The sequence below is a fragment of the Artemia sp. Qi Xiang Cuo genome, chromosome 10, assembly GCF_049724085.1.
Source record: "Artemia sp. Qi Xiang Cuo chromosome 10, ASM4972408v1, whole genome shotgun sequence".
Classification (NCBI taxonomy): domain Eukaryota; kingdom Metazoa; phylum Arthropoda; class Branchiopoda; order Anostraca; family Artemiidae; genus Artemia; species Artemia sp. Qi Xiang Cuo.
In genome coordinates, this window is record NC_142803.1 from 2,814,561 (window position 1) to 2,883,214 (window position 68,654).

A 68,654-nucleotide genomic window follows, 5' to 3' on the forward strand; every position below is an offset into this window, starting at 1 on the left:
AAGGTAAACCACAACCAAACACTATATCCAAAAAAGTTAGGTTGATCTAGGTTCACTTAGAGTGGCGCGCCACTCAACCACAAGGTAAACCACAAGCAAACACTACTGAAATATTCCAACTCTTGCATTTCAGCGAAAGAAATTCAAAATGAACTTTGAAAAATCATGAAAATTTAACTGTGACAAGGAATACCGCACCCAAACACTACTGAAATATTCCATCTCTTGCAATTCCATGAAAGAACTTCCCAATTTCCAGTTAAATTTAAACACCATGTCCAAGTGTCACGGACCTAAAAAACCAAAAAATCCTGCCCTATTCCAACACGTCAATGTCAACGAAAGAAATTCAAAATGAACTATCAAAAATTAGGAAAATCTAACTGTGTCATGGTAAACCGCAACCAAACACTACTGAAATATTCCAACTCTTGCATTTCAATGTAAGAAATTCGAAATAAACTTTGAACAATCAAGAAAATGTAGCTGTGACAAGGTACAACTGAGTCTCTCAATCCCCTTAAAGCTCTTTTAAAAGATATAAAAACTACTAATCTAACACAAAAATTTCGTTTTTAATGACTATCAAGTGAAGAAAAACCACACGGAATTAGGCAACTGAGTCTCTCAAACCCAGTAAAGCTCTTTTAAAAGATACAAAAACTACTTATTTAACACAAAAAGTTCGTTTTTAATGACCATCAAGTAAAGAAAAATCACACGTAATTAGGCAACTGAGTCTCTCAAAATATTTAGAGCTCTTTTAAAAGATACAACAAATGACCACCAAGTAAAGAAACATCACACGGAATCAGGCAACTGAGTCTCTCAAACCCCTTAAAGCTCTTTTAAAAGATACAAAAACTACTTATTTAACACAAAAATTTCTTATTTAATTACCACCAAGTTAAGGAAAACCACACGGAATAAGGCAACTGAGTCTCTCAAACACTGTAAAGCTCTTTTAAAAGATAACAAAAATGAACACCAAGTAAACAAAAAAAACACTTAATCATGAAAATGATTCTATAACACCACGTCAATAACTTTTAAAATATTAAAAAAATACTTATTTAAAAAAAATTATTCGTTTATATTTACAATAAAGTAACGTAACACCACTTTTAATCATTAAATTTATAATATAAATACCCTTAAATAAAAATTAAAATATACAATAAATTATTATTGCAAACAATAAGATATATTTTATTTACCAACTCGGCAATAAAAACTACACGGAATAAGGCAACTGAGTCTATCAAACCCTGTAAAGCTCTTTTAAAAGATACAAAAACTACTGATTTAACACAAAAATTTCGTTTTTAATGACCGCCAAGTAAAGGAAAACCACACGGAATTAGGCAGCTGAGTCTCTAAATCTCTTTAAAGCTCTTTTAAAAGATTCAACAAATGACCACCAAGTAAATAAAAAAATTACACGGAATTCGGCAACTGAGTCTCTCAAACCCCGTAAAGATCTTTTAAAAGATACAAAAACTTCAGATTTAAAACAAAATTATAGTATTTAATGAACCCAAAGAAAACAAACATAACACGGAAACAATCAACTGAGTCTCTCAAACCCCTTAAAGCTCTTTTAAAAGATACAAAAACTACTTATTTAACACAAAAATTTCGTTTTTAATGACCACCAAGAGAACAAAAATCAACCGGAATCAGGCAACTGAGTCTCTCAAAAAATATATTTATATTTTAAAATATACACCAATACTAATTTAACAAAAAAATTTCATTTTTAATGACCACTACGTAAAGAAAAATCATATAGAAGTAGGCGACTGAGTCTCTCCATCACTGTCAATCTCTTTTAAAAGATACAGAAACAACTCATTTAACACAAAAAATTAGTTTTTAACGACCACCAAGTGAAGTAAAACAACACTTAATAATTCAACTGAGTCTCACATTTTCTTGAATTATATTTTAATTGATAATAAACAGTCCAAACAATTACAGAAAATCCACACGGAATCAGTCACCTAAGTCTCTCAATCCCCTTAACGCTCTTTTAAAAGATGCAAAAACTACTGATTTAACACAAAAATTTCGTTTTTAATGACCACCAAGTAAAGAAAAACCACATGGAATCCGGCAACTGAGTCTCTCAATCCCCGTAAAGCTCTTTTAAAAGATACAAAAACTACATATTTAACACAAAAAATTAGTTATTAATTACCACCAAGTAAAGGAAAACCACACGAAATTAGGCAACTGAGTCTCTCAAACCCCCTGAAGTCATTTTAAAAGGTATAACAATTGTTTATTTAACAGAAATCCTCGCCTTCAATTGAACGGAAAAAATATAAGAAATATTTATTTAACAGAAATTCTCGCTTTTTTGAACGAACACTATGTAAAGAAAAAATCACACTTGCTTAAAACAACAGAGTCCTTTAAACGGAACTTTGAAAATCAAAAGAATATAAAAGTTACATGGTAAACCACGGCTCCTTTGGGAGCCTAGAGAACCTTTGAGGACCGGGGGGTTCCTTCAGGGTGGGGGGGGGGGGATCGGAGCCCTTTGGCGTTGTGGTAAGGGACCTCACGGCTAAACCACGACAAAGCACTACTCTCGTGGAACTCAATTCCCATTTAACTCAACCCCCATGCAACTGAATCCCCCTTGTAACTGAACCCCTGTATAACCGAAACCCCCCGTGCAACTGTGTCCCCTTTAACTGAACCCTCGTGCAACTCAACCCTCCATGCAACCCATCCCCCTCAAAACACTTTTCAGCCATTTCCTTTTAAATTGACATTACTTTTCAAACGTTACTTATGTATTATACAGACCACATCGGTGAGGTAAAGCTAGGTCAAGTCACAATGTCATTCTATCGTTACTTTTCAATTAAGCTATTGAATACCTTCTAGCAATGTCTCTTGTAAGCGTCAAATCTATTAAGTATGTGATCATATTCTTTGTATTGTTGATGCAAGCATCCCATTCTTTAATTACCCGTGAGGCATTCTTAACCATCGCAATACCTTTACGCAAATACCTTTTCGCAAAAAATTCGCAAATCTCGTAAACTAAAGAAGTAATTACCCTGTTCAAAAACATTAGTCCTTCTATTAATGAACCCATGAAACGAAACCATTCTGATAGCATCACACAATGTCGCTCCTAGTTCCAAAATTGGAATGCATGTAGCGTTCTTAGTAATAGGTTTAAAAACCCATTAGCCAAGTTATAAAAAAAAAAACTACTAATCAACTTACAGATGAATGACCACGGATTTAAACTAAAAAAAAAAACTTGTATATCAGGAACTAGAAATCTACGTCAGAAAAACTTGTCCTTAAATTGCCTAAATCTCTTGGCAAAGGTGTAATGACCTTTAGAATAGAATTACCTACCAGAAAAACCGGAAGGAACATAAAGGCGCCGAATTCAAAAGATGGATACTACTGACAGGTCAACAATCAAAGCATACACACTTCTATTATTATAGAAGTGTGTATGCTTTGATTGTTGACCTGTCATGTGATACAGTAATTTGTGACACTATTTATTTATTTTATAAGCCTCCACCTTTCCCAATAGCGAAATTTTCTGAATTAATTGATGAAATGTACTCAGTTGATAAGCTTGCTTCAAGAAATACTTTTATGCTTGGAGACTTTAACTGCAATTTATTAAAAATTGGGTGTGATAAGGAGTCTGACCTTTTTTTTTTAATCTATTTCGTCCTCTGGCCTTCTTCTTTGCATTTTCTTTCCTACTCGTGTTGATTCAGTCAGATATTCTGCAACTCTGATTGACGACATTTTTCTGTCTTCTAAAACTGATATTAAATTTTCCTCTTGTATTATTTTTTTTGATCTTTCTGACCATTTTCCAATTTATTGTTCTGTTCACAAGTTGAAAATGCTGAGCCAAGAGGATACCAGAGTTGAGTCTTATTCAAGAATTTATAGTCAGAGCAATGTTCATAACCTTATGTCTGATCTTAGTGCTATTGATTGGTGTTCAGTAATGAACTCTGATGATGTTAATAGGGCTTCAGCATCATTAATAAGTAGGCTGACAACACTAATGGAAAAAATTTCCCCCTTGTAAAATCTTCAAGTAAATATAAACCCAAGATGCCTTGGATGTCTCCTAGTCTTGTGAGATCAACAATTCAGAAGTCAGAGCTTTTAAGGCTGGCTTGCAAAAGCATTGATCCTGATGATTTATCAAACTATAAGCATTATAAGAATATATTAACATCAATAATTAGACTAGCTAAGAAGAATTTTTTTTTTTTTTGAAAATTCCGGAATGCAAGGGTAATTTACAGAAAGTTTGGAGTGTAGTTAATGAAGCTTTATCTCATAGAAAACAAACAAAGAAACAGCATACCGCCTTCAAGAATGCAGATAGTTCAACTATTGAAAAAGCAGCTGTACATAGTGCCTTCAACTCTTACTTTACCACCCTACCAACTGTTAAGACCCCCTCCTTTCCTAAACTAGGTAAATCTTCACCAGCTGAGAGAAGTATTTTTTAAACTCATTGTACAAGCATTGAGATCGGTGATTTAATTTCTTCTTCAAGTAGCAGTAACCCAGCTGATGCACTTGGACTAGAAACCCATGTGCTTAAGTCTGTTTCTTCTTATGTTGTTGAACCTCTTACCCATATTTTTAATATATCTATTTCAAAAGATGTATACCCTGATTTGTTTAAAATTGCAAAAGTAATCTCTCTTTTTAAGAAGGGTGACCCCAGCTTAGTGTCAAATTATAGACCTATATCAATTCTCCCAATTTTCTCGAAATTACTTGAAAAAATAGTGCATAAGAGGCTTTTTTCATTCCTGTCTACTGGTGCTTCAATTGGAAGTGGTTCTGTTCTGTCTGATCACCAGTATGGCTTCCAACCTAAACTCTCTATTGCATGTGCTCTAGTTGACATAACAGAATTCGTACGTTTTAACATAGACAAGGGTCGTTGTGTTCTAGGACTATTTCTTGATTTTTATAAAGCTTTCAACATGGTAGATCATTTTGTCTTACTGGGAAAACTGTCTCGACTTGGAGTTCGGGGAATTGCCTTTGAATGGTTTAAATCTTACCTGTCTATTAGATCTCAGTTTGTGTGTTATGATGGGAAATGTTCTGATCTAGCTTCGGTTTCCAAAGGGGTACCTCAAGGCTCAATTTTGGGACAATTTCTCTTTCTCATTTAAATTAATGACCTTCCTCTATCTCTCAACCTTGATGCCCACACTGTTTTGTTTGCAGACGATAGTAATTTTTTTGTGGTTTCCAATGATCTGCCCTCTGCTGTTGCTAAGGCTCAGCTTCTGCTCAACCATGTGTGTGAATGGTGTGAGCAGAACGGGATGCTGTTGAATAGCTCTAAGAGTAGTATTATTCATTTTCAAACCCCATACCACATGTCTGAACCTTCCCCAACAATCTTTATTTTTTATGGTACTGATATAATACTCAGTGCTCTTGTGTTAAACTTTTTGGTGTGCATGTTGATTGTTTTCTTTCTTTCAAAACTCATATTTCCTATACACATTCTATAATTTCTCGTCAAGTGTCTATGCTTCATCGTGCCAATCAATTTCTTCCTCCCGATGTAATGCTTGCTCTTTACTATGCATTTGTCCTTCCTTATCTTTCTTATTGCTGCACTGTATGGGGCAATGCTAACTATTCTTCCCTTCGGCAACTCCGAACAGCACAGAATAGAGCGGTGAAGGCAACTTTTCGCCTACCCCGACTCTATCCTACAGCTGATCTTTACAGTGATACAGGTCTAGATGCCTTAGATGCGGTTATCAAGAAGCAGAACTTGCTCATAGAGCCTTCAATTTCTCGCTTCCTCCAAACATCTTATCTTACTTTGATCTAGCATCAACACGTAAGTGCTAGACTTTGCTTCGGAGCTCTGTTTACCAATGTCGGCTGCCTAAAAGGGTATCCTCAGCAGCTCAGAGGCCACCAATTTGTAGAGCAATTGCTCTTAGGACCTCTATTCCCAATGCACTTTTTCTTATTAAAATCTTTGCTTCCCTTTGCAGAAAAATATTCTTTACGGGTTGAAGTAATTTTGTTTTTTTTCTTTATTTCTTTATTCATTTTTCTTTATCTGCTTATTAAAAAATAACTTAGATATTTTTTTTTCTTTTCTCCTGTCTCATTATGTTTAATTAGATTCTAACCCCGTTGTTTAATAATATTATCAAAGGTTTGGATTTTTAATAAATTACAGGACATTTTCAGTTCAGATAACATTAAGTCAAAGGTTATTGTGTAGCAGTTGCTTGTTTTTTGTTGTTTTTTTTTTGTTGATTTTTCTCGCATTGTGTTTATATTTTTGAGATATGGTTGTATTTCTTTTTCCTTCCCTGATTTTTTTTTTATGGATTTTGTGATTGATAGGAGGTCCTCTACAAGCTATGCTTCTTCGGACCTCTAGCGCTTAAGTGTATTTATTGTAGTATTTAATAAATTGAATTGAATTCCGACTCCTCTCTACCTCTTTTAACATTTATCTGAAGCCTCATGAAGAGTAAGCAATGTGTCCATTAATATCTACTTTTTTAGGAATTTACACTATCCCCAACTAAAGAATGACTCCCCCCTCCCCTCCCCCCTCATTGTAGCTGATACGCAATTACAGATCACCAAACGTAGCCCAATTTCATTACAAATAAAGTGAATCAACTTGGTTGAACCTTGTACTGTCAACGTTTGGCATAACTTTTTTTGCAACTGGAAAGTATAAAATATAGTTATTGGTACTTTTAAATCAATTAACTTCTCACAATTTAAAATTGATTGCAAATTTGTCTTCTTTGGGATAAAGTGGTAGTTTGGTGCCATAAAATGGCAGAAAGCTAGACTTTCCTGTGGCCCAACGTGTATGGTCATTTAAAGAAGAGCTTTTAATTTACGTTTGAATGAGCTCCCTCCCAATTATCTTGGACATTCGCTTTTATACAATCACCCCTGTGAAAATTAAAACAAATAAACATGCATCGACGATGTTTCTTCTGAAAAAAATGCGAAACCCCACATTTTGAAGATTGGAGCTTGAAACCTCTATCGTAGAGTTCTCTGATATGATTATTTTATTAGGCGATTTTCAATAAGATCGCTCACGTTTCTGGGGGTGTTCCCCTTTTTTTCAAACACTAGGTAAATTCTCACAAATTTTTAGTTGTGGGTGGGTAACAATAAACTGAAATAATTTTATACATTTAGAATCAGCATAAAAAGCCAAAACTGTCGGTTTAGCGAATGTCAAGAGAATTTAATTTTTAGTTTTGGTGGATATTGGCCCAAGTCACTTTTTGCTTCCAATTGTTTTTTTTATCACAAACTATTTGATAAGATTCCCCTGTGACAAAAATTGTTTAAACCTGTTCATTTTATTTAGTTGAATAGGCTAATAAAAAGAAAGAGGATCAATTTGACAGCTGGATAGTAAGTTTACATTTAGTTTTTTCTTTTGCTGTTCTGTAAGTTTTTAAATGTCTGAATATAAAAGGGATTTAAGTTCGAGGTGGAGAATTGTCCTGTTATGAATGAGGTACATTTTACATAGCCGGTATAAAATCCAGACGTGGTATCTATGCAGGCAGAATGATTTTTGAGCATCTCTAGTCTTTCTGTAAACTATACTAAGGAGTAGGAAATTGCACAAAGACAAGTCTACATCTGTTATAATCTATGGAAGCAATTAATCTTTCTGTAATTTTGGTTTGAATCAGATTTTCTTTTAAGATTATATGCATAATAATTACATATATTATTGATTAGATAAAGCGATTCTTTGCCAGGAACTTTTATTTAAAATTTACTGTATTTTGTTTCATTTTGTATGCAATTTAGTTGTTCTTTTTATTTGAGAGTTTTTCACTAAAAGTGTTTAAAAATAAACTTGTTCCTATAAAAATAAATATCCTGAAATATATTCCCTGTCCCCCAACCACCACTGGTATTTTGGCGTCTGCCCGCCCTGGAAGATTTTCTGCCGGTGTCCTTGCTAAATAAGTGTATTCTTTCCTGTCAATGTTTTATCAAACGTCCTTACGTTTTTCTTTAATTGATCCTTCTTCTTTTTTAAATTTGTATCTTTTTTTCAATATGACTAAAGGCTAATGCTGAGAGCGAAACAAAATTATTCATATCTACCAACTTTTTACCTTTTTTGCGAGTTTGTCTTATAAAATCAGGTGTTAGCTTGAAACCCTGTTGTTTAAGTTTTGTAGAGTCAAGGTAAGGACAACCTTCTAAATCCGTTTGTACTCATCAGAAAACAATCACCCCCTTTTTGCACAGTAAAATCTCTACTGCATAGTTAATTTTCGGTTTTCATATCGTCCAGCCCATCGAATATGATATTGTACCCCAGAGAAGCAACTTAAAAAAAGTGTTTATATTATTGTGTTAAATGATAAGCACTATGCATTATCATAGGCAGCGCAATCGCGTTGCCTAAGTAAAGAACGATGTTGGCACAATGTATTATTTTTTTTCCTTTAGACCAGGGCATTTTGTACCAAATGAGTTGTCGTAGAAACTTCGAAAAGGGCTCATTCGATTGGAAATTGGAGTGGCTTTTGCTAGTTTTAATAGTCGAAAGTGATTGGAAGGCAACTAAAATCCCTTCCACGCCCACTATTTCCCCAAACACATCCAATCAAAATTTTGAGATAGCCATTATTTTTAAGTTAGTTGATTTTTCTAAATAGAAATTATGTTTTTGAGGAGGACACTCCCCCACAGCCCTCAGGGCAAAGGTTGTAATTTAAGCCCTGGAAGCATATAAGGTTTTTGTAGAATGCGTTGTCGTAGAAACTTCAAAAAAGGCTCATTCGATCGAAAATTCAAAGGTCTATTGTCCTTTTTAATAGCCAAAAGTGATTGGAGGGCAAGTAACCCCCCTCTCGCGCCCACTATCTCCCCAAACATATCCAATCAAAATTTTGAGATAGCCATTTTGTTCAACGTAGTTGAAAGGTCAAGAAATTATGTCTTTGAGGATTACAAGACACCCCCTCCACAGCCCTCAGGGTAAGGGTTATAAGTTATTCTCTGGGGGCAAATAAGGTTTTATTGAAAGCTTTGTCGTTAAAACTTGAAAAAGGGCTCATTCGATTGGAAACTCAAAGGGCTAATGCCCTTTTTAGTAGTCGAAAGTGATTTGAGGGCAAGTAACCCTCCTCTCACGCCCGCCTTTTCCCCCAACACATCCAAACAAAATTTTTATATAGCCATTTTGTTGAATGTAGTTAAAAGTTTTATAAATGAGGTCTTTGAGGATGATAACCCTCTCAGAGCCCTCGGGGCAAGGGTTGTAAGTAGTCGGGCCCTGGGAGCATATAAAGTTTTTATAGATAGTGACGTTGTAGAAACTTATCAAGGGGCTCGTTCGATTGGAAATTAGAAGGGCTTTTGCCCTTTTTAATAGTCAAAAGTGATTGCGGGATAACTAACGCCCCTCATACACCCACTATTTCCCCTAACACGTCCAATCAAAATTTTGAGATAGCCATTTTGTTAGACGTATTCAAAAAGATCGGAAACTATGTTTTGAGGATGAAACTCCCCCCACAGCGGAAAGGGCAAGGGTTGTAAGTTATGCCCTGGGGGCATATAAGGTTTTTTTTTATGAAAAGCGTCGTCGTAGAAAATTCAAAAAGGAATTATTCGATTGGAAATTGAAACGGCTAGTGCCCTTTTCAATAGTCGAAAGTGATTGAAGGGCAAGTAGCCCCCCTCTCACGCCCACCATTTCCCCAAACGTATCCAATCAAAATTTTCAGATAGCAATTTTGTTCAACGTAGTTGAAAGTTCGGGAAATTAGATCTTTGAGGATGACAACCCTCCCAGTCCTCATGGCAAGGGTTGTAAGTTATGCCCTGGGGGCATATAAGCTTTTTATTGAAAGCATTGTCGTAGAAACTTCAAAAGAGCTCATTCAATTGGAAATTGAAAGGTCTAGTGCCTTTTTTAATGCAATCAAAATTTTTATATAGCCATTTTGTTCAAAGTAGTTAAAAGTTTTAGAAATTAGGTCTTTTAGAATGATAGCCCCCCTCAGAGCCCTCGGGGCAAGGGTTGTAAGTTACGCCCTGGGGGCATAAAAGTTTTTTTTTATAATAAGCGTTGTCGTAGAGAATTAAAAAAGGAATCATTCGATTGGAAATTGAAACAGCTAGTGCCCTTTTAAATATTCGAAATTGATTGGAGGGCAAGTAACCCCCTCTCACGATCACCATCTCCCCAAACGCATCCAATTTAAATTTTCAGATAACCATTTTCTTCAACGTAGATGAAAGTTCTTGAAATTAGATCTTTGAGGATGACACACTCCCAGCCGTCAGGGCAAGGGTTGTAAGTTATGCCTTGGGGTTATATAGGGTTTTTATTGAGATTATTGTCGTAGAAACTTCAAAAGGGCTCATTCGATTGGAAGGTCTAGTGCCTGTTTTGATGCAATCAAATTTTTATATAGCCATTTTATGTATAGTAGTTAAAAGTTTTAGAAATTAGGTCTGTTAGGATGATAACCCCCTCAGAGCCCTCGGTGCAAGGGTCGTAAGATATGCCCTGGGGGCATCTAAGGTTTTTATAGATGGTTATTTTGTAGAAACTTCAGAAAGGGCCCATTCGATTGGAAATCAGAAGGGCGTGTGTCCTTTTTAATAGTCAAAAATGATTGTAGGATAACTAACACCCCTCTTACACCCACCATTTCCCCAAAAACATCCAACCAAATTTTGAGATAGTCATTTTGTTCGACGCAGCTAAAAAGTCCGGAAATTATGTTTTTGAGGATGACACTCCCCCCACAGCCCTTAGGACAAGGGTCGTAAGTTAAGAACTGGGGCATTTAAGGCTTTTTTTAATAGAAAGCGCTGTCGTAGAAAAGTTAAAAAGGATTCAATGGATTGGAAATTGAAACGGCTAGTGCCCTTTTTAATAGTCGAAAGTGATTGGAGGACAAGTAACCCCATCTCAGGCCCACCATTTCCCCAAACATATAGCCATTGAGATAGCTATTTTCTTCAACGTAGTTGAAAGGTCCGTAAATTATGTCTTTGAGGATGACAACCCCCAACAGCCCTCAGGGCAAGGGTTGTAATTTATGCCCTGGAAGCATATAAGGTTTTTATAGAAAGTGTTGTCATAGAAACTTCAAAACGGGCACATTCGATTGGAAATTGAAAGGGCTAGTGCCCTTTTTAAGAATTGGAAGTAATTGGAGGGCAACTACCCCCTTATCACGCCCATCATTTTCCCAAACACATCCAATCAAAATTTTGAGATAGCCGTTTTGCTTAACGTAGTTGAAATTTCTGAAAATTAGGTCTTTGAGGATGACAACACCCTCACAGTCCTCAGGGCAAGGATTGTAATTTATGTCCCGGGGGCATATAAGGTGTTCACTTTATCGTAGAAACTAAAAAAGGGCACACTCGATTTGAAATTGAAAGGACTAGTGCCTTTTTTAATAGTCGAAAGTGATTGGAAGGCTTGACATTTTTATAGTAAAGATCGATGTGGGTACAATGTATTATTATTTAATTTTTTTTTTTTTAGACCAGGGCACTTCGTAACGAAGGAGTTGTCGTAGGAACTTCAAAAAGGGCTCATTCAATTGAAAATAGAAAGGGATAATGCCCTTTTTAATAGTCAAAAGTGATTGGAGGGCAACTAGTCCCCCTCTCAAGGCCACCCTCCCATTTGCCCGTTATGTTTAAAAAGCAAATGATGCCTTAAGATTAAATCAAAATGCGCTGTGTTAATTCTAATTCCCAATAAGGCATCTCATCAGTGTCCCAAGAATGACTGAAGGTATTATGTTTAATCTTTCGGGGCTACTTCTGCTCTTAAAAATTTCACCAAATCAAAATAGCGTAAGTGTATCCAAGCTATCAAAGAAGTAAACAGATTTTTTTGCAAATGGTACCAAGTTTTCTATTTCAGGTTAACTAGATGAGGTATGAAACTAAATTAAACACTACTATTTGTGTCCATATTTTTAAAAGTGCGTATGTTGTTAAAAATTGCTGAAAATTTTTCTCCGTCATACAAATAGCAGGGCAAACTATAAAATCTTAAGAAAAACGAAAAGATTTAAAGTATTATTTTCGTTTTCCTTGAAAAGACTATCAGAGGCAGTGCGCTAGCGCTGCCTAAGTAAATAACGATGTGGGCACAATGTGATTTTTTTGTTTTTTTTCTCCATAACCGGGCACTTCGTATCGAAGGATTTGTCGTAAAAACCTCGAAAAGGGCTCATTCGATTGGAAATTGGAGTGGCTAGTGCCCTTTTTAATAATCGAAAGTGACTGGAGGGCAACTAGCCCCCCCCCGGACGCCCATCATTCCCCCAAACACATCCAATCCAAATTTTGAGATAGCCACTTTGTTCAGCGTAATTGATTTCCAGATAGAAAATATCTTATTGAGGAGGATACTCCACCACAACCCTCGGGTCAAGGGTTTTAAGTTATACCCTGAGGGCATATAAGATCAATGTTGACACAATGTACAGTTTTTTCTTTAAAGCAGGGCACTTCATATAGAAGGGGCCGTCGTAGAGACTTCCAAAGGGGCTCATTCGATTGGAAGTCGTGAGTTCTAGGGCCCTTTTTAATAGTCGAAAGTGATTGTAAGGCAACTATCACCCCTCCTCACGCCCATCATTCCCCCAAACAGATCCAATCGATATTTTGAGATAGCCATTTTGTTCAGCGTAGTTGATTCACAGATAGAAAATGTTTTTTTGAGGAGGACACTCCCCCAAAACCCTCAGGGCAAGGGTTTTAAGTTATGCCCTGGGGGCATATAAGGTTTTTATAGAAGGCGTTGTCGTAGAAACTTCAAAAAACTTCATTCGTGCCCTTTTTAATAGTCGAAAGAGATTGGAGGGTAACTAGACCCCCCCCACGCCCATCGATCCCCCAAACACAACCAATCAAATTTGTAAGATAGCCATTTTGTTCAAAGTAGTTGAACAAAATCTTTCCCATCTTTCCTCCAAACACATCCAATTGTAAGATATTCATTTTGTTCAACGTAGTTGATTTCCAGATAGAAAATAGGTTTTTGAGGAGGACACTTCCCCAAAACCCTCAGGGCAAGGGTTTTAAGTTATGCCCTGGGGGCATATAAGGCTTTTATAGAAGGCGTTGTCATAGAAACTTCAAAAAAGGCTCATTCGTGCCCTTTTTAATAGTCGAAAGGGATTGGAGGGTAACTAGACCCCCCACGCCCTCCTATCCCCCAAACACATCCAATCAAAATTGTAAGATAGCCATTTTGTTCGAAGTAGTTGAACAAAATCTTTCCCATCTTTCCTCCAAACACATCCAATCAAAATTGTAAGATAGCCATTTTGTTCAACGTAGTTGATTTCCAGATAGAAAATAGGTTTTTGAGGAGGACACTTCCCCAAAACCCTCAGGGCAAGGGTTTTAAGTTATGCCCTGGGGGCATATAAGGCTTTTATAGAAGGCGTTGTCATAGAAACTTCAAAAAAGGCTCATTCGATTTAAAATTCAAAGGGCTAGTGCCCTTTTCAATAGTCAAACGTGATTGGAGGGCACCTAGAACCCCCCCCTCACACCAATCATTCCCCAAAACACATACAATCAAAATTTTGAGATAGCCGTTTTGTTCAGCGTAGACTATTTGATTTCCAGATAGAAAATATATTTTTGAGGAGGACACTCCCCCGGAACCCTCAGGGCAAAGGTTTTAAGTTATAACCTGGGGGCATATAAGGTTTTTATAGAAGGCGTTGTCGTAAAAATTTTAAAACTGGCTCATTCGAATCGAAATTCAAAGGGCTAGTGCCCTTTTTAAAAGTCGAAAGTAATTGGAGGGCAACTAGCCCCACCCCAATCATTCCCCAAAATACATCCAATCAAAATTTTGAGATAGCCATTTTGTTCAGCGTAGTTGATTTCCAGATAGAAAATGTGTTTTTGAGGAGGACACTCCCCCACTACCCTCAGGGCAAAGGTTTTAAGTTATGCCCTGGGGGCAGATAAGCTTTTACAGAAGACGTTGTCGTAGAAAAGCCGAAACAGGCTCATTCGATTGGAAATTAAAAGTCCTAGTACCCTTTTTAATATTTGAAAGTGATTGGAGGGCAACTAGCCCCCCACGCAAATCATTCCTCATAACACATCAAATCAGAATTTTGAGATAGCCATTTTGGTCAGCGTAGGCTAGTTGATTTCCAGATAGAAAATTTGTTGTTTTTGGAGGACATTCCCCCACAACCCTCAGGGCAAGGGTTTTAAGTTATGCCCTGGGGGTATATAAGGTTTTTATAGGAAAGCGTATTCGTAGAAACTTGAAAACAGGCTCATTAGATTGGAAATTCAAAGGGCTAATTCCCTTCTTAATAGTCGAATGTGATTGGAGGGGCAACTAGCCTCTCCCCCACGTCCATCATTCCCCCAAACACATCCAATCAAAATTTTGAGATAGCCATTTTGTTCAGCGTAGTTGATTTCCACATAGAAAATATGTTTTTGAGAAGGACACTCCCCAACAACCCTTAGGGCAAGGGTTTTAAGTTGTTTAAGTTGGTTTTAAGTCCTGGGGTATATAAGCTTTTAATAGAAGGCGTTGTCATAGAAACTTCAAAAGGGGCTCATTTGATTGGAAATTCAAAGGCCTAGTGCCCCTTTTAATAGTTGGAAGTGAATGGAGGGCAACTAGCCCCCCCCCCCCAAATCCATTATTCACCCAAAAACATCCAATCAAAATTTTTAGATAGACATTTTTTTTAGCGTAGGCTACTTGATTTCCAGATATAAAATATATTTTTGAGAAGGACACTCCCCCACAACCCTCAGGGCGAGGGTTTTAAGTTATGCCCTGGGGGCATATAAGGTTTTTATAGAAGGCGTTGTCGTAGAAACTTCAAAAAAGGCTAATTCGATTGGAAATTCAAAGGGCTCGTGCCCTGTTTAATAGTCGAAAGTTATTGGAGGGCAACTAGCCCTCCCAACGCCCATCATTCCCCCAAACGCATCCAATCAAAATTTTGAGATAGCCATTTTGTTCAGCGTAGTTGATTTCCAGATAAAAAATATATTTTTGAGGAGGACACTCCCCCACATTCCTCAGGGCAAGGGTTTTAAGTTATGCCCAGGGAGCATATAATGTTTTTATAGAAGGCGTTGTCGTAGAAACTTCAAAAAAAGCTCATTCGATAGGAAATTCAAAGGGCTAGTGCCCTTTTTAATATTCGAAATGGATTGGAGGGCAAATAGCCCTCCCCCAAACGCCAAGCATTCCCCCAAATACATCCAATAAAAATTTTGAGATAGCCATTTTTTTCAGCGTAGTTGATTTACACATAGAAAATATGTTTTTGAGGTGGATACTCTTCCACAGCCCTCAGGGCAACCGTTTTAAGTTATGCCTTGGGGGCATATAAGGTTTTTATAGAGGACGTTGTCTTAGAAACTTCAAAAAAGGGCTCATTCGATTTGAAATTCAAAGGGCTAGTGCCCTTTTTAATAGTCGTAAGTGATTAGTGATGTTTGTTGTTGTTGTTGTTGTTTAGACAAGGATACTTCGTATCGAAGGAGTTCCCGTGGGAACTTCGAAAAGAGCTCATTCAATTGAAAATAGAAGGGGCTGATACTCTTCTTGATAGTCCAATGTGGTTGGAAGGTAACTAATCCCTTTTCCACGCTCACCCTCCCATTGGCCCTTTATATTTAAAAACTCAATGTTGCTTTAAGATTAAATCATAATGCACTGTGATAATGCTAATTCCCAATAAGGCATCTCAGCAGTATCCCAAGAACGACTGAGGGTATTATGTTCAAACTTTTGAGGCTACTTCTGCTCTTAAAATTTAACCAAATCAAAATAGTGTAAGTGTATCAAAGCTATCAAAGAAAGTAAACAGATTTTTTGCGAATTGTATCAAGTCTTCCATTTCAGGTATACTAGAGGAAGTATGAAACTAAGTTAAACAATACTGTTTGTGTCCAGATTTTTAAAATGGTGTATGTTGTTATAAATTGCTGAAATTGTTTCTCCAGCATACAAATAGCAGGCCAAACTATAAAGTCTTAAAAAACGAAAAGATTTAAAGTGTTGTTTTCTTTTTCCCTGAAAAGACTGTGTGAATATAAAACGAACAGAAATTAATTAAAAAAAACTTTTACCACAAAATAAATTTTTCAAAGAAAAGTAAAGAACTCCATTAAACAAAAAAGGAGCAAGAATAAAATAAAATAATCTTCCAAGCTTGAAACTACCACAAATCAGCATCGATAAATAAATGAAACCCAAAACGAACATAAATTAAAATAAATAACCGAGTCAAACTGAAAACGACCAGAAATTAACATAAGTTGGGCGCAAAACCCCTATGCCTTCCCAAGTCCAGAACAAAATTTGCACTTTGCACAATTTGAACAAAAAATATTAATGTTTTTACTTTTATAACTTTGATAAATCAAATAATTTTAACATTTTGATTACTAAATATCAGTATATGTATATTAAACTTACAATGCACATTAATTTGTATTTTTTCAGTAAACTGCAAATTTTTTTCTGGCCTATTTCTGGCCTTGATAATTACCGCACTCACTTTTATTACCTCTCTTGTAAAGTGGCTTAATTAAGGTTTTCCTAAAATCGTTAAGTACTTCCCCTTTTTCAAAAATCATATTCATAATCTTCAGTAACTTATTTCTAACCTCAGAGCCACCATATTTAAGAAACTCATTTACCGCTCTATCAGCACCTGGAGTCTTAGTATTTTTTAATCCTTTTAGTACTGTTGCTAATTCCTCCTCACAAAACAAATCGTTCACATCCAAGGTATCACAAATTTTTTCATTTTCCTCTATATCTGTTCCTGCAACTCTATCTCGGTTAAGCAAATTCTCAAAATGTTCGGCCCATCTCTCTTAAGTTTCTTCCTTATCGCTAATTGAGGCTCTATTCGTATCTTTAACTGGGCCATGTCCGGATTGACTAGTCCTTCTCAATTTTGTTAACGTGCCAGTACAATATTTTACTATAATGCTGTCTAGCTGCAACTTCCAGATCCTTGGCAGTTTTATCCATGGCCTCCACTTCAAACCTCTTTAGTTCCTATTTTAATGCTTTCTCCACTTTATTTACATTCCTTTTGTTTTCATATGACCTATTGCTCAGATAATTCTTGTACAAGTCATTTCTCCGTTCTATTAAACATAAAGCTTTTTCACTAACATTCTTTGCTGTAGTTCTAGGTTTCTTCCCTAATACACCTTCAGCAACTTTTCCTGGAAATTTTCTCTCAGATTCTCATCCTGGAGTCTACCAACATCATAACTTCCCGGGAGGTAGTTACCCTTCCGATATTTCAACTTTAAATTAACCGTTGACACTACTAGATGGTGATCTTTACTTTAAACATCAATAACGGCACTCCTATATACCCAGTATCTATATACCTAGTATCTTGTATTGACCCTGCCAGTCTTCAGTTTACTATAACATAATCAATAAAGTTTGCTGTCTTACCATCACATGAATACCATGTTAACTTATGAGCCGTTTTATGACCTAACACCGTATTTTTGGTTATAACTAGATTATTACACCTACAAAATTGCAAGAACATAACCCCTTATTCTGTTATGCCTTCCCAAGGTCTTACCCCTTACCCCAAGGCCTTACCCCTTAGGCATAACCCCTTATGCCTTCCCAAGGCCAGAACATAATTTGCACTTTACTGAAAAAAATACAAATGAATGTGCTTTGTCAGTTTAATATACATACACTGATATTTAGTAATCAAAATTTTATTATTATTTAATTTATTAAAGTTATAAAAGTAAAAACATTTATGTTTTTTTCGGTAAAGTGCAAATTATGATAATTTCAGAAAAGTGCATGTTGTTTCGATTTTATCTTTTGTCAGAGGCAACGCTGTAGCGTTGCCAATAGCAAAGGCCATACGGCTACAATGTTTTATTATTATTATTTATTATTTTTTCCCTAAAGGCACTTCATATGGAAGGCGTCGTCGTAGAAGCTTCAAAGGAGGCTCATTCGATTGGAAATCGAGAGTTCTAGTTCCCTTTTTAATAGTCGAAAATGATTGGAGATCAACTGGCCCCCCCCCACGTCCATTATTTCCCCACCCCCCGCAAATCAAAATTCTTATATGGCCTTTTTTTTCAGCTTAATTGGTTTCAGATAGAAAACACTTTTTTGATAAGGACAGTCCCCCACAATCTTCAGTGTAAAGGTTTTAAGTTACGACCTGGTGGCATATAAGGTTTTATAGAATGCGTTGTCGTAGAAACTTCAAAACTGACTCATTCGATTGGAAATTAAAGGGGTAGTGCCCTTTTTAATAGTCGAAATGATTGGAGAGTACCTAGCCCCCCCCCCCATGCCCATCATTCCCCAAAACACATCCAATCAAAATTTTGAGACAGCCATTTTCTTCAGCGTATTCGATTTCAAGATAGAAAATACGTTTTTGAGGAGGACACTCACCCACATCGTCCCAGGCAAGGGTTTTAAGATATGCCCTAGGGGCATATAAGGTTTTTATAGAAGTCGTTGTCTTATAAACTTCAAAAAAGGCTCATTCGATTGGAAATTCAAAGGGATGGTGCCCTTTTTAATAGTCGAAAGTGATTGGAGGGCAACTAGTCCCCCCCCCGACGCCCAGCCTTCCCCCAAACACATCCAATCAAAACTATGAGTTAACCATTTTGTTCAGCGTAGTTGATTTTCAAATAGAAAACATTTTTTTGAGGAGGACAATCCCCCACAACCCTCAGGGCAAGGGTTTTAAGTTATGCCCTGGGGGCATATAAGGTTTTTATAGAAGGCGTTGTCATAGAAACTTCAAAAAAGAATCATTCGATTGTAAATTGAAAGGGATAGTGCCCTTTTTAATAGTCAAAAGGGATTGGAAGGCTACTAACCCCCCCCCCCTACGCCGATCATTCCACCATACACATTCAATAGAAATTTTAAGATAGCCATTTTTGTTCAGCGTATTTGATTTCCAGATTGAAAATATGTTTTTGAGGAGGACACTCCCCCACAACCCTCAGGGCAAGGGTTTTAAGTTATGCCCCTGGGGCATATAAGGTTTTTATAGATGGCGTTGTCGTAGAAACTTCAAAACAGGCTCATTCGTTTTGAAATTAAAGGGCTGGTGCCCTTTTTAATAGTCGAAAGTGATTGGAGGTCAACTAGCCCCCCCCCCATGCCTATCATTTCCCCAAACACATCCAATCAAACTGTTGAGTTAGCCATTTTGTTAAGCGTAGTTGATTTCCTGATAGAAAATATGTTTTTGAGGAGGACAATCCCCCACAACCCTCATGGCAAGGGTTTTAAGTCATGCCCTGGGGTATATAAGGTTTTTATAGAAGGCGGTGTCGTAGAAACTTCAAAAAAGGCTCATTCGATTGGAAATTCCGAGAGCTGGTGTTCTTTGTAATAGTCAAAATTGATTTGAGGGCAACTAACCCCCCTCTCACGCCCACCTTTTCCCCAAACACATCCAATCAAAATTTTAAGACAGCCATTTTATTAAACGCAGTTTTAAGTTCTGGAAATAGGGTCTTTGAGGATTACAACTCTCCCAAAGCCCTCACGGCAAGGGTTGTAATTTAAGGATTTTCCGAATCCTTCATATTATTTCTTACGGAAGGGATGCTCGTATAAACTTTAGAGAGGGCTCATTTGATTGAAAATTGAAAGTTCTTGTTCACTTTTTAAGAGTCAAAAGAGATTGAAGGGCAACTAGCCCCTCTCCCTCCTCCACGCCCTAAATGCATCAGATAAAAATTTTGAGATAGACAATTTGTTAAAATAGTTCAAAAATCTGATAACAAAAAACTCCGGTGTCGACACATCCCACCAGGGCCCAGGGGTAGGCGTTGTAAGTTATGCCCTGGGGCATAACTTATTAAGGGGGGTTTATAACTTATGGGAAGGGGTTTTGTATGGGAAGATCACGTAGGAAATCTATTATTAATTGATTTATAAATTTTAATTTGTAATTCAATGAACCCCGTTCCAAAGTTTATGCAACGACCTCTTCCACATAAAGTGCCCCTGGAAAAATAAATAAGTATTAATTCATTGAACCCTTATGGCTATTTACTTAAGTAACGCTATAGCATTGCTTCTGACCTAAAATGTTTTGTAGAAATTTCAGCTTCCATTTTTTTGAATATCCGAAATTATCTGAGAGGAATATGTTTGGGGGAGCATATTCCAAGTCTGGGAAATTTCTGATGGGTGGAATTTAACGCGGGGGAATTATCAGCAGGAAAAGAAAAGGTTCTTGGAGTGGGGAGGAATTTCCCAGGGGATTATTCAGGGAGGGGAAGACTAAACCCATTTGATAATATTCTAAATTTTACATCTGAAAGTAACGAGAATAAAGAATCAACGGAAATGTCAGAGAGAGCAGTTCAGGTTCCTTTAGACGATTATTTTTGTGTCTTTTGAAAAAAAGACATTTTCAAAAGACAGATTATTTTCATTTGTATAACTTTCTCTGTGGCTGCTCAATTATGCATGTGAGGGGGGAGACTTCCCCCCACCACTGTCTACGCTAAGGTTTCAGTTTTTATCTCAAGGTTTAAAAAGGAACGCAATGCGATAAAAGTATAACTCAAAATAACATATAAACAATAATATATAAACGTAACACGGAACAATTAATAAAAATTGCATAATATGAGTTGAGGCTCATCCAAATCATGGGCCAGGGGGCTCACCATTCCACAATCTATGAAAGTAATCCTGCAATAATTAAAAATATAAAGTATTTTTGAGTATTTTAACGTCTTCCACAACTCAAACGGTCCAACATTCTACAGCCCAAAGAGTCTTTCTAATCTCCTAAATCGGAAACAGAGGAGATAAGTGAAGTTCCACCCCGTATTGGTTGAGTCGCCATCCTCACCCTCCCCCTCTTCTACTGTCTACGCTAACGTTTTGTTCTTTTTTCAAACTGAGCTGTCCCCACTCCAAAGGCATCAATAAGTTAAATTTTTGTATAGGAAGAATACATGATAAATCTATTAAAAAATTATTTGAAAAAAACTACGTTTTCTAAAGAGTTAAAGAGGCTGAGTTAAAAGGTCGAACCTTAAAACGTACAGGGATTAGGAGGCACAGTTAGGGGGGCTACTACCCCCCAAACCCCCCGTTTTCGCAGCCATTAAATAAAAAAAAAGTTTTTTTAAACTGAAAGTAAGGAGCGACATTAAATCTTAAAACGAACAGAAATTATTCCATATATGAAAGGGGCAGTGCCCTCCTCAACGCCTCGCTCTTTACGCTAAAGTTTGACTTTCTCACATCTCTTTTCTTTTAAACAATAAAAACTTTAGCGTAAAGAGCGAGGCTTTGAGGAGGGTACAGCCCCTTTCATATACGGAATAATTTCTGTTCGTTTTAAGATTTAATGTCGCTCCTTACTTTCAGTTTAAAAAACTTTTTTCTTTATTTAAAGGCTGCGAAAGCGGGGGTTTGGGGGCGGCAGCCCCCCCCCCCCCAACTGTGCCTTCTAATCCCTGTACATTTTAAAGTTCGACCTTCTAACTCAGCCTCTTTAACTTTTTAGAAAACGTAGTTTTTTTCAAATAATTTCTGCACGTTTTTGTACAGTTTATTACTTATTATTGCTTGACTAACTGTTAGCTGATCGTGTCAGGAGTTCAAGTTGCGGGGCTGCCACCCCCCAAACCCCCCGCTCTTGAAAATTCTTGTGTTAAGGCTTTTAATTCCTGAATACTCAAATCACTTCGTAAAGGGTGCCTCCTAATCCCTGTACGTTTTAAGGTTCGAACTTGTGACTCAGCCTCTTTAACAGCCCCCCAACTGTGCCTCCTAATCCCTGTACGTTTTAAGGGTCGACCTTGTAACTCAGCCTCTTTAACTCTTTAGAAAACATAATTTTTTTCAAATAATTTAAAAAATAAGCTGAGTTTCGTGTTTCAACTTTAAATTCAGTAAATGAAAATTTTCCTCCGATGGGGAATTGAACCCGGGGTTTTCCACCTGACAGTCAAGAGTCTCGACCGCTGGACTCAAGAGACACACTGGTAGTTGTTTTTAGTCAGAGGACTCTATTTTTGACGCAAACAAATACCCACACAACTTGAGATTTTGTTTTTGCAAAACAGGGAAAGAGTAATCAGATTGAGCTGAATTTTCGAGGACAAGCTCCCAGGCCCCAGGAAATCTTATCCTCCAAATTTCAATCCGATCAAACAACGTTAAAGGGGGGTTGTGGGGGGAAAAAATAACATGGGCTATTATAGGAAAACGAGGTTTTTCGTAAATGTAAATTCGGGGGATCATTTTTTCGGTCTGAAAATATCAAAAGGCACTAACAGGTCGAATTCTGCTTTGAATGAGTCCTCATTCAACTGGATCAGTTTCCAACTCTGGCCTGTAGACATGGATAACAAAAAAAAAAGAGAAATGAATTTTAAGTGGCTATATTTGGTTTTTTGAAAACAGGGAAGGAGTGATCGGATTGAGCTGAAATTTCAAGGATAAGCTCCCGGGCCCTAGAAAAGCTTAACCTTATAATTTCAGCTCAATCGGACAACGTTAAAGGGGGGCTGTGGTGGGAGGGTCGAAACTTCCGGCCCAGTTTACCCCATGAAGATAAAGTCGGAGGAGGATGAAATTTTGCATGTTTCTTAGTTTGAGCTTGGGCTACAAAATGCGATCGCCGCCGTCTCTCTGCGACCTCTAGGACCTGAAATCGCTTAACATTGTGTGTGGGTCACCTCTTTATAGAGGCACAAGTGTGCCTCCTTGATACTTAAAATTACAGCCATACTTAAAATAAGGTTAAAATACATACTTTGCGATGAATGCTAAATTATTGTGGCACAAAAACATCCGAAAAATGGTCTAATCAAAACGATGCTGTTCTTTCTGCATCAAAAAATGGAATAACCTAGCAAGATCCATTCATTGTTACGTGAAAAAATCCGGTTTGATTTTTCAGAGGCATGTAAATTAAGCTGTCTATAGCAAAGGCCATAAGGCTTTAATGTTTTATTATTATTAATTTAAAAATACCTTACATAAAAATAATTTTCTAAGAAGAGTAAAGAGCCATATTGAACTCAGAACCAGCAGAAATTAATTCCTATTATAGTTAAAATTCAAAAAGACCAGAAATTACTGTTAAAGGAATAAACAAAACCCCGAACGAACAGAAATTAAAATTAACTATCTTACAAACGTAAAGATAACCGGTGTAGGCATAAATAAATGAATAAATCTTATATAGCTTCAATATTTTTTATTACTTTCCCCCTGGAGCTGCTTTATATGCAAGGGTTAAAAATACCATTTTGTTAAAAATAGTTGAAAGGTTCAGTAACAAAACTTTGGCATCGACAAAACCCCCCAGGGCCCGGGGGCAGGAAGGGATTCTCGTATAAACTTCAGAGAGGGCTCATTTGATTGGAAATTGGAAGTTCTAGTCCAGCTCTTGAGAGTCAAAATTGATCGAAGGGCAAACCCCCCCACCACACGCCCTTTTTCCCCACCCCTTCCTTTGAACTAATTCTGTTTATACCTGAAAGTCCAATGAGGGTTAAAATGTTTTGGTATTAAAACACACCTATTAGGCATCTGCTCTCCTCCCTAACAAGGAAAGAAACAGAGAGTGTAAGGCAGTGGCGGATCCAGGGGAGGGGACACTCCTCCACAACCGTCAAGGCAAGGGTTTTAAGTTATACCTTGGGGGCATATAAGGTCTTTATAGAAGGCGGTGTCGTAGAAGCTTCAAAAAAGGGTCATTCGATTGGAAATTCAAAGAGCTAGTGCCCTTTTTAATAGTCGAAAGTGATTTGAGGGCAACTAACCCCCCTTTCAAGCCCACCTTTTCCCCAAACTCATCCAATCAAAATTTTGAGACAGCCATTTTATTAAACGTAGTTTTAAGTTCTGGAACTTAGGTCTTTGAGGATGACAACTCCCTCACAGCCCTCAGGGCAAGGGTTGTAATTTAAGGATTCTCCGAATCCTTCCCATTATTTCTTACGGAAGGGATGCTCTTATAAACTTTAGAGAGGGCTCATTTGACTGAAAATTGAAAGTTCTTGTTCATTTTTTAAGAGTCAACAGAGATGGGCGGGTAACTAGCCCCCCCCTCTCCTCCAAGCCCTAAATGCATCAGATCAAAATTTTGAGATAGACATTTTGTTAAAATAGTTCAAAGTTCTGATAACAAAAAACTCCGGTGTCGAAACAGCCCACCAGGGCCCGGGGGTAGGCGTTTTAAGCTGTGCTCTGGGGCATAACTTATTAAGGGGGGTTTATAACTTATGGGAAGGGTTTTTTGTATGGGAAGAACACATAGGAAATCTATTATAATTATCCAGTTATAAGGTTAAAATACATACTCTGTGATAGATGCAAAATTGCTTTGGCACACAAAATCCTGTTAAGGTCAATTCCAAACAGTCGTGATGCCTTTGTGTCAGCAAGTAAAATGGTCTAAACCCCCTTATTGGAGCTATTTTTTCAATCCATTCATTGTTGTCAATTGTTGTCCACAAGTTATGCAAGCTGTCTATTGTTCATATATAAGGTTTTTATCAAAGATGTAATCGTATAGACTTTTAAAAAAGCCTCATTAGATTTCAATTTAAAATTCAAGATCTGTTTTTTAAAGTCAAGAATAATCGGACAGTAAGTACCCCCCCCCCCCCATGCCATAAAAACTTGAAACTTTTTGCAATCAAAAACGAACAAAAAAAAATTAAAAAAACTTTCGAAAAATAAGTTTTTCAAAGAAAAGTAAAGGCCATTTTAAACTTAAGCTCAGTAGATACAAATACCTGTTAAAATTAAAACTCAAAACGACCAGAAATTGCTATTAAATAAACAATCATAGCAAAAAAACATACAACAAGTAATAATATAAATGAATAAATAGATCTTAAGGCGAGTAATGCTTAGATTGAATATGAAAATCAAGCTTCAAACGAAAACAAGTATTTTGCTATTAAAGTATAAATGAAACTTAAAACGAACAGAAATTAAATACACAATCAATGCAAACAAACATACAATATATATTAATGTAAATGAATAAATAAATCTTAAAACGAGTGAAACTTAAATTGAATATGCAAATCAAGTTTGAATCGAATAAAAATAACCTCAAACAAGAGTTTGGGTATCGCCTCACTGCAGAAGCCTAAAACCTACTGCGTCATTGGCGCTTTACTGAAAACGAATTATATTACAAATATTTTCTGTTTTGCTTAATATTGAAAATAAATATTAAAATTTCAGTAAAATTTTGAACTGATGAACTCTTAGCAATTAATATCATTATGCATCAAATATTCAGTTTAATTTATTAGTTCTTTTCAAGATTGGTCAAAACAAATACAGTTTCACTACAAACAAAATTTGGATACTGCCCTCTTTTTTAACTGTAAAAACCTAAAGCCTTCTGCGTCATTGGTGCTTCACTGAAAACGAAGAACTTCTTGATTACAAATTTATTATTTTCCAGTTCTTACAGCATTGAAAATGAAAATAAAACTACAGTGAAAAAAAATCTTGAACTGATGGATCTTTCAACAATTAATATCATTATATATCTAATATTCAATTTGAATTTGTTTATACTTTCCAAGACTGTTCAAGACTCATATAGTTTTGCCATTTTTTTTAACTCTGCCATTTTTTCTAACTAATCGTGTTAGTTTTTTATAGAAACATTCTATAACTTCTAGGCATTTCTATTTGAGCATAAAACTGCACCTCAAACTTTTTGGAACATGCATTTTCTTGCATGAAACACCAAAATATAATAAAATGTCAAGTTTCAGACTGTTCCACCACTCGCAAGCAAGTGCCACTGGTATTTTTGAATCCGCATGGTCAATTTAGGGGGTGGAGGGTAGGCTAATTCTCGTAGCAGCCCCATTCCATCGGGGTATGATTCACATTTTCAACACCTGGCGTCCGGACTATCATATAATCTACCAAGCATACAACTACCCCATATCAGTATCAATAAATAAATGAAACCCAAAACGAACAAAAATTAAAATAAATATTAGAGTCAAACTCAAAACAAGCATAAATTAATATGAGTAGGGTTCAAAACCCCTATGCTTTCTAAAAGCCAGAATATAATTTGTACTTTACTGAAAAAAAATTCAAATGAGTTTACTGAAAAAAAATGTGCATTGTCAATTTAATATACATATGCTGATATTTATTCCCTAAAATATTAATTAATTTTTGATTTCTTAAAGTTACAAAAGTGAAAACATTTCAAAGAATTGTTTTCAGTAAAGCGCCAATGACGCAGTAGGTTTTAGGCTTCTGCAGTGAGGCGATACCCAAACTCTTGTTTGTAGTTACTTGTATTCGATTCAAACTTGATTTGCATATTCAATTTAAGTTTCACTCGTCTTAAGATTTATTTATTCATTTACACTAATATATATTGTATGTTTGTTCTCATTGATTGTTTATTTAATTTCTGTTCGTTTTAAGTTTCATTTATACTTTAATAGCTAAATATTTGTTTTCGTTTTAAGCTTGATTTTCATATTCAATTGAAGCATTACTCGCTTTAAGATCTATTAATTCATTTATAGTATTACTTGTTGTATGTTTTTTGCTATGATTGTTTATTTAGATTCAGTTCGTTTTGGGTTTCATTTATTATTTAAGATTAATATCTGGTCAGTTTTATTCTTTAATTCAAAATTTTATTTTATAACAATATCATAGTTTTAAAAATGTCTTTAATTTTATTTTAAAAAAATAATTTTATGAAAATTTTTTTAATTAATTACTTACAAAAGCAGTCTCCTTTCAAATGAGCTCCTAAACATCACTTGATGATGTTTTGCTCCATGCCCACTAGCGGCAAATAAAAGAAGGAGGAGAAGAGTAAAAAAGGGACACATCACTGCATCCCCTGAGAAAAAATTGAATTTTCAAAATATTTACTTTGAAGAAAATAAAAATAAAATAAAAAATAAAATAAAAAGAAAATAAAAATTTATTTTCTTTTTGCTCATGATGGGTTACTGTAATTTTATGTACAGGGTCTTAGGCCTTGGAGATTCTAGTGGTGGAGTTTTGTTTTGATCCGACATCGTTTTCGAAAGGTTTTAGGTGGTTTTTCGACATTCACGTAAATCTGTGCTCACAATAATGTTTTGCCATAAAAATTAATCGAAGTAGTAGTTACCATTCTTGAATATACTTCAAATGGCAGTTCATCCTCACTTGACAGTTTTTTTTTGTCTTGGTAACTACAGGTTATAGTTAGTTCCTGTTAGAACGCCCACAAGGAGGCAATCATGATCTTGGTTATTCCTGTGATTTTCCTTCTGCTTCTGTCGATGTCACAAATAAAAATGCCCTTCTTGAAACAAATTTTTTTTAGCGTAGCGCCAATAACGGTAATCCCTGCTTTTTTGCCAATTTATTATTAGATTGTAAATTCTCTATAGCTTGATTGTTCATTGTAATTTCTGTTCTCTTTAGGTCTTACTTATTTGTTTATAGGGATTTCTGTTTGTTTCAATTTTGAGTAATTAACTTTTTTGAGTATTTTTTTTTAGTAATTCTAATTTCAGTAATAAAATTTATTTCTGCTCGTCTTTGGTTAATTTAGCTCTTTACTTTTACTAATAATCCTTCTTTTTTGGAAGTTATTTTCTTATTACTCACTTTGATAATCAAGATTACAGGAATGAACTATTGAAAGTAGATTGATTATTTTATAAGTAATGGTGCTTCAAGGTTTCATCAATTTTTTACTTAATCATTTCAATTTAATCATTAAATTTAATCATTTCCAAGAGAAACTTTTGAGACAAGTTTAGTTTTTGTTCATTCAGTAATACCATTCATTTAAAGATTATTCTATTTATCCAGAGTATCATCTGTTATATTTGTTTGATGTTATTTTTCAGTTTAGGTCTTTTTTGCTTCTGGGTTTCATTTATTCCTTGATAGGGATTTTTGTTCCTTTTGGGTTTAAATTTCGAATACTTTTCAAGGTTGAAAGTGAAGGGCAATGCCAAATTCTCACTTAAATATAGGTTATCTTACATATAATCTGATCTACAGGGCGATCCTTTCCAGCTTCCACTCTTTGAGACTAAAACATTGAAGACTACCAGGAGGTAAGAAATACAACAATTTAAAAAATATAGATGGCTTCCAGAAAAACCCAAAGGTTAAAACACAAATTTTTAGGGTAGTCATTTAAGCCTTCATCATTCTTGAATTCTACACCAGGAGCAGTGTGGACGCATTAATTTGAAGATGAAGTCCTTACTTAGTTTTATTTGCTTTAAACAATAAATTCTTTAGTAATTATTTTTAGTAAGCCACAACTCAAGGTTTAGCTTAAAGAGTGGAGGGAACCTAAAGAGGCTGCCGACCTCCTTATCTATACGACAATTTTGCCTAGTTAAAGCTTTAATATCTTCCATATTTTCGTTTGAAATGATTGGGTTTTTTTTCTTAAATTAATTATACAAAGAGTCAATTTTGAGGAACTAGAAGCAAGTGAGAAACTCCTAGCCAAAGAAAACTGATGCTCAGATTTAACATTCAAACATAAGTTTTATTTTAAAAAAGCATAAATAGTCTGTATTTCGTTCCACTCAACTTTATGAACGTTTCACTAAAAAAAACATAATAAATATTTTAGGTAGTAAGTTTCTAAGAGCTAAAAGGTCCAAAGTTTCTAGAAATGTTTAAGGAGTCTTACTCTGTATGTCTTCTGTTTCTCTCTTCCTATCTATTTCTTTTTAGATGAAATAGCAGCACAATATTCAGCTTCTGTGATTTTTTTACGTTCTACCTATTGATACTTTCCAATTATCTGTTCAAGTTTTTCCTTTGATACTAAAGACTCAACGAACAATTTGAGCATTTGTTGGAATAGTTCATCATGTCTATTCGTCAACATCCTTCCACGTCTGACAACGTCAATCCCAAATTTCGGTAGCAGCGTTTGCTCCCAAAATTCAATACTTTTATATACCCAGTTTGGCAAACTGTCATATTTCCCTTTAACCGCCTTGTTACCGAATATAATTGGCCATACTGTATTAATAACTATGACATAAATAAATACGTCCCATACTGCATCATAATAAAATCCGATCGCATCGACTTCCCCTTTCTCTCCTAATTCATCCATCAGTAGATCTGGTAAACCAAAGAGTTCCCCAATAGCAGATATAGCCTTTTGTATAGATTTTTGTATTTCTTGTAAATAATTCTGCCTTACTGAAATGAACTAATCGACCTGATCAGAATAGTTAGTTGGTATTGTTCTTCTAAAACTGTTTTCTTGATTTACATAACTTGTTGGTCCGACGCTTTTTGAAATTGTGTCACTTTTTAAATTTTCGTCATACTTCCAATTTTGATGTCCTGAGTCACCTAAAGTCTCTTTATGATACTTTTTGTTTTTTACTAAAGACAATTGAGAAGGAGTCTTATGAGTAGTGCCAGCATTGTTGGACTGTGTTACGTCAAATTCTAGTTTTTTCATTGATATTTTACCTGGTTCCGTCTTTGGTATTTCGTAGTTACGTACTCTTGATAATACCGGTTTTGATCCTGTGACGTTTTGTTGAGCAGAGTTTAGGTTAATGTAAGGAGGAAGTTTCACTTTGTCTTCTTTTGCTTGGTAGTGCTTCTTATGATCTCCTCTTTGTATATATCTGGGAGTTGTTTGATATACTTGACCAACTCTGATGGAGCCTGCCTCCTTCATTTCTAATGTCTCAGCCAATTTTCGTCTTGCTGGAAGCTGGTGCTTTGAATTTTCACTATGACGCTGGAGATGGTAGCTTGATGAAACTGAAGAACCAAAAGTAAATTTAGCCTGGAGTTTTAGACTGATAAAATGGAGGGGCTAGATTTATTTTTTTTATTTGATTATTATTATAATGATGAGAGAAAGGTTGACGATTTTCAGTTTTCATTAAACCACCTGGTGATATGTCTGAATTCCTTGAAACTGTCGTTTGTTCATGCTTTATTGGAGTTGCAACTTTAAGGATTCTTGAAGATAAGTATGAGTGAGATACGTTTCCTCTAGAAAACATTTGACTACTTCTATTTAAATTTCTATTTAAGTTAAAGTTTGTTCGCTCCAACCTTCCTGCAGGGGAGTCTGTTGCTCGCATAATTGGTAGAGTTACATATAAATGTCTTCTTGACAAATTTTCTTCACCAGAACTTACCCTTTGATAGTCCAAATTATCGTAGTCCAAGGTCTTCTTTTCTATCGACCCGCCATTTACTGCTGTATTTAGCCTTTGGGGATTATGTTCACTTCTAGGCTGATGATCAAATTTATTTTCAAATTCTCTTGCAGAACTGAAGTTGGATTTTGCCATTTTTCTAGATCTATTGGAAACAAAGTCTTTAAGCTTTGCCTTAAAAACACTTCCGTCAATGAATCGTCGCTTTAAATTACGTATATTGAAGCCCCATTTGTCTCTCGTTTTTCTTACTTTCCGAGAATAAGACATTGGTAACATTAAAGTTGTTTTTTTAGAAGATCTAGAAGATTCACCCAGTTCTTGGTTAACCTTCATATAATCAGGTAAAAGTTTACTCAAGCTTCTCCCACCACTGAATTCAGGATCACCGAATGAAATAACTGTTTGTGGAATATTTTTTGAAGCGTTAACATTTGCCGCTCTGATACATAACAGAAGAAACACAGTAACTCCGAGCATTCCTGTAAAATATAAAATCAAAAGTACAAATTCATGTCAGAGGGGAGGGGGGGGGATAAAAATAACTTATTGCAAAACCAAAATGTAAAATCAACAACTATTTTAAAGATATTCAAGACCATCGTCTATATTGATTTTAGATTAGAGCGGATTCAGGGTTCTCATAATTCAAGTGTTGATTTGTTCAGATTTGATTGACTTGATGCTTAAATAGGATTTTTTTTCAACTGAAAGCAAGGAGCAACATTAAAAGTTATAATGAACAGAAATTATTCTGCATAGGAGGGGTGTTGCCCTTTTCTTAATACCTCGTAATTTCTTAGTAAGTTTATAGTATTTCTAAGAAATTGTTTTATTCTAACTAAACGGCCCTTGTGTTTCAGGAGTTGTTCTTAAAGAATTGGGACAAAAATCTAAACTTTGTGGGGATCATGTTATTCCAAAAGGTATACTTGATAGACCTTTCATCTATGCTGAACAAAATGGCTATGTCAAAATTTTGATCAGACGACTTTGGGGGGAAAGGGCTGTAAGAGCCCTTTCTTTTTGGGATTTTCCCCTCCTTTTTCGAAAATCAAGCAAATTTTTTCAGGCTCTTAGCTTTTGATGGATAACACTAAACTTAATGAATATTACATATTTGGAATCAACATTAAAATTCTTTTGACGTACCTGTTGATATCAAAATTTGGTGTTTCCGGTTACTATTGAGTCGAGTCACTCCTTATTTACCGTTCGTTACATGAAACTGTTTGAAACGTAAGACCAGAAAGTCAAATTTATTCATGACGGTTGCAAAACCAATAAGAATGTCATTAAAAAATCAAAATCTTCACCTGTCATCAATTCTGTAGAAAGTGTTCAATAAAAAGAGGGAAGTAGACTCACATGTGGGAGGGGTCTTAGTGTTCTTTTATTTAAGCAATTACTTAATGGGACCGACAGTATTTTGAAAAATACCTGTGAAACAAAAAATCAATGTTAGATTATTTTCTGGCGGATGGAGGAATGGACGAGGGCAAAAACGAAAAAAAAACTATTGTGATATCGAAATATGCAGCTGGCGGCAATCTTCAAGTCTTCCAGAATCTTGGGGAAGGAGAGGGTCTGTCGTTTTATTTCAATAGTAATTACATCTACAACATAGTTTCTTGATATGCCTAGCAAATGTAATATGAAAAGAATCAATGTTTTAAGAACTAAAATCAGGAAGAAGTAAGTGATATGTGACATTAAGCGCATGTTTTGAACGCTATGCACACAAATGTCATATGATATGACTTTACAATAAAGGTTATAAGTATTTATACCCCAGACAAATTAATAATTACATAACTATGTTTATATTTTATTCTGTAATTTTAGATTTAATTTGTAATAATTTTATTTAGTTAATTGCAAGTGCGGTTGTAGGGTAGAAGAAAATTCCATGGCTTTTTTAAACTAAAATGATTCCAATTTGGATAATTTCCTCGTCTGTCCACTGTTTCCAGCTCATATTCATATTTTCTAACTGACATTATCATTCTTTTACAAGACAATTTTTAAAAAGTTTTCCAATTAAAAAAAAAAACTTTTCAAGACAAGTTAAAAGCAAACTAAAATCAAAGACGGGTAGAAAGGAGTAACTGAACAGTTGAAACATAAAACGAACAGAAATTATCATCAAAGAAGAAGCGAAACCCAAAACAGCGTAGACAGAGTATTAGATAAAATAAATTAACACATCATACACACAATAACGAAGCATCAAACATAAAATATATTAATTAAGACGATATATCAACTAAGCAGAAATTACATCGATTGATCATGTAATTTCTCGTACTTAAATAGAAGATCAGACATAATAAAATAGGAGACGTTGCTATAGATGAATCCTTAAACCAACAGAAATGAAAATGGATTACCAAGACAGACTTAAAACAAACAAAATCCATAACAAGCATGACTAAGGCTACCGTAACCTAAATCTTTTAAAGGCCAGAGTGTCAACGCAAAACCTGAGTCACCTTTTTGTGTAAAATTATAGGCAAATTCGTGTGAAAGTGAAGAATTTTTAAGTTGCAGCAGTTCCAACAAGTAAATGCTCTGCTTCTATTCGGTTAAATCGCTTATCTCTGTCTTCTCTTTTGTATCTACCAAAGCCGGATTTTTTAAGCGAAAAATTCTTCGTGCTAGCCTTTTTGTACTTAAAAGTTTTGTTCTTAAAGTACAAAAAATCAGCGTTGAAACATTGTATACTGAGCGTAATACTAACAATAATCAAAATTCAAAGAATTAAACGAATACTGAGGTAAAAATGTATTTAAAGAAGGAAATAAATAAAATTAGGTATTGTCTGTTTCACAGTGTTTTATTAGTTCCAAGCCGCTTTGTGAATTTACAACTGTTACTTCTCATTTTCCGTCTCTTTTGACAGTGTTTCTGAAACTGTCGGCGAAATTTACTGCTGAAAGCCTTCCTGCTGTAGCCTTCTAGTCTACAAGATATATTAATGGCGTTCAAAACATAATACAAAATGCACTTGTATAAAAAAACAATATAACATCACACATTAATATATGAATGCAAGATATCATAAAGCTTATGAAAAGGTTACAGAAAAGTTGGTACAATCCCATTTTGCGGGCCTCTCTCAAGAAGTCAAACAAGAGATGCGACAGTCAAGCGGGAGAGATTTGTTGAAAAAACTGTTTTTACAAGATGATTCAAGACACTGCTGTAGGGAAATATATTGTATAGCGTGGTTTTAAGATATTTAAAGTGTTGTTGTTTGGACTTTAGATGGGGAAAAGGGTACCTAGATTAGGTTAGATTAGGTTACGTATTTAATATATAAACTTGCTTGGCAATTTAAAAAGCTTTGTTTTAAGTATAATCAGCTTTTACATAAGTATATTAAAAGTTATCAAGATATCTTGAATGATATTTTACGGTAACTTGTTGACGGAATTGGTTTATCTTCCCGGTTGTTGAGGGTTGGATTGTGACACCTGTGGTAAAGATTATGGTGGAATATTCGGAATTTAATTCTTAGAATTTGAGTGAAAGTGAAATTGTTCCGGGTGGAGGACTAGTGGTATTTATTTGTTTGTATTTAAATCGGTTGAAGTTCGGCTCTCAGTGTTATTTGAAGGTTGGTTAAGAATGTTGGAAAAAATTTTTCTGAGGTATATATTTTTATTCTTTGGATGTTTTGGATTTTGTTTATGTTTATTCCATTGGTGGTACTATATAGGGGTATGCCAGATTATGGCATGGCGCGCTCAATTGCCTGGGTAATGAAATTTAAGCGCCGAAACCCATTTAGGCAATGAGTTTTCATCTGACGAGCCCCGATATATGGTGATCACCTTGGGAATATAATGTTTTTGTAGATTTAAGGTGCTATAGCTTGGTTTTGGAACATAGACGTATTCTTATTGATGCTGATTTTGCTCTATTTTGGACTTGATTTTCGGACTGTCGGATTGGTTATACTGTTTTGTCCTGGGGAACTGGATGGATGAGTAGGGTCTAGACCTTGTTCAAGTGCTCATTTATTTCAGTTACTAAAGTAGGAAGACAGTTTTTTTTTTTTTTTTTTTTTTTTTTTTTTTTTTTTTTTTTTTTTGCCAGGTGATTACCGTAATACACTATATGTAATGCTTTACCCCCCACCCCTTAATGTGCAAATATATAGCCCAAATTTGTTTCTACACTATTACATAGTCATCCTATTTTATTTTATTTTATTAGCATCAACCAAACTTGAATTTTAGAGAGACCCGCAAAATGGGATAGTACCAAAAAGTTTTATAATGCTTTGGTTACATAACTTTCCTTAAAACACTCAAACCTGCCCAAGTTTGACTTTACTGTCTGTACTAGCTCCACGTTACAACCGTTCAAGTGGAATTCCTCCAGCTTTCTTGAAGAAAAAAAGTTCAAGCTCAAATAATTACTTTATAGGAAAAAATGGCTTTCAATACCGTTAGCCAAGTGCCCAGTTAAATTTTTCCGTTTAATGGACGGACTTTCAAAAATCTTTAAGGAGGAAGAGATCAAGGAAAACAAGTCAAGGTTTTGTTCTGAATATTCCAATCAAGTCTTTATGGGCTAGACTCCTTCCCATCTTCTTTTTCTGCCCCAGCCCTTGCGGATACTTTTGGGGCGAATGTTTTCTTATAATTTAGAATAGCATCTCAATAGCTTGCAGGTTGCATAAATTTTTGCCTTACCATTGGGTAAGGCAAAAGGTAAGTAGCCATCAGGCGTTTCTGTTGGTTTCTTATGGAATTAATATAATAATTAATTTTATATATATCTTAGTTCATAAGATATATATTCATTTTATTTCATATTTTGTTTCATATTCCACTATATAATTACTATATCTCTCACTTCACTTCAAGTGCTCAAATAATCCTTTTTAAATAAAAAAAACTTCAGAGCTCTAAATGGGCACAAATATTTTCTACCCTAAAACCAAAGGCGTGTAAAGCAAATAGTCTTGTTTTTGTTCGACCCTAAAAACAAAGGAACCTAGATTATTTTATTAAAATCTTCCATGGCAAAACGAGTTTCCAGTAACCTGTAACACCCCTGTCGATTTGACTGCATGGATTCAATTGATTCAAATTTTACTTCATTTCTTCTGCATTGCACTCACATCATTCCATTTATTTTTTCTAACTTTGTATTTATTTAGGTATCAATAAAGTTGGTACACTAAAAAAATGGCTGGATGGTCAGACAGATTAAATTAAAAAGAATTTAAAAGATATACGTTTTTTATTCATACATAATTCATATTTATGTGTGCACTCAATAGATTTTCATGGCAGATAAGCCGAAATAGACAAATTAAATTCTGTTGAAAATTTGAACGCTTTGCTACAGAAAATGGTAAGAAATACAGCGGATACTTCTTCAAGTATTACCAAATTATTCATAGCTAAATGCAGTTAGGCAGATGGTTTTCCCTTAGAAAAAAAAAACAGAATAACTAGAAGAAAATCAAATCATATTATCTCACAAGTTAACCCTAAGATATATTCACAATTTATATATTTATCTTTTTGATATGTTGTTATAGGCTTTGCTATTATATTTTGCTAATGTGTTATCTAATTTGCTAATATTTATGGTATTTTCTATACAATATAAATTCGCTAGAAATCATGCCTGGATTTGGTATAAGAAATTTAACGTCATTTTTGGCTGTCAACATGGTGACTTTTCTTCGAAGATGAGTAATTAAATTTCCCTAAAGGTATTTCACAAGACACTCAATTATATTGCAAAGCCAGTGGAATATACCCCAAATTAACAGCAACATTCTGAAATCCACCAAATTTTCTCAAATGTTCTCAACAATGTTCTAAAATCCACTTTTAGACAATCAACGAGAACACTGTTAATACTTTCATGAATCGTTAGAAAATCGTTAGAGTAGTCGTTGAGAAAACCCTTAAAAAGTAGATGTGAAACATCAAATATTTAAATACACTCTTCACTCTTTAATCCTTAGAATACTTTGTAACGCAGCCAAAAATTAAAAAATATTTGAGTATGCTTCAAAATACCAGGACATACTGCAAACCGGACAAAAAATCTCCTTAAACGATTTCCAGCTTTTTAAAATTAATTAGAAATTTGGCGATGCTTTCATTAATCGTTAAAAAGCTGTTAATTTATCATTAGGAAAATCTTCGAATACCTCGCCGAGAACTTTAGAATCTTAGAACATACAATAAAATATCAGGAACAACCCGACAAATAATCTCCATGAAATGCTCTTCAGACTTTGGGAAACTAATCGAAAATCACTAATACTTTAATTAATCCTAAAAAATCTTTAATATGTAGCTAAAAAATCTAAAGTCTTTGAGCATTCCTCGAAATAAGAGGAATAACCAGACAAACAATCTCCTCGAAACACATTATATGTTTCAGAAGAACAATCAGAAAATCGTTAATATTTTAATTAATTATTAAAATGGTTAAAATAATGCTAAATTAACTTACATAAATAAAGTTATACGTAGCCAAGAAATTAGAAATTATTGAAAGCGCCTCAAATTAACGTGAACAATCCTTTAAACAATCTCCTCAAAACACTCTTCAGATGCTAAAAAATTCATAGGCAAATGGTTATTACTTTAATTAATCATTAAAAACAGTTTAAAAATTCGTTAAATTAATTGCTAAGACAATCGTTTATGATAGCGGAGGAATTTAAAACGTATCTTGGATTAAAAGGGACAACACGAAAAGCAATCTATCCAAAGTGCTCTTCAGCCTTTAGAAAATTAACAACAAAATTTTAAGGCTTTAATCAATCATTTTCAGTAGTTGGGCTATTGGTTAAAAAAGTCGTTATTACGTAGCCAATAAATTAAAAATATTTGAACATACCTCATATTAATAGGAAGAAGTCGACAAATAGTCTCCTCAAAACAGTCTTCAGCTCTTAGAAGCTTAGTGAGGAAATCATTAATTCTTTGACCAATCATCAGATCATCACTTACGTCACGTTTTGTAATAGTTGTTCTGACATGTGACTTTAACTTTTGCAGATGTAGCTTATTACCAAGTTTCCTTACCCATGGCTTAGGCCTTATTCTGACACCTCTTACCAAGATATAAGTAAATATAATATTTTCTATTATAGTCAAGGCAAGTTGATGACCTATTAGTCGCCAATTACCATCATAGATGTAGCCTTCGGTGAAATTGTCTGGAAGTTTTATATCCTTTTCATTCGTGTAACCAAGGAAGTATAGCGACATCTGTTGCATCCAAGTCTCTATAGTGTCCTCAAGGGACTCTTCAGCATTGGCTTCAAAAGTTTTTTCTTTGGGTTTTTTGGGTGTATTTACTTTGCTGCTAGGCTTTGAAGCTAAATGCTTGTAATTACCATTATTAACTAATAAATTATTTGGTATCACTCCTAAATTATTGGAACCAAAATCACTTCTTCTTGTATTTTGATTATTTTTAACGTTCCGGAGTGCGACTTTTTCAAGGCCTGAATGCATCTTTTTCAAAACACTCGGCTTGCCTTGATTTGGCTTCCGTTTGGTATTTATGTTTCTAGCTGTGTCAACTTTGTAACTTTCTACGTTTCTACGGTCGAAATACATCCTGTTTAAAAAAGATTTTGTGTTCTGACTTGACTTAGATCTGATATCCTTCAGATTACTCCGGAAATTTCCAATTTTATAAGCTTCTGTTATCCCATCTCCCATGGAGGAAAGGACAACAAGTAGAAATACAAGTTCCATTCCTAGATTTAAAATTCATAAGTATCATTATAGTACGATACGAGTGGCTCTGTTAATCAACCCGAAGGTGCAAGCAGCGGGGTAAGAGTTTTTGTTTCTCAACTGAACGCTTTAGAAGCTTGCCCTCTAATTTCATTGAATTCAAGCAAATATTTACGCTAAGGCTTCAGTTTTTATCTCAAGGTTTAAAAAGGAACGTAATGCGATAAAAGTATAACTCAAAATAACATATATACAATAATATATAAACGTAACACGGAACAATTAACAAAAATTGCATAATATGAGTTGAGGCTCATCCAAATCATGGGCCAGGGGGCTCACCATTCCACAATCTATGAAAGCAATCCTGCAATAACTAAAAATATAAAGTGTTTTTGAGTATTTTAACGTCTTCCACAACTCAAACGGTCCAACATTCTACAGCCCAAAGAGTTTCTCTAATCTCGTAAATTGGGAACAGAGGAGATAAGTGAATTTCTGCCCCGTATTGGATGAGTCGCCATCCTCACCCTCCCCCACTTCTACTGTCTATGCTAAAGTTTTCTTCTTTATGCCCACTACGCTGTCCCCACTCCACAGAATTCAATAAGGTAAAGTTTTGTATGGGAAGAATACATAGTAAATCTATTATAAAATACTTAAAATTACAGCCATGTTTAAAATAAGGTTAAAATACATAAAATACATACATACTAAAAATGGTCTAATCAAAACGATGCTGTTCTATCTGCATCAATAAATGGAATAACCTAGCAAGATCCATTCATTGTTACGTGAAAAATGTCAGGTTTGATTTTTCAGAGGCATGTAAATTAAGCTGTCTATAGCAAAGGCCATAAGGCTTTAATGTTTTATTATTATTAATTTTAAAAAACCTTACATAAAAATAAGTTTTCTAAGAAGAGTAAAGAGCCATATTGAACTCAGAACCAGCAGAAATTAATTCCTATTATAGTTAAAACTCAAAAAGACCAGAAATTACTGTTAAAGAATAAACAAAACCCCGAACGAACAGAAATTAAAATTAACTATCTTACAAACGTAAAGATAACCGGCGTAGGCATAAATAAATGAATAAATCTTATATATCTTCAATATTTTTCATTACTTTCCCCCCAGAGCTGCTTTATATGCAAGGGTTAAAAATACCATTTTGTTAAAAATAGTTGAAAGGTTAAGTAACAAAACTCTGGCGTCGAAAAAACCCCCCAGGGCCCGGGGGCAGAAAGGGATTCTCGTATAAACTTCAGAGAGGGCTCATTTGATTGGAAATTGAAAGTTCTAGTCCAGCTCTTAAGAGTCAAAACTGATCTAAGGGTAACCCCCCCCCCCCACACGCCCTTTTTCCCCAGCCCTTCCTTTGAACTAATTCTATTTATACCTGAAAGTCCGATGAGAGTTAAAATGTTTTGGTATTAACACACACCTATTAGGCATCTGCTGTCCTCCCTAACAAGGAAAGAAACAGAGAGTGTAAGGCAGTGGTGGATCCAGAGGAGGGGACACTCCCCCACTACCCTCAAGGCAAGGGTTTTAAGTTATACCCTGGGGGCATATAAGTTTTTTATAGAAGGCGGTGTCGTAGAAACTTCAAAAAAGGCTCATTCGATTGGAAATTCAAAGGGCTTTAGTGCCCTTTTTAATAGTCGAAAGTGATTTGAGGGCAACTAACCCCCCTCTCACGCCCACCTTTTTTCCAAACACATACAATAAAAATTTTGAGACAGCCATTTAATGGAACGTAGTCTTAAGTTCTGGAAATTAGGCCTTTGAGGATGACAACTCCCACCCAGCCCTCGGGACACGGGTTGTAATTTAAGGATTCTCCGAATCCTTCCCATTATTTCTTATGGAAGGGATGCTCTTATAAACTTTAGAGAGGGCTTATTTGACTGAAAATTGAAAGTTCTTGTTCATTTTTTAAGAGTCAAAAGAGATGGGAGGGTAACTAGCCCCCCCCCCTCCTCCAAGCCCTAAATGCATCGGATAAAAATTTTGAGATAGACATTTTGTGAAAATAGTTCAAAGTTCTGAGAACAAAAAACTCCGGTGTCGAAACAGCCCACCAGGGCCCGGGGGTAGGCGTTTTAAGTTTTGCCCTTGGGCATAACTTATTAAGGGGGGTTTATAAATTATGGGAAGGGTTTTTTGTATGGGAAGAACACATAGGAAATCTATTATATTATCCAGTTGTAAGGTTAAAATACATACTCTGTGATAGATGCAAAATTGCTTTGGCACACAAAATCCTATTAAGGTCCATTCCAAACAGTCGTGATGCCTTTGTGCCAGCAAGTGAAATGGTCTAAGCCCCCTTCAGTAATGTCATTCATTTAAAGATTATTTTATTTATCTAGAGTATCATCTGTTATATTTGTTTGATGTTATTTTTCAGTTTAGGTCTTTTTTGCTTCTGGGTTTCATTTATTCCTTGATAGGGATTTTTGTTCCATTTGGGTTTAAATTTTGAATACTTTTCAAGGTTGAAAGTGAAGGGCAATGCCAAACTCTCACTTAAATATAGGTTATCTTACATATAATCTGATCTACAGGGCGAGCCTTTCCAGCTTCCACTCTTTGAGACTAAAACATTGAAGGCTACCAGGAGGTAAGAAATACAACAATTTAAAAAATATAGATGGCTTCCAGAAAAACCCAAAGGTTAAAACACATCTTTTTAGGCTAGTCATTTAAGCCTTCATCACTCTTGAATTCTACACCAGGAGCAGTGTGGACGCATTAATTTGAAGATGAAGTCCTTACTTACTTTTATTTGCTTTAAACAATATATTCTTTAGTAATTATTTTTAGTAAGCCACAACTCAAGGTGTAGCTTGAAGAGTGGAGGGAGCCTAAGGAGGTTGCCGCCCTCCTTATCTATATGACAATTTTGCCTAGTTTAAGCTTTAATATCTTCCATATTTTCGTTTGAAATGATTGGGTTTTTTTTCTTAAATTAATTATACAAAGAGTCAATTTTGAGGAACTAGAAGCAAGGGAGAAACTCCTAGCCAAAGAAAACTGATGCTCAGATTTAACATTCAAATATAAGTTTTATTTTAAAAAAGCATAAATAGTCTGTATTTCGTTCCACTCAACTTTATGAACGTTTCACTCAAAAAAACATAATAAATATTTTAGGTAGTAGGTTTATAAGAGCTAAAAGGTCCAAAGTTTCTAGAAATGTCTTAGGAGTCTTACTCTGTATGTCTTCTGTTTCTCTCTTCCTATCTATTACTTTTTAGATGAAATAGCAGCACAATATTCAGCTCCTGTGATTTTTTTTACGTTCTACCTATTGATACTTTCCAATTATCTGTTCAAGTTTTTCCTTTGATACTAAAGACTCAACGAACAATTTGAGCATTTGTTGGAATAGTTCATCATGTCTATTCGTCAACATCCTTCCACGTCTGACAACGTCAATCCCAAATTTCGGTAGCAGCGTTTGCTCCCAAAATTCAATACTTTTATATACCCAGTTTGGCAAACTGTCATATTTCCCTTTAACCGCCTTGTTACCGAATATAATTGGCCATACTGTATTAATAACTATGACATAAATAAATACGTCCCATACTGCATCATAATAAAATCCGATCGCATCGACTTCCCCTTTCTCTCCTAATTCATCCATCAGTAGATCTGGTAAACCAAAGAGTTCCCCAATAGCAGATATAGCCTTTTGTATAGATTTTTGTATTTCTTGTAAATAATTCTGCCTTACTGAAATGAACTCATCGACCTGATCAGAATAGTTAGTTGGTATTGTTCTTCTAAAACTGTTTTCTTGATTTACATAACTTGTTGGTCCGACGCTTTTTGAAATTGTGTCACTTTTTAAATGTTCGTCATACTTCCAATTTTGATGTCCTGAGTCACCTAAAGTCTCTTTATGATACTTTTTGTTTTTTACTAAAGACAATTGAGAAGGAGTCTTATGAGTAGTGCCAGCATTGTTGGACTGTGTTACGTCAAATTCTAATTTTTTCATTGATATTTTACCCGGTTCCGTCTTTGGTATTTCGTAGTTACGTACTCTTGATAATACCGGTTTTGATCCTGTGACGTTTTGTTGAGCAGAGTTTAGGTTAATGTAAGGAGGAAGTTTCACTTTGTCTTCTTTTGCTTGGTAGTGCTTCTTATGATCTCCTCTTTGTATATATCTGGGAGTTGTTTGATATACTTGACCAACTCTGATGGAGCCTGCCTCCTTCATTTCTAATGTCTCAGCCAATTTTCGTCTTGCTGGAAGCTGGTGCTTTGAATTTTCACTATGACGCTGGAGATAGTAGCTTGATGAAACTGAAGAACCAAAAGTAAATTTAGGTGCTGGAGTTTTAGAGTGATAAAATGGAGGGGCTAGATTTATTTTTTTTATTTGATTATTATTATAAAGATGAGAGAAAGGTTGACGATTTTCAGTTTTCATTAAACCACCTGGTGATATGTCTGAATTCCTTGAAACTGTCGTTTGTTCATGCTTTATTGGAGTTGCAACTTTAAGGATTCTTGAAGATAAGTATGAGTGAGATACGTTTCCTGTAGAAAACATTTGACTACCTCTATTTAAATTTCTATTTAAGTTAAAGTTTGTTCGCTCCAACCTTCCTGCAGGGGAGTCTGTTGCTCGCATAATTGGTAGAGTTACATATAAATGTCTTCTTGACAAATTTTCTTCACCAGAACTTACCCTTTGATAGTCCAAATTATCGTAGTCCAAGGTCTTCTTTTCTATCGACCCGCCATTTACTGCTGTATTTAGCCTTTGGGGATTATGTTCACTTCTAGGCTGATGATCAAATTTATTTTCAAATTCTCTTGCAGAACTGAAGTTGGATTTTGCCATTTTTCTAGATCTATTGGAAACAAAGTCTTTAAGCTTTGCCTTAAAAACACTTCCGTCAATGAATCGTCGCTTTAAATTACGTATATTGAAGCCCCATTTGTCTCTCGTTTTTCTTACTTTCCGAGAATAAGACATTGGTAACATTAAAGTTGTTTTTTTAGAAGATCTAGAAGATTCACCCAGTTCTTGGTTAACCTTCATATAATCAGGTAAAAGTTTACTCAAGCTTCTCCCACCACTGAATTCAGGATCACCGAATGAAATAACTGTTTGTGGAATATTTTTTGAAGCGTTAACATTTGCCGCTCTGATACATAACAGAAGAAACACAGTAACTCCGAGCATTCCTGTAAAATATAAAATCAAAAGTACAAATTCATGTCAGAGGGGAGGGGGGGGGATAAAAATAACTTATTGCAAAACCAAAATGTAAAATCAACAACTATTTTAAAGATATTCAAGACCATCGTCTATATTGATTTTAGATTAGAGCGGATTCAGGGTTCTCATAATTCAAGTGTTGATTTGTTCAGATTTGATTGACTTGATGCTTAAATAGGATTTTTTTCAACTGAAAGTAAGGAGCAACATTAAAAGTTATAATGAACAGAAATTATTCTGCATAGGAGGGGTGTTGCCCCTTTCTTAATACCTCGTAATTTCTTAGTAAGTTTATAGTATTTCTAAGAAATTGTTTTATTCTAACTAAACGGCCCTTGTGTTTCAGGAGTTGTTCTTAAAGAATTGGGACAAAAATCTAAACTTTGTGGGGATCATGTTATTCCAAAAGGTATACTTGATAGACCTTTCAACTATGCTGAACAAAATGGCTATCTCAAAATTTTGATCAGACGACTTTGGGGGGAAAGGGCTGTAAGAGCCCTTTCTTTTTGGGATTTTCCCCTCCTTTTTCGAAAATCAAGCAAATTTTTTCAGGCTCTTAGCTTTTGATGGATAACACTAAACTTAATGAATATTACATATTTGGAATCAACATTAAAATTCTTTTGATGTACCTGTTGATATCACAATTTGGTTTTTTCGGTTACTATTGAGTTGAGTCACTCCTTATTTACCGTTCGTTACATGAAACTGTTTGAAACGTAAGACCAGAAAGTCAAATTAATTCATGACGGTTGCAAAACCAATAAGAATGTCATTAAAAAATCAAAATCTTCACCTGTCATCAATTCTGTAGAAAGTGTTCCATAAAAAGAGGGAAGTAGACCCACATGTGGGAGGGGTCTTAGTGTTCTTTTATTTAAGCAATTACTTGATGGGACCGACAGTATTTTGAAAAATACCTGTGAAACACACAATCGATGATAGATTATTTTCTAGCGGATGGAGGAAGGGGACGAGGGCAAAAACGAAAAACAAAATTATTGTGATATCGAAATATGCAGCTGGTGGCAATCTTCAAGTATTCCAGAATATTGGGGAAGGAGAGGGTCTGTCGTTTTATTTCAATAGTAATTCAATCTACAACATATTTTTTTTATATGCCTAGCGAATGTAATATGAAAAGAATCAATGTTTTAGGAACTAAAATCAGGAAGAAGTAAGTGATATGTGACATTAAGCGCATCTTTTGAACGCTATGCACACACATGTCATATGATATGACTTTACAATAAAGGTTATAAGTATTTATACCCCAGACAAATTAACAATTATATAACTATGATTATATTTTATTCTGTAATTTTAAATTTAATTTGTAATAATGTTATTTAGTTAATTGCAAGGATGGTTGTAGGGTAGAAGAAAATTCCATGGTTCTTTTAAACTAGAATGATTCCAATTTGGATAATTTCCTCGTCTGTCCACTGTTTCCAGCTCATATTCATATTTTCTAACTGACATTATCATTCTTTTCCAAAACCAATTTTTAAAAAGTTTTCCAAATAAAAAAAAAAATTTCAAGACAAGTAAAAAGCAAACGAAAATCAAAGACGGGTAGACTGAATGGGTAAAATCAAAGACGGGTAGACGGGTAGACAGAGTAACTGAACAGTTGAAACATAAAACGAACAGAAATTATCATCAAAGAAGAAGCGAAATCCAAAACAGCGTAGACAGAGCATTAGATAAAAATTAATTAACACATGATACACACAATAACGAAGCATCAAACATAAAATATATGAATTAAGACGATATATCAACTAAGCAGAAATTAAAATGATTGATCATGTAATTTCTCGTATTAAAATAGGAGACGTTGCTATAGATGAATCCTTAAACCAACAGAAATGAAAATGGATTATCAAGACAGACTTAAAACTAACAAAAGCCATAACAAGCATGACTAAGGCTACCGTAACCTAAATCTTTTAAAGGCCAGAGTGTCAACGCAAAACCTGAGTCACCTTTTTGTGTGAAATTCAACCGTATTCGTGTGAAAGTGAAGAATTTTTAAGTTGCAGCAGTTCCAACAAGTAAATGCTCTGCTTCTCTTCGGTTAAATCGCTTATCTCTGTCTTCTCTTTTATATCTACCAAAGCCGGATTTTTCAAGCGAAAAATCCTTAGTGCTAGCCTTTTTGTACTTAAAAGTTTTGTTCTTAAAGTACAAAAAATCAGTGTTGAAACATTGTATACTAACATAAGCGTAATACTAACAATAATCAAAATTCAAAGAATTAAACGAATACTGAGGTTAAAATATATTTAAAGAAGGAAATAAATAAAAAGAGGTGTTGTCTGTTTCACAGTGTTTTATTAGTTCCAAGCCGCTTTGTGAATTTACAATTGTTACTTCTCATTTTCCGTCTCTTTTGACAGTGTTTCTGAAACTGTCGGCGAAATTTACTGCTGAAAGCCTTCCTGCTGTAGCCTTCTAGTCTACAAGATATATTAATGGCATTCAAAACATAATACAAAATTCACTTGTATAAAAAAACAATATAACATCACACATTAATATATGAATGCAAGATATCATAAAGCTTATGAAAAGGTTACAGAAAAGTTGGTACAATCCCATTTTGCGGGCCTCTCTCAAGAAGTCAAACAAGAGATGCGACAGTCAAGCGGGAGAGATGTGTTGAAAAACCCGTTTTTACAAGATGATTCAAGACACTGCTGTAGAGAAATATATTGTATAGCGTGGTTTTAAGACATTTAAAGTGTTGTTGTTTGGACTTTAGGTGCGGAAAAGGGTACCTAGATTAGGTTAGATTAGGTTACGTATTTAATATATGTAATGCTTTACCCCCCACCCCCGAATGTGCAAATATATAGCCCAAATTTGTTTCTACACTATTACATAGTCATCCTATTTTATTTTATTTTATTAGCATAAACCAAACTTGAATTTTAGAGAGACCCGCAAAATGGGATAGTACCAAAAAGTTTTATAATGCTTTGGTTACATAACTTTCCTTAAAACACTCAAACCTGCCCAAGTTTGACTTTACTGTCTGTACTAGCTCCGCGTTACAACCGTTCAAGTGGAAATCCTCCAGCTTTCTTGAAGAAAAAAAGTTCAAGCTCAAATAATTACTTTATAGGAAAAAATGGTTTTCAATACCGTAAGCCAAGTACCCAGTTAAATTTTTCCGTTTAATGGATGGAGTTTCAACAATCTTTAAGGAGGAAGAGATCAAGGAAAGGATCAAGATCAAGGAAGAGATCAGGTTTTGTTCTGAATATTCCAATCAAGTCTTTATGGGCTAGACTCCCTCCCATCTTCTTTTTCTCCCCCAGCCCTTGCGGATACTTTTGGGGCGAATGTTTTCTTATAATTTAGAATAGCATCTCAATAGCTTGCAGGTTGCATAAATTTTTGCCTTACCATTGGGTAAGGCAAAAGGTAAGTAGCCATCAGGCGTTTCTGTTGGTTTCTTATGGAATTAATATAATAATTAATTTTATATATATCTTAGTTCATAAGATATATATTCATTTTATTTCATATTTTGTTTCATATTCCATTATATAATTACTATATCTCTCACTTCACTTCAAGTGCTCAAATAATCCTTAATAAATAAAAAAACTTCAGAGCTCTAAATGGGCACAAATATTTTCTACCCTAAAACCAAAGGCGTGTAAAGCAAATAGTCTTGTTTTTGTTCGACCCTAAAAACAAAGGAACCTAGATTATTCTATTAAAATCTTCCATGGCAAAACGAGTTTCCAGTAACCTGTAACACCCCTGTCGATTTGACAGCATGGATTCAATTGATTCAAATTTTACTTCATTTCTTCTGCATTGCACTCACATCATTCCATTTATTTTTTCTAACTTTGCATTTATTTAGGTATCAATAAAGTTGGTACACTAAAAAAATGGCTGGATGGTCAGACAGATTAAATTAAAAAGAATTTAAAAGATATACGTTTTTTATTCATACATAATTCATATTTATGTGTGCACTCAATAGATTTTCATGGCAGATAGGCCGAAATAGACAAATTAAATTCTGTTGAAAATTTGAACGCTTCGTTACAGAAAATGGTAAGAAATACAGCGGATACTTCTTCAAGTATTACCAAATTATTCATAGCTAAATGCAGTTAGGCAGATGGTTTTCCCTTAGAAAAAAAAAAGAATAACTAGAAGAAAATCAAATCATATTATATCACAAGTTAACCCTAAGATATATTCACAATTTATATATTTATCTTTTTGATGTGTTGTTATAGGCTTTGCTATTATATTTTGCTAATGTGTTATCTAATTTGCTAATATTTATGGTATTTTCTATACAATATAAATTCGCTAGAAATCATGCCTGGATTTGGTATAAGAAATTTAACGTCATTTTTGGCTGTCAACATGGTGACTTTTCTTCGAAGATGAGTAATTAAATTTCCCTAAAGGTATTTCAAAAGACACTCAATTATATTGCAAAGCCAGTGGAATATACCCCAAATTAACAGCAACATTCTGAAATCCGGCAAAATTTTCTCAAATGGTCTCAACAATGTTCTAAAATCCACTTTTAGACAATTAACGAGAACACTGTTAATACTTTCATGAATCGTTAGAAAATCGTTAGAGTAGTCGTTGAGAAAACCCTTAAAAAGTAGATGTGAAACATCAAATATTTAAACACACTCTTCACTCTTTAATCTTTAGAATTCTTTGTAACGCAGCCAAAAATTAAAAAAATATTTGAGTATGCTTCAAAATACCAGGACATACTGCAAACCGGACAAAAAATCTCCTTAAACAATTTCCAGCTTTTTAAAATTAATTAGAAATTTGGCGATGCTTTCATTAATCGTTAAAAAAGCTGTTAAATTTATCATTAGGAAAATCTTCAAATACCTCGCCGAGAAATTTAGAATCTTAGAACATACAATAAAATATCAGGAACAACCCGACAAACAATCTCCATGAAATGCTCTTCAGACTTTGGGAAACTAATCGGAAATCACTAATACTTTAATTAATCCTAAAAAATCTTTAATATGTAGCTAAAAAATCTAAAGTCTTTGAGCATTCCTCGAAATAAGAGGAATAACCAGACAAACAATTTCCTCGAAACACATTATATGTTTCAGAAGAACAATCAGGAAATCGTTAAAAATTTAATTAATTATTAAAATGGTTAAAATAATGCTAAATTAACTTACATAAATAGCGTTAATACGTAGCCAAGAAATTAGAAACAATTGAAAGCGCCTCAAATTAACGTGAACAATCCTTTAAAAAATCTCCTCAAAACACTCTTCAGATGCTAAAAAATTCATAGGCAAATGGTTATTACTTTAATTAATCATTAAAAACAGTTAAATTAATTGCTAAGACAATCGTTAATGATAGCGGAGGAATTTAAAACGTATCTTGGATTAACAGGGACAACACGAAAAGCAATCTATCCCAAGTACTCTTCAGGCTTTAGAAATTAACAACAAAATTTTAAGGCTAAAATCAATCATTTTCAGTAGTTGAGCTAATGGTTAAAAAAGTCGTTATTACGTAGCCAATAAATTAAAAATATTTGAACATACCTCATATTAATAGGAAGAAGTCGACAAATAGTCTCCTCAAAACACTCTTCAGCTCTTAGAAGCTTAGTGAGGAAATCATTAATTCTTTGACCAATCATCAGATCATCACTTACGTCACGTTTTGTAATAGTTGTTCTGACATGTGACTTTAACTTTAGCAGATGTAGCTTATTACCCAGTTTCCTTACCCATGGTTTAGGCCTTATTCTGACACCTCTTACCAAGATATAAGTAAATATAATATTTTCTATTATAGCCAAGGCAAGTTGATGACCTATTAGTCGCCAATTACCATCATAGATGTAGCCTTCGGTGAAATTGTCTGGAAGTTTTATATCCTTTTCATTCGTGTAACCAAAGAAGTATAGCGACATCTGTTGCATCCAAGTCTCTATAGTGTCTTCAAGGGACTCTTCAGTATTGGTTTCAAAAGTTTTTTCTTTGGGTTTTTTGGGTGTATTTACTTTGCTGCTAGGCTTTGAAGCTAAATGCTTGTAATTACCATTATTGGCTAATAAATTATTTGGTCTCACTCCTAAATTATCGGAACCAAAATCACTTCTTGTATTTTGATTATTTTTAACGTTCGGGAGTGCGATTTTTTCAAAGCCTGAATGCATTTTTTTTATAACACTCGGCTTGCCTTGATTTGGCTTCCGTTTGGTATTTATGTTTCTAGCTGTGTCAACTTTGTAACTTTCTACGTTTCTACGGCCGAAATACATCCTTTTTAAAAAAGATTTTGTGTTCTGACTTGACTTCGATCTGATATCCTTCAGATTACTCCGGAAATTTCCAATTTTATAAGCTTCTGTTATCCCATCTCCCATGGAGGAAAGGACAACAAGTAGAAATACAAGTTCCATTCCTAGATTTAAAATTCATAAGCATCATTATAGTACGGTACGAGTGGCTCTGTTAATCAACCCGAAGGTGCAAGCAGCGGGGTAAGAGTTTTTGTTTCTCAACTGAACGCTTTAGAAGCTTGCCCTCTAATTTCATTGAATTCAAGCAAATATTTTCCGGGGAATGTCAGTCGTATCAATCTTGGGAGGAAATTACTTTAGGCCATAATTCTTATTAAATGCAGGTGAAATTAACTTCACGAACAAAATTTTACCCCCTTCTCCCTCCCTAAAACAAGTTCTAAGTATATTCCATTATAAAAAAAAAATTTAAAATATGTTCTCAGGGTACGGATACCCCGTGTGGACTATTGACATCAAATTAATAAGAAAATAAAGTATGTAAAAAACAAAACAAAAAATTCTCGAAGCTTCAGTTAGAGGTATATCAGAACTTTTTGACACATCTTGTTGAACTGCTTAGAGCAATATAAGTTTTCTTAGTGTTCACTAAATATTTTTTTAGTAAGAAAAACATCAACGATATTCAATTCTTAAAAATATGCTAAAAGTGAGCAATTCTCGAATTTAGGTTTCATCATTTTTGAAGATTATACTAGAATTAGAACTTGTTTCAAAAATTGGTGCTAAACACTTATAATGTGTGATTACTTACGGAGAATTGAACAGTTGAAAATAGGGACAAATAATTCACTCCTTCTAACACCCATAAATACCGCAAATCTGGTCAACAATTCCTTTTCACAATAAAAATAAATTTTACATTTACACTTTTTTTATTTTCAAACAGTTCAACGTAGCAAACTATAAGTAAGAAGTAATTCGGCCTAATAATAACCAGTGCTTAGCAGCGCTAAAAAGCTCAGCCTAAGTGACGAACGAAGTGGGTACAATTTATCAATTTTATTCCACAAGGAATTTATACAGAAGGAGTTTTCAAGGAAACTTTGGAAGGGGCTCTTTCGATTGGAAGCTGAAAGTTCTATTGTTCTTTTTAAGAGTGAAAAGTGATAGGAGGTTAACTAGCCACCTCTCACACACCTTTTATCTCCAAAGACATCATATCAAAATTTTGAGATGACCATTTTGTTCAGCATAGTTGAAAGGTCCGACAACTATGCTTCTGGGGATGGCAATCCCCCACACCCCTAAGGGCAAGGGCTGTAAGTTGTGTAATTCGACCACTGTTTGCATCTAGTATTTGTTATCGGAAAATAGTTGTATCTTTGACCTTTCCATCCAAAAAGACGAAGAACATTCAAGCAAAGCTTTCTGGGTAAGAAAAAACACATTGCTTATGCAAGTTGTCAAACCGACGTATTCAAAAATGGCTTAGTGTATTAAGTTGGAACATTAAGAGAATGACGAGTGGGTTAATCAATTGACGAAAATACAATATGTGTACGCTACTATTACTAATACTACTACTACTACTTTACTACTAGTAGTAGTATTACTACTGATATTACTACTGCCACTGCTTTCACTACGACAACTACTACTTCTATCCTATAAAGGTGAGAATTTCAGGTAATGTTGAGTGCGAAGTTGAACTAAATCAAAACAAACTCGGTGGAAACAGGTTGTCAAGAGTGTATATCAGCAATATCTTATGAAGGGCTTAGAGTTTTAAGTTGAAACTTTCAGGGCTTGGTGAGCAGGATGTTCCACTGACTGAGAAAAAATATGGGCTTACTACTACTGCTACTTCTATTACTACTTAGGCTAAGGGTATGAAGGTGAAAATTATAGGGTATATTGGGGAAATTTTAAATTAAATCAAAATAATCTATGTGTGCAGGTTGTCAAAAGAGCGTATCAGCAATAACCTATAAATGGATTGGAGCATTGAGTTGAAACTTACAGATCATATTGAGGGGGGTGATTAACTAAACAAAAGGCGATGGGTGCATGCTACTACTGCTGCTTTAACTACTACTAATACTGTTACTACTATTACTACTCCTGCTACTACTAATGGTACTATTACTGCTACTATTACTACTGCTACTACTACTACTACAATTACTACTACTAATACTACTACTATTACTACTACTACTGCTACTACTACTACTGCCACTACTATTACTACTGCCACTACTACTACTCCTACCACTACTCCTACTATTATTACTAGTGCTAATGCTAATACTAATAAAGCTAAGGGTATTAAGGTGAGAATTCCAAGGAATGTTGAGAATATATTAAACTAAATCTAAAGAAACGATTTGCATGTGGGTTGTCAAAAGGATGCATCAACAATGTCCCAGGAGCTGCTTGGGGTATTAAATAGAAACTTTCAGGGTATGTTGAGGAGGGATGTTGAAACAAAAACGAAAGATGCTATGTGCATACTGCCAATAATGCTACCATTGCTACTACGACTATCACTACTACTGAGGCTATGAAGGTTAACCCATCAAGAAATTTTTAGGGGGACGTTGAACTAAATCAAAGCACACAACGTGAATGTAGGTTGTCCAAGGTGTGGATCAGCAATATCTTAACAACGGATTACAGCATTTAATTAAAACCTTTCAGGGTATATTAAGTGCAATGTTGAACTGATTAAAAGATAGTATGCGCATCCTACTGCTACTGCTGTTACCACGGTTAATGCTACTACTGAGGCTAACGTTATTAAGGTGAAGCTTTTAGGGAATATCGAGGGGGATGCTGAATTAAATCATGACATATGTGCTAGCAGGATGTCAAAATGGCATAGTAGTAATACCGCTTACAGTATTAACGTGAAGCTTTCAGGGAATTTTGATGGGGGTATTGAACTAAATTAAAAGACACTATGTATACTTGGGTTATCAAAGGGGAGTATTAGTAATATCGCAGAAAAGTCTTATAGTATTAATGTAAAATTTTCAGGGCTACTAAAACTAATTTCAGGGTTACTTACGACCACTTTTGTCATTATTTCTACCGTAATTGATACTAATATTGCTGTTACTATTGGAATAAATTAAAATAGTGCAAGCACATAAAGGTTTTCAAAATGGTATAAGCGGGGTTTCGTAGGGCTGGAACAAGATATGAAGCAGAGACTATCGGAAAAAATTCAAGTAGGTATGAAACTAAACGAAAATCACTATCTCCCTGCTCTCTGTCTCTCTGTCTCTCTGTCTCTCTCTCTCTACTCTCTCTCTCTCTCTCTCTCTCTCTCTCACTCTCTCTCTCACTCTCTCTCTCACACACACTCTCTCACTCTCTCTCTCTCTCTCTCTCTCTCTCTCTCTCTCTCTCTCTCTCACTCTCTCTCTCTCTCTCTCTCTCTCTCTCTCTCTCTCTCTCTCTCTCTCTCTGTTTGTCAATGAGATATTTCTGAAATATCAGCGATATGATAAGAACGCAGAGGGCATTAATTTGAAACTTCAATTTAATATGCTAAGAGGGCATATGCTAAGAGGGCAATAAATGCATTTGATATGCAGAGATTTAATATGCTAAGAGGGCAATAAATGCATCAAAAGCTTCGATGCGTATCCAAATTGTCGATAGGGTGTACTTGCAATATCCCATAAACAGCTAAAGGTATTATATTGGAAATTTTAGAGCATGCTATTAGAAAAACGGAACTAAATGAGAAGACACTATGTCCATCGGAGTCGTAAGAGCGTGTGGTAGTTAAATACTATAGCGCCTATGTTAAGTTCTTCATCTAAGTAGAACCTGTTTCTTTGACTATTCCTAATAAAATATCACAAAATATGATGAAAATAATATTTTAGAAAAAAATTTGGGCTATATATTTGCACATTAGGGGAGTGGGGGTTAGGTTTAGTGGGTCTGCATGCAATGTGTTAGGCACAATTATTCTGCATATTGTTTTCTAACCTCACACTGTCCAAATACTTTACCCCCACCCTAATGTACAAATATATAATATATAGCCCAAATTATATATTCCCCATCGATTCTGTCACTTCTCTTTGCTTTTCTCGTGCTAAGCTGAAAGAGGCTAACAAAGAAACTGGTTCTACAGTTTGTCAATGGATGAAGAACTAACCATAGGCGCTATAACATATAAGTACCGAGCGTATTTACAACATCTTAGAAACGGATAAAAGTGTCAAGTTGAAGCTTTCAGGGCATGTTGACGGGGATGGTTAATTAATATGGATGCTAAAAGGGTATATCTGCAATGTATCTGAATGTCTAAGGATAAAATAAAACTTTCAGGGGATGTTGGGGTGTATTTTGAGCAAAATCGAAAGTAGCTCTGGGGCTAAGGAGCTTGTGTTAAGCTGTGAAAGTATTAAGCTGTGTGGAATACACTTTTATGGAAACTGTTTCTACAGATTCAATGATCAACCGATTTCTTTAAGCCTTGAGTGAAAAAAAATAACGGCTTATACCTTTTTTTTAAAACTATTTAATATCCATCAAACTGAAAAGCTCTAGACAATGATGTATCGCTTCTTGTGGGGAAACTAATTAGAGATCTTTATCTTATCATGGTTTCGGTACTGAATTAGAAAAAAAAAAAAAAAAAAACCTTCAACATGCTCCCTTGTGTTCTTTTTTGAACGCAAGAAACGTGATATTTTCTTGCTTATTCCTAGTTGAACTTGTTTTGAAAGGGCTCCACATCATCTTTAAGAACTCCATCTTCAACTTTTTATAGTCAGAGGCACCTTTGAGGGGGAAGGGAGAATCTATTGCCTCCGTAGTATTTGAGAATAAATCGCATTTTCAAAAAAGAATCTTTGAAGATTTGATGCTGCAGTTTTTTGTCCACTCTGAAGATTTGATGGAAGAATTTTTGTCCACTCCTTTGTTTTCAAAACTATCTTTTATAATTTGAATCAACGAATAAGTTATAATTCTATTCATTTTATAATTATTTGGAACCAATTGCCTATTTGTTTTTTTTTTGTTTTTTTTTTTTTAGCAGTAACTTTAAATTTGTAGATTTTGGGTTTATCTGCGAGAAAAATTAGACAGAATTTCTAAAGGGGCTCTAGGATTCAATTTGAGTATCATTATAATGTTATGAAATGAATAATTTTATCTAAATACCCTATAACATAAAAATATATAAAGTTGAAAGATCATTATGTATTATGTTTTTTTTTTTAACTGTAAGATGTAGTTTCCTCTCTAGGGACATTTTTAACAAAATATTAATTAATTAAATGAAACTCCCTTCCTCCACTTATAAAAATACAGTAAATCAAATAATACATACCTCAAGAAATCATATATCAAAGACTAAAAATCATCCAAAACTTAACGAAATGCTAGTTCATCGTTATCGAACATAAGAGATGACATTAAAAGTTGATGGTGAAAGTTAAAAAATATTGTTTTTGCTCATCACGTAGAATGTTTTTATTAGAGCAGGATTTCATTACATCATTTGATCCAATTTCAACTTAAAGTTGGACTGGATATGGATCCAATTAAAATACATTCCGGTTTCATAAATATTAAATTAGAGTTCTTGTACGTGTGTACGAAGGGATTAAATCCTGAAGTGATGGTATAACTCCAATATATATATATATATATATATATATATATATATATATATATATATATATATATATATATATATATATATATATATATATATATTATATATATACTACTAATACTACTAACAACTCACCGAAGTACCAAGCCGCCTGAGGCTAACACAGCTACGCATGCTGCTCCTCCATCGTAATCTGTTCAAAGCCTCCCTTTTTATACCCTCTTATGAAGTTCCCATTTCCTTTATATCCTTATTTACGACGTCCTTCCAAGCCAGACAAGGACGACCTGCTTTCCGCTTAGCCCTAGACGGTTGGCCGAAAAGAACAATCTTCGGCGATCTGTCATCCTTCATCCGAACAACATGACCTAGCCACCTCAGGGCAAGGCCTCAGGGTAGGGGTTGTAAGTTATGCCCTGGGGGCATTTAAGGTTTTTATAGAAAACGTTGTTGCAGAAACTTCAACAAAGGCTCGTTCGATTGGAAATTAAAAGGGCTATTGCCCTTTTAAATAGTCGAAAGTGATTGGAGGGCAACTCACCCCCACCTTTTCACCAAACACTTCCAATCAAAATTTTGAGATGGCTATTTTGTTCAACGTAGTTGAAGTTTCTGGAAATTATTTCTTTGAGGATGACAACCCTCCCACAGCCCTCAAGGCAAGGGTTGTAAGTTATGCCCTGAGGGCATATAAGGTTTCTTTTTTCATAGAAAGCGCTGTCGTAGGAACTTCAAAAAGGGCTCATTTGATTGGAAAGTGAAATGGCTAGTGCCTTTTTTAATAGCCAAAAGTGATTGGAAGGCAACTAACACCCCTTCCACGCCCATCATATATCCAAACACATGCAATCAAAATTTTGAGATAGCCATTTTGTTCAAAGTAGTTGAAAGGTCCAGAAATTATATCTAAAAGGATGACACAACCCCCGCAGCCCTCAACGGTAAGGGTTTTGGGGACATATAAGGTTTTTTTTAAATCTTTCTCGTAAAAACTTGAAAAAGGCTCATTCGATTGGAAATTCAAAGGGCTAGTGCCCTTTTTAACTGTCGAAAGTGATTTGAAGGTAACTAACCCTCCTCTCACGCCCACCTTTTCCCCATACACATCCAATTAAAATTTTTATATAGCCATTTTGTTCAACGTAGTTAAAATTTTTGGAAATTAGGTCTTTAAGGATGATAATCCTTTAAGAGCTCTCGGGGCAAGGGTTTTAAGTTATGCCCTGGGGGCATATAAGGTTTTTATAGATAGTGATGTTGTGGAAACTTCAAAAAAGGGCTCATTCGATTGGATATTAGAAGGGCTTGTGCCGTTTTTAATAGTCGAAAGTGATTGGAGTATAACTAATACCCCTTTCACACCCACCATTTCCCCAAATACATCCAATCAAGATTTTGAGATATTCATTTTGTTTGACGTCGTTGAAAAGTGTGGAAATTATGTTTTTGAGGATGACACTCCCCCCACAACTCTCAGGGCAGGGGTTGTAAGTTATGCCCTGGGGGCATATAAGGTTTTTTTTTATAGAAAGCGTTGTAGTAGAAACTTCGAAGAGGAATCAGTCGATTGGAAATTGAAACGGCTAGTGCCCTTTTTAATAGTCAAAAGTGATTGGATGGCAAGTAACCCCCCTCTCACGGCAACATTTCCACAAACAAATTCAATCAAAATTTTGAGATAGCCATTTTGTTCAATGGAGTTGAAAGGTCTGGAAATTATGTCTTTGAGGATGAAAACACCCTCCATCCGTAAGGTCAGGGGTTGTAAGTTATGCCCTGGGGCACATAAGGATTTCATAGAACGCATTGTCGTAGAAACTTAAAAAACGGCTCATTCGATTGGAAATTGAAAGGGCTGAGTGCCGTTTTTAATATCACAAGTGATTGGAGGGCAACTAACACCCCTCTCACGCCCACCAATCCCCAAACACATCCAATCAAAATTTTGAGATAGCCATTTTCTTCAACGTAGTTGAAAGTTCTGGAAATAAGGTCTTTGAGGATGACAACCCTCTCACAGCCCTAAGGGCAAGGGTTGTAATTTATGCCCTGAGGGCATATAAGGTGTTTATAGAAAGCGTTGTTGTAGACACTCAAAAAGGGCTCATTCGATTGGAAATTAAAAAGATTAGTGCCATTTTCAATAGTCGAAAATGATTGGAAGGCTTGACATTTTTTTTATGATAAATATCGATGTGGGTACAATGTATTATTCTTTTTTCCTTTTTTGTTGTTTAGACCAGGGCACTTCGTATCGAAAGAGTTGGGAACTTCTAAAAGAGCTTATTCGATTGAAAATAGAAAGGGCTAATGCCCTTTTTAATAGTCGAAAGTGATTGGAGGGCAACTAGTCCCCCTTCCACGCCCACCCTCCCATTTGCCCATTATGTTTAAAAACTAAATGTTGCTTGAGATTAAATCAAAGTGCACTCTGTTAATGCTAGTTCCCAATAAGGCATCTCAGCAAGTGCCCTAGTTCCCAATAAGGCATCCCAAGAACGACTGAGGGTCTTATGTTCAAACTTTCGGGGCTACTTCTGCTCTTATAATTTAACCTAATCAAAATAGCGTAATTGTATCCAAGCTATCAAAGAAAGTAAACAATTTTTTTTGCGAATGATATCAAGTTTTCTATTTCAGGTCAACTAGAGGGGGTATGAAACTAAATTAAACACTACTATTTGTGTCCAGATTTTCAAAAGGGTGCATGTTGTTAAAAATTGCTAAAATAATTTCTCCAGCATACAAATAGCAGGCCAAACTATCTTAAAAAACAAAAAGATTTAAATAATCATTTTCAATTGCCCTGAAAAGACTATGTCAATGTAAAACGAACAGATATTAATTAAAAAAAACTTTATTCACAAAATAAGTTTGTCCAAGAAAAGTAAAGAACTCCATTAAACAAAAAATGAGAAAAATAAAATCAAATAATCTACCAAGCGTCAAACTACAACAAATCAGCTTCGATAAATAAATGAAACCCAAAACGAACACAAATTACAATAAATACCCGAGTCAAACTCAAAACGAGCAGAAATTAACATGAGTAGGGCTCAAAACCCCTATGGCTTCCCAAGGTCAGAACATAATTTGCACTTTAATGAATAATTCGTAAAACTCCTATATACCCTAGTATCCTGTATTGATCTTGCCAGTCTTCGGTTTACTATAGCATAATCAATAAGGTTTGCTGTCTTACCATCACGTGAATACCATGTTAACTTATGAGCCATTTCATGACCAAACACCGGGTCGGTTATAACTAGATTGTTATACCTACAAAATTGCAAAAGTCTGCATCCATTACTGTTTTCTCTTCCTACATCAAATTTACCTAGGCTAGGATACCATCTATCTCTATTTCTACCGACCCGGGGGTTATAATCTCTAAGTAAAAACATCATATTTCTACCTGGGACCCTGTCTGTTTGCTCCTGTAACTGTAAGTAAAATTCATCTGAGTCACTGGTATCTCCGTCAGTCGGTTCTACAGGTGCATATACTACTATAACTGACACCCTGAACTTTATAGTCATAAAATGGGCAATTAATATTCTGTTATTAATACCTTCCCAGCCTAAGCAAGACTTAGCAGCTTCCTTAATCCTCATGAGCCCTACTCCCTTTTTATGTACCCAATCCTTCCTGCCTGAGTAAAAAAAATCTATATCACATAATTTCAGGCTTCCTACCCCTCGGATATGAGCTTCTGAAACTCCTAATAAGTCCAGTTCGAATCGTCTGAATTCGTCAGTCAAAATTTCAATACGATGGTCATTATTTAACGTCGTAACATTCCAAGTTCCAATTTTCATGTTCTGTAAATCTTTGAAATTATTTTGGCCTCAGGAAATATATATATATATATATATATATATATATATATATATATATATATATATATATATATATATATATATATATATATATATATATATATATATATATATATATATATATATATATATATATATATATATATATATATATATATATATTTATATTATATATATATTATATATATATATATATATATATATATATATATATATATATATGTATATATATATATATATATATATATATATATATATATATATATATATATATATATATATATATATATATATATATATATATATATATATATATATATATATATATATATATATATATATATATATATATATATATATATATATATATATATATATATATATATATATATATATATATATATATATATATATATATATATATATATATATATATATATATATATTTATTTATATATACATATATATTATACATATATATATATATATATATATATATATATATATATATATATATATATATATATATATATATATATATATATATATATATATATATATATATATATATATATATTTATATATATAGTCCAAAAAAAATAGTCCAAAAATCAAATCACAGAGCCTTCTTGGTAGACACAAGTAATATAGTAAATGCCGATTCTGGACCACCTAGATCACCCCATCAATATCCATCATTTTCAACCCACTTTTACATCATTTTGACTTCAAATATTGAACATTTTGAACGTTTTCTATCTCTACATTCAAAATGAAAACAGGTCCTTGGTAATCAAATTTGGTCCTTCAAAAATGTAATAGTTGAATATAATTTAATATGTAGTGGATAGTTCAATATCTATATCAATATCTAAGCAATTTACTTTATCTTTACCGCCTGCTGCAACAGGTGCTTTCAGTTGTTCCACCACCAGCTGCAACAGGTGTAAAAATGATTTAAAACTCATTTTCTGCTTTAAAGGAATCAACGGATTGGGCTTTATCTTCATACCAAAACATATTAGTAACTGCACTTCGATTATAGTCATGTGAAAATTCTAATAAATTTTTAACAGTAGTCGTTATACCCACATAATCAATACTTTTATTACATTTTCAATTGATAATATATTCAGCATTTCTGAACAAATTAAATCCATTATTTGGTTAAAGTAGCTTCACAATTATTTTGCACATTTGCTCCATCCGACCGTGTTATTTTCACTTTTGCATAAAGGTAACTATTATTTGGAAGAATCCAGGATTACATATCTTGTAAATTATATTATAATTTAATTGTTGAGATACATTCACATTGTTTTCTCTAATTTCTGTATATTCATATTTGGTTGTAGAATCATCAACAATAGACTTTTCAAATATTTCTCAATAAGGAGCAACATCTGTACTCACTGCCATTCATATAAGGAAAAAATTATTAAATAAATTTTAAAATATTTTCAAACAGTGGAGGTGGATCTTCGATTGTCACTAAGGGTGTCAACAAGGGGATTGTCACTAAAGGGATGTAGTTTAAGACCCTTCCCTAAAATCATTACATCCAACTTGAAACTATATCTTTTAGAGATCTCACATCATTTAGCTTTCTTTGATTATAAAATATCCAGTCTTTTCCATATTCAATCACTCTATTTTTAAATAATTCCTGTTGAGGTTTAATCACAGGGTTATACATGGAACGAGCTTCATTTTTTTTTTTTTTTTTTTTATGGACGTCTTGAATAATTGAAAATTGAAAATATTTTTAAAGAAACTACCGATACCCCAACTATAATGTCTTGTATACAATAATTGTTTCTTATAGATCAACATTTATTATAGATAAATTTTTTTAAACAATTTCATTAAACTTTTTTCAGATCCAAAATATATTCAAGATTTTCTCCTTTCAGATCAATTAACCTACCTAATTGATCAGTTATAGTCAATTTTAGCCCTTTTATATATTCGTTTCGACTGGTTAGAAGATATTGCTATTATATAGGAATCTCACAGAGTAACGTTCCATGTTCTGTTTTTGGAGCAATACTAAATATCACATCAGATGCTGTATTCCCATTCACAATTGAATTATCCACTAATGAATAGTGAATAAGTGCTTTATCAACATTTTTTGTAATATTAGGAATTTTAGTACCTTTATTACATTTACTACTTAGTTCAACTCCATTTTCAAATCCTAAAATAAAACATAAATCACTATTAAACTGCAATATATAATTCTCTTCCAAAATAATAAAAATGTCATTGTTGCTAGATTGGATAATATTTTTATTGGGCATCTATCTAGGGATGAATTTAAATAACGAGTTAAGAAATAATTTAAACCCTCTTCATCATACAACCCATTGGGTATAAGAACGTTTATCCATTCATCCTTATTTTTTTCTCTTTATTCAAACGTATTATTTTTAAATTGTTCACTAATGTTACACCATGATTACCATAGTATGCATTGAGTTAAAGCTATTTCATAATCAGTTTTGATCTAACGTGATCGGATTGCTTGTATAAGACTGTTCGATTTCTCTTTTGTTACCACTAATAATAATCAAAACCATTTATTAGAAAAGTATTTTTATTCATAAGTTCGAATTCTGAGATAGTTGTTGTAAATAGTATTGTAGTCAGTTTTCTGAATTTTTTATTTTCGAATAATGAATCGAGCAGGTCAATAGCTTCATTTTTCACTTCATCAGATGTATTTCGAGTAGCAATGCTACCTAGCAAACTATATAATTTTTCAATCACATCATTTGCTTTCATGTAAATTCCAGTTCCTTTCTGAGGTTGTATAACATCAAAGTTACCTTTAATAGCTTTTAACCTTCTTCTGTAGATTTTTACGAACTGAGACTTTTTTTCTAATTCACTTTTTTTCATCATCGATACATATTTTTTTCATTGTTCCTCCATATCTTTGATAAAGTGTTTCGGATTCATCTATTGCATCTTGTAAATATTGATACTCTTTTAAGTGAAAACTAGGCAATTCAAAAAAGAATACATTAGGATCATAATCCTTATTGTTTTCTCTCAAGTATTGTTCATCTATCCCAGAATCGGCATTACCAATGAAATTTGGCTTATTTGGGTGTAAAATAGCTTGCCTTGAGGGAGCGCGAAAACTTAATCCGTTGCTAAAAGATTGATCCTGGCTATCTCAGAGTTTTGATTGGATGTGTTTCGGGAAATGTTGGGCGTGGAAGGGGTGTCAGTTGCCTTCCAATCACTTTCGACTATGAAAAAGGGCCCAAGCCACTCAAATTTCCAAATGAATGAGCCCTTTTCGAAGTTTCTACAACAACTTCTTCGATACGAAGTGCCCTGGTCTAAACAAAAAAAATACATTGTGCCAAAATCGTTCTTACATTCCCCCAGGGCATAACTTACAACCCTTGCCCTGATGGGTGTGGGGGATTGTCCTCCTCAAAAACATATTTTCTGTCTGGCAATCAACTATGCTGAACACAATGTCTCTCTCAAAATTTTGATTGGATGTGTTTGGGGAAATGGTGGGCGTTGAAGGGGTGTTAGTTGCCTTCCAATTACTTTCGACTATTAAAAAGGGCACTAGCCTTTCCAATTTTCAGTCGAATGAGCCCTTTTTGAAGTTTCTAGTGCCCTGGTATGGAAAACAAAAAAAATATAATAATAATACATTGTGCCAACATCATTCTTTACGTGGGCAGCGCGATTGAGCAGGCTATGATTACTCTGTACATGCTTGACGAATGTCGCGGCACAGAACAAAATTTTTCTTTCTTTTTTTTACTCGAAGACTAAAATATGCAACCCTAAAGGAAACTTGTACACAAAATTTTTAGAAGGGACTTTTACTGCAAACAAGTAAATCCAAAAAAAAATTCCATAGAGTTAATTTAAATAGTTGACACGCGAAAAACTATTTTGTTACCTAATAAAAAACTAATACTTTCCAAGAAATAGTAAAAGGCGCATTTTATAAGCAAAAAAATCAAATGATTTTTCCTGGGTAGAAAACAAGGAAAAGGTTAAGGTTTTCATGGTGGGCTCTATCAGCCAATAGCTCAAATTTTCCTATTAAACTTTTCTGTTCAATAACTAAAATATTCGACTCCAATGGAATCTTCTCTTCTAAATTATTAAATGAAAATTATTATACACTTGAATAGTTAATACAAAAATGAATTTAAAATTTGCAAGAAACAATAAATTCAAGCAAAAAATCTAGATTTACTGTATAACAGTCAACAGACCTAAAAACCTTGGAAGAAAAAGTTTCTACCACAAGAAGTTTGATCCTCAGACAGAAGTTTAAAGGAAAAATAAAAGTATTAGAAAGAAAGGGAAAAGAAAAGTAAAATTAATTTTCATAGATCTTAAATGAGGAAAATAATACGATTGTGGTGTCCTTTGGTGGATACCATAGTGGCACCACACTTAATTGTAATTTTCAGGAGAACGGGGGCTTAAAAAATCACTTTGAATAAACATAATCATCTGTAAACATGTTAGAACAACAGCAGGACTGTTTCGACTCACACTTTCCCTAATGTCAATGAATAAGCATTATTAGACTCATCATCTGTACTGATGCAAAGAAGTCATCAATCCTACTAATCTTCTTCTTCTTGGGATTATAAAAGAGGAAGACACGTTCGCATAATCCCATTATTAGAATCAAATTCCAGGTTTCTGCGACCGTTTACTGCTGCTGAGTTTCAACTCCGGTTCTCGTATTACCAAGTAGATGGCTCCACCACAGGACTAAACCGCAACAAAATTATTTTACCCATCACAAGACAAAAATCATAACAGAATAATGACAAACCACTATCAATTTACCGTGGGGGTTGCAGTGGATTGATCTCTACTTATCAATACAGGACCTAGGGTTCGATTCCAACTGCCAAAAGGTTTGGTGACAAACAGGGACTAGACAGAGACCTCAATCGTAATGGTCGTGGTGTAGCAATGTTCCACAGAATCAACATTCCTGACGGATTCCTGCCCCAACTTGAACACCCTGCCCATGAGTCCTTGTGGGCTTATATAAAGCCTAAAGGACTACCTTAGCAATTCTCTTGTCTTATTTTGGCAGTCGTGTACAATCTAGAAAGCGCAAGAAACCGTAAAGATTTTTTTTTTGCATTTGCAAAAGGGGGTAGATTTTTGTCGCACGAAGTTCAGCTGCCCTGCCATTGTTCTATGTGGACATTTCAATCAGACGAATAACAAGTATTTGGCTTCTAGCCTCGGTCTGAAAAAAGCTGTCAAAACCACTAATCATGTTGCTGGTGGTACCACTAGACTTAATTTTGACAAATGCTGAAAACGTCTATTACAATCCACACTGCCTGGGTCAACTATCAAAACAGGCCATTATACCGTCTTCTGGCAGGCAAAACTCCCGTATCGGCCCCTAAACGTGTCTCTGTTGTTGTATGACCTGTCACTCATATGAACATCCGGTCTTTTGGACGATGGATAAGTCAGTATCATTCTTCAGCAGTAATCAATGAACAAGCCCTGGACCCAAAAAACAAGTTTCTAAACTCGATCTTGTACGAAAAGTACAAGGAGCACTTCCCAATAAAAACTGTTTACAAGTCCTCCTCTAATCGCCTATGGATCACAATTGAAATCAAAACTCTTATAAGACACCAGTCGCAAAATAAGGATACAAGTTTGTGCAACCATGTCGTTGCCCTCTGCCACAAAGCCAAGCGATTGTTTGGTGCAAACTACGTTGATACATGTCTGTTTAATAACTACAAAAAATGGCAAGATTCAGTTAAGAAGCTGACCGGTAAAACCTGAGACCCTCAGTTACGGATTCTAAAAAACGACAACGCTTATTTGACAGCGTCAGAGGTAAATAATTTTTTCACTAGTATATGGATCACTTTCCGGAAGAAGAACTTGCAACTGTTCTAAAAAAATCTAGACAATGCAGCAAGTAACCACCAATAGAAGAGCCTTATCAAGTCTCTCATCAGATACTATAATTAGAACACAAATGCTCTTTGTATACTGGCGATTTCCCTGTGAGACTTCTGCGCAAATTTGCTGTGTACGGAACGATTCTTCTAGCAAGTATAATTAATCTGTGCCAGACTCTCCACAAATTTGTATATACTTGGAAAAAGTAATAAATTAAAGTGATACCTAAGAAATCATCTCCAAAGTTTTGCGATGATTGGAGAACAATTTTGTTAGCCCCATGTATGGTGAAAATTACAGAGACATTCATCTAAGGCTACCTTTGACCGACATAGAGCCCCACTTAAACCCTAATGAATACGGATGCCTTTGTGGCTTCAACACTTCAGCGTATCTCGTCATGTTGTATGATGGTATTGTATCCTGGCTAGAGAATCGCAAATCCTTCGTAGATCTTGCCATTACCGACTATAAAAAGCATTTGGCTTGATCAGATACCTTGTTGCTCTTGAAATATTAAGTGATTTGGGTCCCAAAACTGACCTATTGCTTTTAGTTCCCGACTTCCAGTCTGACCAAGAACAGTATGTCGTCGCCTTAAACGAAAATGTCGTGAACTCTTCATTTTTTCCTTTTACCTGTGGTGCCCCTCAAAGTAATGAACTTTCTTGTATCGTTTTCCTGGCAGTCATGAACAACATTCTTCGGTCGTTCAAGGATAGATACAAATTTATGGAAAGTTTATTCTTCCTACTGAAATATGTACTGGAAGGAGACTCTGCTGTACCAAAATTTGACCTTAACATTACTAGTATGTTTCTCACCAATTATGAACTTGCCAGTATCACTCTAAATAAAATGGAGTGCAAGTTAATGAGGTTTAGCCTTCTAAAAACCGATTTCTAAGGGCCAAAACCCCTCTTCCATCTTGTAAACAATGAAAAGATACTGGGCGTTACCTTCTCAAATGATTGCAGATTCAACAGCCATGTGAATGAGCTAGTCCACAAAGGCTACGCTGCCTTGCAATCGGTTGTTACAATGAAAAGATTAAGATTCAGTAGGAAGTCAATAAAACTGGCCTACAAGACTTACGTTCTGCCTGTACTAGAATACACATGTCCTGTCTGGGGCCCAAGTGTCCAGCTAAGCTCCGGGCTAAGCCAAGATATTGAGGCCATTCAAATACGTGCTTGTAAAATTATGTTACGAGAAAGCTATACGAAAATTATGATACGAGACAGTTATTTGTCCTACGAAAAGGTCCTTGAACTACTGGGACTTGAGCCCCTCCAGAACCACCGCCAAAATCTTATAGTCAAACATGGACAATTCATTCTAAGAAGCTCTAAACACAGGTGTGTATGCTCTCCGAATCCAGCCCTGAACAAGGTGTGGAAAAGTTCTGAACCTGCCAGTAGCAGAATTCCAAAATCTGCTGACACTTTAGTAGCACAACCTGTGTTTTGACTGTTTTGCTTTGAGTAAAAAGTATTTTTATACGTATGATTTACAGAAAAGTAGCAAATGTAACTTAGTATCGCTTGCAGTTAGAAATATCAAAAGTTTTCTGAATCAAAATTAACAATGTACCTAATTCAGTTGCATGCCATGTTCAAGCCATAAATATCATACTCCATAGCTTTATGTGTATCATTTTATCAAAAGTACTGTATCATATTTACTCTTATAATGCTAGTGGGGGTATAGTATTCAAAGTCTGAAGTATACTTTATTTAGCTTACTGCTGTTACTTTATGGATGGAGCAGTACACTCCAATGCCATTGGATTATTATGAAAATAGTGCACACCCAACTGCAAGCTTCATACTCATTGATCACTATACTACAACTATTAAAAGCACAATTTAATTTTCTGGGAGAACAATATTGATTGGCAGCCTGCCAGTCTTATGCTTTATGAAGCTTTGATGTTAGTTTTGCCCTAACCTAATCCCCAAAATAAAGAGATAAGTGCTTATACATGGTAGTATGGCTATTTTAGGCTACTGATCTTCCACGTTCCAGCTTTCCCGTTACCTGCCTTAACTGTATGTACACCGTGATAGCTACCAGCTCTTTCAAGATTCTTTCAAATGACGAAAAATAGTTTTGAGAAAATTTGGCTATTTGTGCAAGATTTTGACAAAAAAATATTCACTTTCAGTTGAAGAGAAGTGGAGTAACTAAAAACTTATCCACAAGGACAAAGGATAAGAATGACTTAAAGGTAAATTTTCAATTAGAGACATTAAAACTCAATGACCTTTTAATTTGAACAAGTTTTAAAATGCAGCAGCGTGAGAAGAGAAACATCTCTTCTTGCAGAAGAGAAGAGGTACATACATCTCGTGAGACGAGATATTTAAAGAAAAGATACATCACCTGGTAAAAAAGTAAATATAAAATACGAAGACCGCTCTTTTTCGTTTTGAAGTTGTTCCTTTTTAGAGTTTTGGTTCCTGTTGGGTCGAGTTACTTACAGTTCATTACCACAAACTGTTTGATGAATCTTCAAACACAAATATCAGGCAGAAGAGTAAGAAATAAAGACCAAGCGTTGGTAAAGAAATTAAGTCCTAAAATAATATAAAACTTTACAAGAAAACAATCTGGAAATAATAACAGAATTTTTACTTTTGGCTATAATTTACAATTTCTTATGAAATATGTTTTGGGGTTGCTTCTGTTTTAATCAATTATTCCCCGAATTATTATAATTATAATATAATCTATAGCTTAATTTTGTCTCATTAAGAGGGGCAGAGGGGAGGGGCTGCAATTTTTACGGTAAGAAGATTATATTTAGGAAAAGTTTTGAATGGCAAATCCAATTCTACCACAATTTTTTTTTAATTCTATTGTTATTATCTTAGCATTAGCCTTCTTACAGGGTTCATAATTGCTCAAGCATTAAAAGTTGTGGAGGTAAGCCTTAGTATTTAAAAAAAATCCAATGCTCTAGTTTGAACAGAACATCTATTTTCTAAAATTTTATTCACTTACTTAACGACTTTCCTAGACCATGAAAATATCCTAGAGCGTAGTTGAACTACTCAATCAAGCATGGATGCCCGGCGAATATATTGCAGGGGGGATGGCATCAGAATAGCAATGGTGAGGGGAAAAGGAGGAGGGGAATACTTTTGAAGATAAGAGGTTACATGAAAAGTAAAATTCTCAAGGAAAAAAAAAAGCGAAATTCAACAAATTTTTAAAAGGTGAATACTCCTGGCAAAGCGATAAATTCCTTTTATCGATACTTATGTATTATACCACCAACACTCAAGAAGCAAAGTTCGATTACTCCTAATGACGAATACAGAAGAAATGATGAACATATAATACTTTAGAAACAAATTTGGGCTATATATTTGCATATTGGGGGGGGGGGGGTGTAACTTGACCTAAACTAATCTACCGCCTCCCCCCTATTAATGCGCAAATATATAGCCCAAATTATATAATTCCAATGTATTCTGTCACCGACCACTTGTTTTTCACTGAGCGTAAGCTAATTGTTTCTTAATAAAGAAAGATAAAACCAGTTTGCTCTCGAGCTTTACACAGCGTAAACTTGAGTGTTTAGCGTAAACTTATATTTTGAAATAGCATAAAAAAGGTCTCGAGTGGTATG

The 68,654-nt window shown here is 34.6% G+C and overlaps 2 protein-coding genes and 1 pseudogene across 3 annotated transcripts; all 3 read right to left on the reverse strand.

The window, feature by feature from the left end:
* Window positions 1-28,704: 28,704 nt before the first annotated feature.
* On the reverse strand, window positions 28,705-30,786 carry LOC148947359 (uncharacterized; annotated as a pseudogene).
* A 2,297-nt stretch (window positions 30,787-33,083) lies between these two features.
* On the reverse strand, window positions 33,084-38,034 carry LOC148947360 (uncharacterized). Its single transcript, XM_089095808.1, has 2 exons — window positions 37,189-38,034; window positions 33,084-33,268 (listed from the first exon to the last, which is right to left on the reverse strand). Exons 1-2 carry the CDS (start codon window positions 38,019-38,021, stop codon window positions 33,133-33,135), a joined length of 969 nt encoding a protein of 322 aa, XP_088951934.1. The 5' UTR covers window positions 38,022-38,034; the 3' UTR covers window positions 33,084-33,132.
* A 3,078-nt stretch (window positions 38,035-41,112) lies between these two features.
* On the reverse strand, window positions 41,113-55,056 carry LOC148947361 (uncharacterized). Of its 2 annotated transcripts, XM_089095810.1 has the most exons (3): window positions 54,945-55,056; window positions 48,876-49,743; window positions 41,113-43,256 (listed from the first exon to the last, which is right to left on the reverse strand). In XM_089095810.1, the coding sequence occupies exon 3, from the start codon at window positions 43,252-43,254 to the stop codon at window positions 41,356-41,358; it is 1,899 nt and encodes a 632-aa protein (XP_088951936.1). In that variant the 5' UTR covers window positions 43,255-43,256; window positions 48,876-49,743; window positions 54,945-55,056; the 3' UTR covers window positions 41,113-41,355. The 2 variants fall into 2 exon arrangements, with proteins under 2 accessions (XP_088951936.1, XP_088951937.1); XM_089095811.1 differs by lacking the exon at window positions 48,876-49,743 and having other exon boundaries at window positions 54,945-54,999.
* Window positions 55,057-68,654: the final 13,598 nt, after the last annotated feature.

What these genes read in the sequence shown, in the direction of transcription:
- LOC148947360 (XM_089095808.1), bottom strand. Translation starts at nt 38,021, where the DNA reads ATGGGAGATGGGATAACAGAAGCTTATAAAATTGGAAATTTCCGGAGT. An exon ending in CTTCTTCCTATTAATATGAG is followed by an intron (nt 33,269 to 37,188) that starts GTATGTTCAAAT and finishes TATATCTTGTAG; the next exon opens with ACTAGAAGGCTACAGCAGGA.
- LOC148947361 (XM_089095810.1), bottom strand. Translation starts at nt 43,254, where the DNA reads ATGCTCGGAGTTACTGTGTTTCTTCTGTTATGTATCAGAGCGGCAAAT.